Source organism: Gossypium hirsutum, chromosome D09, assembly GCF_007990345.1.
Source record: "Gossypium hirsutum isolate 1008001.06 chromosome D09, Gossypium_hirsutum_v2.1, whole genome shotgun sequence".
In the NCBI taxonomy this organism is placed as follows: Eukaryota; Viridiplantae; Streptophyta; class Magnoliopsida; order Malvales; family Malvaceae; genus Gossypium; species Gossypium hirsutum.
Window position 1 is genome coordinate 41,802,738 of NC_053445.1, and position 72,089 is coordinate 41,874,826.

At 32.4% G+C, this 72,089-nt stretch overlaps 4 protein-coding genes and 1 long non-coding RNA gene across 13 annotated transcripts; 2 read left to right on the plus strand and 3 right to left on the minus strand.

Moving 5' to 3' along the window:
• The first annotated feature begins 15,284 nt into the window (after nt 1-15,284).
• Nucleotides 15,285-19,393, plus strand: LOC107891291 (uncharacterized). Of its 6 annotated transcripts, none has more exons than XM_016816042.2 (7): nt 15,285-15,402; nt 16,266-16,394; nt 16,468-16,667; nt 16,809-16,916; nt 17,088-18,487; nt 18,694-18,766; nt 18,946-19,393. In XM_016816042.2, exons 2-7 carry the CDS (start codon nt 16,298-16,300, stop codon nt 19,096-19,098), a joined length of 2,031 nt encoding a protein of 676 aa, XP_016671531.1. In that variant the 5' UTR covers nt 15,285-15,402; nt 16,266-16,297; the 3' UTR covers nt 19,099-19,393. The 6 variants fall into 6 exon arrangements, with proteins under 6 accessions (XP_016671531.1, XP_016671528.1, XP_016671529.1 ...); XM_016816039.2 differs by having other exon boundaries at nt 15,287-15,402; nt 17,085-18,487; XM_016816040.2 differs by having other exon boundaries at nt 15,315-15,456; nt 17,085-18,487.
• A 3,094-nt stretch (nt 19,394-22,487) lies between these two features.
• LOC107891290 (DNA-binding protein SMUBP-2) lies at nt 22,488-29,703 on the minus strand. The gene is made up of 15 exons (XM_016816037.2): nt 29,386-29,703; nt 29,053-29,157; nt 28,781-28,849; nt 28,033-28,122; nt 27,823-27,906; nt 27,297-27,464; nt 26,563-26,750; nt 26,090-26,162; nt 25,566-25,619; nt 24,573-24,830; nt 24,030-24,236; nt 23,820-23,923; nt 23,344-23,488; nt 23,062-23,196; nt 22,488-22,950 (listed from the first exon to the last, which is right to left on the minus strand). The coding sequence occupies exons 1-15, from the start codon at nt 29,476-29,478 to the stop codon at nt 22,774-22,776; spliced, it is 1,950 nt and encodes a 649-aa protein (XP_016671526.1). The 5' UTR covers nt 29,479-29,703; the 3' UTR covers nt 22,488-22,773.
• A 324-nt stretch (nt 29,704-30,027) lies between these two features.
• LOC107891289 (uncharacterized) lies at nt 30,028-38,429 on the minus strand. 4 transcript variants are annotated; one of them, XM_016816035.2, is made up of 15 exons: nt 38,265-38,429; nt 37,092-37,540; nt 36,750-36,843; nt 36,110-36,296; nt 35,756-36,014; nt 35,050-35,262; nt 34,885-34,971; nt 34,652-34,786; nt 33,383-33,496; nt 32,974-33,221; nt 32,815-32,895; nt 32,220-32,451; nt 31,165-31,263; nt 30,882-31,067; nt 30,028-30,594 (listed from the first exon to the last, which is right to left on the minus strand). In XM_016816035.2, exons 2-15 carry the CDS (start codon nt 37,434-37,436, stop codon nt 30,493-30,495), a joined length of 2,382 nt encoding a protein of 793 aa, XP_016671524.2. In that variant the 5' UTR covers nt 37,437-37,540; nt 38,265-38,429; the 3' UTR covers nt 30,028-30,492. The 4 variants fall into 4 exon arrangements, with proteins under 4 accessions (XP_016671524.2, XP_040956635.1, XP_040956634.1 ...); XM_041100701.1 differs by lacking the exon at nt 38,265-38,429 and adding an exon at nt 38,124-38,250; XM_041100700.1 differs by lacking the exon at nt 38,265-38,429 and adding an exon at nt 37,778-38,085.
• Nucleotides 38,430-47,644: 9,215 nt separating this feature from the next.
• On the minus strand, nt 47,645-49,472 carry LOC107892890 (uncharacterized). Its single transcript, XR_001682656.2, has 3 exons — nt 49,326-49,472; nt 48,807-48,880; nt 47,645-47,845 (listed from the first exon to the last, which is right to left on the minus strand). It is a non-coding gene; the product is annotated as an uncharacterized lncRNA (long non-coding RNA).
• A 9,629-nt stretch (nt 49,473-59,101) lies between these two features.
• LOC107891288 (1-acyl-sn-glycerol-3-phosphate acyltransferase 2) lies at nt 59,102-64,447 on the plus strand. The gene is made up of 11 exons (XM_016816034.2): nt 59,102-59,442; nt 60,009-60,131; nt 60,866-60,905; nt 61,038-61,111; nt 61,289-61,348; nt 61,852-61,929; nt 62,096-62,254; nt 62,822-62,947; nt 63,359-63,451; nt 63,673-63,759; nt 63,864-64,447. The coding sequence occupies exons 1-11, from the start codon at nt 59,362-59,364 to the stop codon at nt 64,104-64,106; spliced, it is 1,164 nt and encodes a 387-aa protein (XP_016671523.1). The 5' UTR covers nt 59,102-59,361; the 3' UTR covers nt 64,107-64,447.
• Nucleotides 64,448-72,089: the final 7,642 nt, after the last annotated feature.

A 72,089-nucleotide genomic window follows, 5' to 3' on the forward strand; every position in this document is an offset into this window, starting at 1 on the left:
AAAAGAAAAAAAAATGAAAACATAATATACAGCATTTAAAAATCCCTTATTTGAACACTTTCAAAAGGGTTTGGCCTTATTTGTCCATTTAAAAAGGTTTAGCCTCATTTGAGCATTTTTGAAAAATGCTTAATCCTTATTTGACTATTTTGAAACCTTTAGCTCTTATGTGAGCAACTAATAAAAAGTTGAACCCAAATTGAGTATTTAGCCTTACAAATAGGCAAAAACAAAATCTTACAAATAGGCACAAAAATAATGAAGGGTGTGCTTGATAATCATATGAATTTTTTACTTAATACAAATTTTTTAGCCAAAAAAGCATTGAATAGAATATGCAAGTAGATAACTGTCTATCACTTAATGCTAAAAATATTGAGTTTATTGTATTTTTGAAGAACATATATTTGAAATAGTTTTTAAATGAAAATTTCAAATTATTATTTTTAAAATTTATCCAAAATTATTTAAAATAATAGAAAATATTATATGAACAAGATTAAAATTACTATATTACTAATCAAACAATATGATCCTATTTACTGCTTAATTTTACTAATAAACGAAATAGTTTTATAAATAAATTTACTATTTATAAATATGTCCCTTTCACCATAACACGCTTTTCTGTCATCAATTTGCCACGTTTAGAAAGCGTTCGGCTACTAACTTAGTTCAAGATGAGGATGAATGGGCAGCATGTGCAAGGAATTATTTCTACCAACTTTTTCAGATGCGAGAGAGGGGGGGATATGAGTCACTTACTATCTGGAGTTCACACATGTATGGCAGCCATGAATGAGGAGTTAGGAGCAGCATATAGAGAGGAAGAAGTCTTTGCGGCATTGAAGGGGATGCATACAACGAAAGAATCAGGTTTCCATGATTTCCCGGCTTTCTTTTTCCAAAGATATTCGCATATTTGGGTACATGATGTGTGTGGTTATTGTTTATCTATTTTGAACCGAGAGGTTGGATTGGATGAGATTAATAAAACGAATATTGTGTTTATTCCCAAAATTTTGAATCCCAAGAATATGAGATAGTTTTGTTAGAGCTATAGTCTGTTAGTTAGTTAGCTAATGAATAACCTCTGCTTGTGTTGGTTAAAGTTAGTTAGATCAGTTTAACTTCTACTGCTATAAATAAGCAATAGTTGCTGTACTGAAGCTCAAGTTAATTTTCTAATAACAATTCAGTATTGTTGATATCTTAACATGGTATCAGAAGTTTTCTTGGCTCTTGTATTCTTGTGAGTTTTATGGCTTTGCCATCCAGTCTTTCTGCTGTGCAATCCACTGCTCCTACAATGGCATCGAATCTTGCTGATGGGGTTGTTGATATTCATTTTTTTTCAACCAAGAAGATTAGTGTGCTATTAGATTATAGTAACTATTTGTTATGGAGACAATAGATTCTTTTGGCGCTTAAAACTCACAGACTTCAGCATTTTCTTTATTTATGCACAACTGCTCCTCCACGTCAGATTGTGGATCCAAGTGGTGTTCTTCAGGAGAATCCAGAGTTTGTCAGGTTTGAGCAGCAAGACTGTGCTTTAGCCTCATGGCTCTTATCCTCTGTAAGTACGGGTGTTTTACCTCATCTTATTGGTTTGGATTCTAGTGCTCAAATCTAGAATGCCATTGTTGCTCTATATGGCAGCAAGACTACATCTCGACTGATGTCTTATAGACGAGCCTTACATTCACAACGGAAGGGAGATCTTTCTATGAAAGACTTTCTTATGAAGATCAAGACCTATTATGATGGTCTTGCCAGTTGTGGGGAGATTATTATTGATCTTGAGCATGTCACTGACATTCTTAATGGCTTACCACCTGAATATGAATCTGTCATCTCTATCGTTACTGCTAGTCAGGTCCCATATACGGTTCAAGGAGTGATAACCATTCTCCTTGATGCTGAAACGAGACAAAATGTTGTGGTATGCGAGGCTCCTAGTTCAGCAAATTTGGTCTCTAGTCAAGAACCAAATACTGTCAATGAGAATGTAACCACATCAGTTTATCGTCCCTCAAATAACTGAGGGTGTGGACGTGGCCGTTCATATAGATCGATGATTCAGTGTCAGTTGTGTGGAAAGTCTGGACACCTTGTTGATCGGTGTTACCATCGCTTTGATGCTTCATATAAAAGTATTGGTTACAGGCCTCCTCCGGTTCCTCAAGCGAATCTGAGTTTGTTTGGAGCTGAATATCCGACTGCACCTTGGATGGCTCCATCACCTACTATCAATCAGACTGTTTCTACAGGTTGGTATTGTCCACCTTCTCAAATTCCTAACTAGACTGATCCGTTTCTTGCTGGTTCTCCACAGCATGATAGCATGCCTGCCTTTCTTCTTCTCCAACTTCACGTCCTAAGCTTTGTCACTTGACATGGTCCAGGAAAAGTTTATGTGGGTAATGGCTCAGCTCTTCCTGTTATGTCCATGAGACAGTCTTCCTTAATTACTCGATCACGTCCTTTACTTATGAAGTCGTTGCTGCATGTTCCTGGCATAACTAAAAATCTTCTGTCTGTCTCAAAATTTACAAAGGATAATAATGTGATGTTTGAGTTTTCCCCCACACAGTGCAAAGTTCGTGATCTACAGACTAGAGAGGTTCTCCTTGCTGGCTCTATAAGTGACGGGTTATACAAACTGCACTCCAGTGCTCCTGGTTCATCCATGTTCCCTGCTCAATGTCTAACTGCTAGTACTATGATTCCTTTTGATGTTTGGCATTGTAGACTAGGGCATCCTTGTAATGCCACACTTAAGAAAACATTGTATCACTGTAATGTTCCTTTTGTTACAAATAAACATACTACTTGTTGTACTGCTTGCCATTTAGGAAAAGAGCATAAGCAACCTTTTTCTCATTCAGCCTCTGAATATACTGCTCCACTGCAACTTGTGTTTGCGGATGTATGGGGACCTGCCCCAGTCGCGTCCAATGGCTTTCGATACTACGTTGCATTTACAGATGCTTACTCGAAATACACATGGCTTTATTTCTTACATAAAAAGTCTGATGTTCTTAGTATGTTTCCTGTGTTTCATAGACAGGCTGAAAGGCTTCTAGGGTGCAAGTTAAAAATTTTGCAAACAGATGGTGGAGGAGAATTTCAAACTTTGAATAGTTACCTGTTACAGCATGGGATTGTCCGACGTGTCACGTGTCCATATACATCGCAACAAAATGGTTTGGTGGAGTGCAAACACAAGCAAATCGTAGAAGCTGGTCTTTCCATGATGGAATATGCTGGTCTACCCATCACTTACTGGAATGAAGCGTTCTGTAGTGCTGTTTTCTTGGTGAACAAGTTACCTTCTTCTCCATTGGGAGTGTCACCCTATGAAAAGTTGTTCTGTGAGCGTCCCAACTACTTGTTTCTACGGGTGTTTGGCTGTTTGTGTTTTCCTAATCTTTGGCTGTTTAACACTTCAAAGCTGCAGTTTAGGTCCAGTCCCTGCACGTTCCTCGGGTATTCTCCTTATCATAAGGGCTATCAATGTCAGGCAGCTGATGGTAGGGTGTATATCTCACGGCATGTTACATTTCATGAAAACGAGTTTCCATTCAAGAAGCTTTTCTCCAAGTTGACAGACTCGCAACCACTTGTTGCTTTTTCTAGCTCTAAGCTGTTGGTACTACATTCGGAATCGAATGCAGCAGTCTCACCAGTACTGTGTCGTAATTCAGCTCCCATGACCAGCTCAGTGAACTCTTTACTTAATGGTTCACTCCGGGTAGTCTCAATCCAGCTCAGGATTCTCCCTTAACCACCAGCTCGCAACAGTCTCCTTCAATTAGGTCCTCAGTGCCTACTGCATCTCCTATGCTGCCTGTTAATTCACATGCAATAATTACCAGAAGCAAAGCTGGTGTTTTCAAACCAAAAGTGTATTTGAGTGGGGTCAGTCATGAGCTTACTGAATCTCCTACTGATATTCATGATGCCATGCATCATGCCTGTTGGGAAACGGCTGTTCGAGATGAGTTGCAGGTTCTTTTGCGCAACAAGACGTAGGAGCTTTGCCCTCTGCCTGCAAATAGAAAGATCATCGGGTGCAAATGGCTTTTTAAAGTCAAAAAGCGAGCTGATGGCACTGTGGAAAGGTACAAGGCACGTTTAGTGGCAAAGGGGTTTTCTCAACAGCCTGGTTTTGATTTTAGAGACACCTTTAGCTTAGTTGTCAAGGCAGCAACAATAAGAACTATTTTAGCTGTTGCGATTATGCAGGGGTGGTCTCTGAGGCAAGTTGACGTGAACAACGCGTTTCTTAATGGGGATCTGACAGAAGAAATATATATGGCTCAACCACCTGGTTTTGAAGTTGAAGGACCTAATGGGCAGCCACTTGTGTGTAAGTTGACCAAAGCTCTCTATGGGCTAAAACAAGCACCTCGTGCATGGTTTCAGACGCTCAAGCAACATCTTGTGCATCACCTTGGTTTTCGTACTTCAAAAGCAGACCCGTCCTTATTCGTTCGAACCTCTGCTGGACATCAACTGTTGCTTATGGCATATGTTGATGATATTGTACTTACAAGAAGTTCTGCTGAAAAAATAGACAGTCGTTTGTCTACTTCATAATAGATTTGCACTCAAAGATATGGGTCAACTTAGCTATTTCTTGGGGATTGAAGTACAGCACACGTCTCAAGGGTTGTACCTCAATCAAAGAAAGTATATTTCAGAGATTTTACAGAGAACTGGAATGACTTTCTGTACCCACGCCAACACCTATGGTGAGTACCCCAAAACTAGTTGCCTCTGATGGACATTCACTATTTACTGATGGTCAGTTATATCGAAGCACAGTTGGTATGCTTCAGTACCTATGCATTACACGTCCTGACGTGGCTTTTTGTGTCAACAAATTAAGTCAATATATGAATTCTCCCAGTGATGGTCATTGGAAAGCTGTAAAACGTGTTCTAAGGTACCTCGTCAGGACTATGGATTATGGTTTAATTTTCTCCAAAAGGTAGCTCAAGTTGATAGGTTATTCAGATGCTGACTGGGCTGCCTCGGTTGAAGACAGGCGTTCCACCACGGGGTATGTGATTTATCTTGGCTCCAATCCAGTTGCATGGTGCTCCAAAAAGCAATCGGTTGTGTCCAGGTCATCCTCTGAAGCTGAGTATCGCAGTTTAGCTAATTGTGTTGCTGAACTGTTATGGATCAAACAGCTGCTAGATGAAGTCGGGGTGTCAATGTGTCGAACACCAGTTGTCTGGTGTGACAACACTTCTACAGTGTCTATGGCTGCCAATCCAACCCATCATGCTCGCATGAAGCACGTAGAAATTGATCATCATTTCATACGAGAAAAAGTGGCTGCAGGTGCCTTACAAGTTAATTTTGTACCCTCTGCTAAGTAGATTGCTGATGTTCTTACAAAACCTATACCTCCAAAGGAGTTTGCTGGCTTTCGACAGGATTTACAAGTTCAATTACATGACAAGAGTTGTAAAATTCAAACGAAACCAGGAGAATGTTAGAGCTATAGTCTGTTAGTTAGTTAGCTAATGAATAACCACTGCTTGTGTTGGTTAAAGTTAGTTAGATCAGTTTAACTTCTACTGCTATAAATAAGCAATAGTTGCTGTACTGAAGCTCAAGTTAATTTTCTAATAACAATTCAGTATTATTGATATCTTAATAAGTTTCATCCCATTAGCCTTTGTAAAGTGCTATACAAAATCATATCAAAGGTGATTGCAGAAAGTGTTAAATGTTTGTATTGATGAAGCGCAAAATGTTTTCGTTCCGGGAAATGTTGCCTATGACAATATTTTAATTGCCTATGAAATGTTGCACTCATTCAAGAAAAAGGCGCAAACTTAATCATGGATGTTTTTCTTTGAAATTGGACATAAGCAAAACATATGACAAAGTGGAGTGGAGTCTTTTGAACGAGATGATGGTTCGGTTGGGTTTTAATGGGCCTCTGGTGGACTGTATTCTACACTGTGTAAAACCAATCATCTATTGGTTATTTTTAATGGTTCGAGGGGGGAAAAATTTTGTAACACCCCTTACCCGAGAAACTCGAGTAATGAATGTTACATTTGGCACTGAACATTATTTACAATATCAAATACTTATAATTTGAACATTTATCAAGGTCACATTACACTTTTTAGAACATAATTAGACTAACAATAAAGTTTAATTCTATTCCAAACTCATTTCAGGTCTCTTTTGGCCCAACTAAAAAATAATAATAATTCTAGGTCTATATGTCTCAAGACAAAGGCTTGAATGTCGAGACAATGTCATCCTATTGTAGAACTTTATCTTCGAAGTTGTCTTGTCTCAAGACAAATGAGTGTATGTCTCGAGACAAAGGGGCTTATGTCTCGAGACATGACCCTGATACTATAGCTTTTTAGCTTCAAAATTCTTGTGTCTCGAGACTTGAGAGGGATACGGGACTTGGAAATTTTGTTTTCAAATACCTCCAAGCCATCCAAAACTGTTCATAATCATTCCAAAAAATAATCAAAGCTCATAAACTATGTAATACCTCATATTTATCGTTCAAAATACTTTAAACTCAAATATAAGAATAACTAGACACTTTCTTTCTTAGTTCATTAATTCACCTATGTACATGTCATATTCTATACCATGAAATTTATTTCATACCCCATTTCCTCCAAGCCTTGATGATGTGATGAGATGTGTTGAGGTCGCCACTTCGAACGAGAACTTCAATCCAATATTTCACCTACGCGTTGAAAAGTAACGCGTTAAGCTCGTGAAAACTTAGTAAATACCATTTAATTCAAATGTTACTATTTCTTTGATTTTTCTTTACCATAAACATTATTATTATAATTCATGAATATATCTTAATAATCAATACGTTATTTCATATTTACAAAATTCACTAATTTTATCATTTCACGGATTAACATGAATGAAACTTTGATCATAAATCCCTTACCATGACTTTTTAGCCATGCTAGACTCGTTTGAACAAGATGGATACACGAAACATAACACGATACACGAAGCAAAAAAGTGTTGGAAACACAGGCACCAAAGTGCATAACAAAACATGAGGCATCGAAGTGCAATATCATGAATATTACGAATAACACGTGAGCACTCGGGTTCCTATGGAATACGAACTATATCCACAAAGTTCAACGCTAGTCTACATGAGCACTTGAATATAACTGAATGTACAATAATTAATCATGAATACTTTGTTCCACGATTTCATTACACTTTCACGTTTTTTTCGTTCTAGTTTACTATTTAATATTACACGAACATATAATTTCGAACATTAAAATTTTCAAGAACATTTTCTTTACACTTTCATTCCATGACTAACTACGATATTTATTCATACTGGTATTTATTTCACGATTTTCACAATTTAGCTACACTTTTGCACTTTTTTAATTTACTCCTTATTTTTCCACGATTTAAAGAACAATTGTAATTTTATTTACAATAATCACAAAACTTTATTTAGTAAATTCTTAATTCATAATACACCTCATATTTCGTGTTCTCTACATCATTTTCACTTATCAAATAATAACATGTAAAACTTTCACGTACTTTTTAGTTTAGTCCTTTTTACCACGAAATTCAATATTCACTATCACATAGCACTTTAATCTATCAATTCATCATAATATCTTATTTCACATGTATAATTTATATGCTCTTCACATTTCTTATTTCAATCATAAATTTCACAAAGTTCACGAGTTAGTCCTTAACATCATAAACATACAATATTTACTATAATCTCACTTCAACATCACTTTATGTCTATTTCATTAACATATTTCACTTCAATTAAGCCTTCTTTTAAAATATTGTATTTCACATATCAAATTATTTTACACTTTATTTTACTAATTTACCATAACTTTCACAAAGTTTACTTTTTAATCCTTAGACAACAAGAGAGTTCAAGGGTACTTACCTCTCTTCAACCTTGAATCACTTGTTTTTCTCTTTTCTTTGGCATTTGAATCACTTCCTTCGACTCTTCAATAACATGTCAAGAACATAAAATTTTTAATGAGAATTCTCTACTTTAACATCATTTCTTTACTTTTCTAACAAGATTAAACTTAAAAGCATGATGGAACTTTGATATTATCACCTTGTTTTCTTAATTTCAAGCTTTAGCTTGATTTTCCCTCTCCTCCAATATGAACACCACTTTGAGAGATTATTATTCTAAAAGTATAGAGAATTTATTCTTAAATGTTACATATATTTTTCCGGAATAACAATTCTACCAGTTTTTATTAAGTAGAGAGAATTTTCGTTTTCACCCCAAAGACAGAAAAACTTTTTCTAGTTCTGTGTTTCGATTCAATTGGTTCGACCTTGCACTCAAAGTAGTATGTGGTACAAGAATAGTGAAGAAGATCATTTGGTTGAAAGCCGGAAAACATAAATGATTCGCTTATAGTAGCACACCAACTTGCTTGTGAAGGTCTCAAATTAGACAGGTCGGTTTACTGGATGGAAGAGACGGTGATGGATGTTGTAAATGTTGATAGACGTAGGTATCACCCTTGGTAAGTTGGATAGGTGTTGCGATTGAAGTTTCACTGGCAATTGACATGGTGGTTAGCTAAGAAATCTGGTTGCATGTTGTTTCTTTGCCTATTTTCCTCTCTGTTTTGGTGTTCTAACAGTGGAAATAGGTTTCGGCTAAGCTGGGAGCAAAGGATGGCTGGTTTTTTGTTTCTCTTCTTTTGGTTTTGGCGGATGGTTGTTCAGCCCAAAGGTTTTGTTTTCAGTTATGTTCCCTAGTTACTTTTCCCACTTCTTTTTAATGAATCAGTTGGCACTATTCTAAAAAAAAGTCTCTTTCTTAAGAATAATTATCATTTTCTTAATTAGATTTCCTTTTGCATTAGTTCATTTTATAAAAATTAAATGTTAGGTATAAAATAACTTACATATATAATGGAAAATAGATAAACACCATCCTAGCTAATAATCATTTAACTCAAACATACCATCTCAATTTAGAGGGATTCTGTTGTAAATTTGAATTTATTCTTTGCAAAATTACCATAAAATTATTAAATATGTCTTTGACAAGGGTAATCAAGGGTGTCTGCTCCATTAACACTCAACTGTGAATTTTTTATGGTATCATATTTACTGACACAATTTATTTCCCTTCTCACCATGGCCTCCTAGTCATCAGCTTCTTCTTCCTCCTGCTTTATAATGTCTTTCCCATCACTTCACAATCAAATAATAATCAAGCTCACTTACTCTGATTATTTTCTTTGGAAAACTTAAATTAGTCCACTCATTTGCAGGCAACAAACGATTTATCACATTAATGCCTCCAAGCCTCTTCCACCTAAAGAATTGATTGTGTTAAGTTAAATCCTTGATTGTCTTTTTGTATATATTCTCTATTAAATTGTTGGTGCCATCACCGTTGCTTGGTCTCGACTACAAGTCACTTATGCTTTGAGTTTTAGAGTTCAAATTCACACTCCAAATCAAATAGTCTTTATACTTTATCTTGGGACAATGAATCCATTGCCACTTACATGGGCTGTGCCAAGAAATTGGTTGATTAGCTTGTTGCACTTGCATTTGATGTTTCCATCTCCGAAGATGATCTTATTGATCATATTGTGGGTGGTCTTCACCTATATTACAAACCCATCACCATACTGAATCAAGGTTAACTTATATTTCCGTTGACGATTTATTTGGCTTACTCCTTCATGAAGAAATGTGGTTAAAAAATTCAAATGACTCTTAATCCTCCTATCATTGTTCACTGTAGTACTCGCCAAAGCACTACTGGTGGCACACAAGGCAAAGGCCGTGGAAATACATGTGGAGGCTATTAATGGATGTTGTTCAACTTGTGGATGTTCAACTTCCCCCATATTCAACCTTCCAAACTCATAATTTTCAAGGTTGAGACACACCTCCAAAAAAAAAAATTGCATGAGCCTCAAATCTAACAGCTATACTGATTAAAACTCTTTATCGACGATCAATTACATTCTATTTCTCATTGCACCCACCAAACTGTGGATCATCGATACTTGAGTAACTCATCACTTGAATCTAAATTTTTTATTAATTATATTCATTTGAAAATGATGTTACGTGCTTGAATACATTTAAACCCATAATTTTTAAGAGATTTTAACATTAATGGTGCCAATTGAACAAATTTATCGTTATAAAATATAAGTTGTGAAAAAAAAACGTAGATATTATTTTATATATCTATACATTCTCTGCCATATAATATATATCTATCTACGTATTATATCTATTCTTTTTTCATATAATTGATTGTATGAGTTTGGGAATATCTAGTAAAATGAATATATAAGATATGTATCCATTTTATACAAGGAATGCCTGTTTCATTCTTGCATTAGCAAAAGGGACATAGGCCAAAAATATATGCAAAAGTTGGCCCCATACTCAATTATGAAAAGAAGGGGAAGAAAGAAAAGATTGGTCGCTCGCATATTTAGGTTTTTATTTGTATTATAGCCCTTTGTAAGTATGGTACCTTCAGTTTGATATGTTGACATGTCCATATCATATTTTTTTTTGTGCCCAAAATATTTGGATGGAGCCCAACTATTTATTTATTTGTTCTAAATAACAGATAATTAAATCTATTTCAAGAGGGAAGGGAAGGCCTCCTAATTCCCAAATTCAGATAGAAGCATTTTAGGTTGGTAGCACTAGCATATTCAAGGAACTGATATTTTTAGTAAGCTTACTCAACTAATTTTTGTTTGCATCTACCTTTGGCATTTGCCATTTGCCAAGAAATTCTCTTTTGATATATATAGCTTAATATTTGTTAGACCTAAAAATTTGTGTCTTTTTTTATTACATAATCATATTTTAATGTACTTTGTATTTATATAGATTTTAACAGAGATTAATACTTTATTTTGATAGTTTGCGATGGGATATATATGTTGTGTCTATACTCGTTTATGAGAAGTGTTATTTATCCATGCTCGAATATCCACTTGAAAATTAAGAAGGGTTGAGTAAAAATATTAGATCCGAAAAATGAGTTTGGTAAAAAATTTAAGTCCGTTTAAAATGTGGGTTGGGTTTAAACATTTAAGGCCTGAGTTTGGCTCAAACCATTTTAAGTTTATAATACTTTATATTATATTTTTTTTATATATTATGTAATTCATAACACATTAAAAAAGTAAAACCTATATTATATATAATATTATTGTAATGTAAACACTAAAATAATGTTAAGATAACTGTATACAAATTTTCAATAAATAGACAAATATATAAAAGTACTAAATATTAAATTTAAAATAATATAAATATTTTAAAAAAAATTTTAAAAATAATGGGCGGGCTTAAAATATGTTTGAATTAGTCATTTACAAATATGAGTAGGCTTAAGTAAAATTTTAGACTCATATTTTGAACCGAACCAAACAAAAATAAAATATGTTAATATCATATTTAGGCCAACCTGAATCCAACTTAATCCGATTCATGAACACCTACAACCATTTTATTTGTTTGGAAATATATTTTAGTGTGCTTTTCCTTTTCCATTTTTATTTAGTTTTCGGCCTTTTCTATATTTTAGGCAAGGAATCAAAATTCCATGAGTGAAAAACACGATTGAAGTGGAAACGGTTTTCATTTTTTGAGAAGCTCGCACCCTTTGTTCAGTCTTTTCCTACAACTCTCACCGCTTATACATTCTTTAATAAAAGCTACGATTTCTTTACTTTTACAACCTAAATTTTGCATTTATTTCAACAAAATTTGCATGGCTGAATTCATAAATTAATCCCATCAAAGTAAGTAATAGAAAAAGAGAGAGAAAAAAAATCAAATTTCTCTTGAAGAAGAAAGAATGAATGAAAAGAGCAGGAACTAAAACTTGAAGACAAAGAGAGAACAATGGAGGTGGAAGAGAAAGTGAGACCTTAAAGAGTTCAACATTGAATCAAGGATAAAAAGGCTATAAATCTTTTTATTTTTTGTAAATTCGAATTATAGTTAATATATTTTTAAGAATTTAATTTTTTTTATCATTTACATTTCAAATTTTAGGTTTATTTGTTAATGTAATTAAAATTTTTCATTAAATTATTTTAAAAAAATAAAAAAATTAGCTATCTAACTAAAAAAAAATCTTTTTAATGAATTTAAATTTAATGAAAGAATTTTAACAATATTAATAATTGAACTTGCATGGACTAAATTCTTTAAAATAACAGTAAAAGTCTAAATTCTAAATGTACTAAAAATATATAAACTTAAGCCATATTTTAACATATAGATAATTCTAGCAAAAGTTTTACTTTTTCAAGTGGGCTACAAATAGGGGTGCACATGAGTCGGGCTAAACAAAGTTTGGGCTAAGCCCATGCAAAATATCTATACTAATTTTCAAGCCTAGGTTCGGCCTGGCCCAAAAATAGCTTTATTTTTTTGTCTAAGCCCGACCTAATTTAGGAAAGCTAAATTCAGGTCTAAACTTGACCTACCAATATTTTATTTTTTTGAATTAGCTTTTATTTAAAAATATAATACACTAAATGCATTGAGAAACACTAAAATAAAATTTTTGTAACATATTAAAAATATATTAAAAAATATTTATATTAAAAAACACTATCATAAATATAATAAATGTTTTATTGGATTAAATATAATTTTTAAAACTTTATATTTTAGGTTGGGTTATTTAGTTGGGTGAGTTTTTATTGCAGTAATGATTTTAAAATTTTATTGTAACTTTTAAAATTATAATAAATCTAATTATTGCACAACATGTAGATTGCAAGATTATTTGTTTAATGGTTTGTTTAAGAATAAAAATGTTTAAATTATGCAATTGAGACAATTCTTGTTTCTCAGGCTTTTAATTATTATTGAATGCTAGATTGTCAGTGTGAGTAATTATCGCAAAAGCCTATTGTTTATACATATAAAATGGTTTAACAAAATTTATAAAGTATGCGCCTCCAGTTAATAGTTAAACCATATCCTTTGAGAACAAAAGTTTTTGTATATGTATAAGAATATTATATTTTACATGAACTAATACTTGTACGCATCATGTTAATAAGTTGTAATAAATACTTCTTATTACAATTGACTTTTGGTCAAGAGCTAAATTCAACCATTTTAGAATTTTTGAATGTATGATATATATTCAAGTTACTCCACCACAATGCATAAAATGAGTATTCAAATAAAATTGGGAATGTATATTAATTATGAGTCTTATTCTATTATTAGATGTTTTAAATGAATTGGAGATTCAATCATGACATGATTTGTGATCACTATTTGATAGTTTTCCCAACATTAGGAGCAGAAAAATAATAGTTGGATAAATAAATTACTTGGAATGAATTATCATTATTTAGATATTCGTAGAAAGTGATTTGAACCAGAAGTTCAAAAACATAATTCATTTTATTACAAGTTAACTACTAAATGCATTTACTGATCTGATAAGAATAACAAATATTATATACCGGCTAATGTTTTGATTTGAATTAAAGTCTCAGTAGGACAACTTGTTAGAATAAAATGAAAATAATGCATGCCTGAAGCATGATAGATCAATTGGTTCCAAAGATGAAAATTCTCGTAAAATAAAATAATAAATATAGATGGTTCTATTGTAGAGACGAGTGTTTCTGAAGAGACCCAAGACATAACTAATTATTAAAACTCTAAAAGAGATTCAAATACTTGAAATTGAAGATGAAATGTTAAAAATAAAGAGATTTCTATAAGTTATGTCAATATGATAAAATATGGAAATGTGAAAATAGAAAATTGTCAACAACAATTTTGCATGCAATATTATTATTGAAATAATGAAAGAAAACGAGGATCTTAAATAAAATTATCAAAAAATATAAACATAGAGTAATTGGCCAAAGTGGAAAGATGCAATTCAAGTAGAATTGTATGAGAAGGTATAATATTCTTAAACAATAGTAAAATTATCAAAAAATTTGTGAAGTTTCTTAACCAACAGTCCAAACATCTGCCAATGAGTAGTTTTGCGAAAAAAAAAAGAAGAAAAATGAAGTTTTTCGCTAAGTCTTGACATTGTATGAGAAGGTATAATATTCTTTTATGCTGGATGCAATAACCTTTAGATATCTTATTAGTATGACATTTCATGAAAGATTTGACAAGCACCTTATGATTGTTGTTACAATCTTTATATAAATCACTATACATTAGAAATTTATTCTAAAATTTTTGAAGGATTTAGAATGCTAGAAGCATATAGAAATTCTTACAATATTGTTCAAAAGAGTTGTTTAAATATTTATGTAATTTGTTTTGAACATATGTATTATTATAGAATTGTCATGATCAAAGTTTTGTTATGTTTGTTGTTGAAAACTCCTAAAATGATCAAAATATATTTTCCTCCCAAAAAATTCCTCACTCATGACTTTCAAAAAATTGGTGATATAAATCTTAGCAAATATGTTCGAATGATATTTGGAAAGCTAACATTCAAGATTTGAATACGTAGAATATGATATATTATGTGATGTTGTCATGAGATGGAGTAAATACGTGTTGTACTCTTTTTCCCTAATCTGAAATTTTGTTTCACTGGGTTTTCCTGGTAAGGTTTTTAATCAAATAGCATGTTATGCGTATTATAATCATATGTACTATTTTTCCACAAGGTTTTAGTAAGGTTTTAATGAAACATATTATCTACTAATAGACATTTAAGGATGAGCGTTATGATTATTTTATTATTAAGTAGATATTTATTAAGGTCAAATTAAGTTTGATATACATTATGAATTTAATGTTTATTAAAAGTAAATTTTTATACCATATATACTTCTTATGTCTATAAATATAGACTTTAAAGAAATACTATAAATATCCCTATTGATAAATAAAATATATAATTTTTTTATTTGTTGTTCTTTACTCTTTTTATTTCATAACAATTTTCAATTTAAAAAATAAAAAATATAACTAATTTTTAAAAATGAAAATAAATAATATTTTTATAAACCAAATTCAGCCTAATTTTTGAAATACGAATAAAGGATTTAATAACCTATTATTATTTTATAATAATGGAAGCAAAAGGGATTATGAATAGAAGCCCAATAGTTTTGGGCTCTAAAAATTATGTCCTAATTAGATCAACTCAATAAGCCCAAATATAAGCAAGCTCGCCTCATTTTCCTCTATTTAAAATTAAAATTTAAAAAGCAAATATATATATATTATTTTAAATTTTTTAAAAAGGAAAAAAACCACCACGAGAAAGAACACATTGTTTCCCGGCACTCAAGTGATACTCTTCTCTTTGAAATATTTCAATGGATTCTTAAGGTTCTAAATTTTCTATTCATCAGCAGCATGATTGTTAGCTAAGCATTCACAATTGTACATTTTGATTCTTTTTTCTTTTTTAATTTGGCAATATCTGTTAAGAATAAAGAAATTCCTAAATTTATGTGTATCGGCTGATAATAATTACTTCCTGTGTTCCTCTTTCTGTTTGGTATTCTTCTTTCTTTCTTTTTTTGTTTGTTTCTTTCGATATAAGATTTCATATATTTTCCGGATGCTGTACTTTCTAGGGTTTTGTACATTCTTAGTTCAAGGGACTTATTATTATTATTTTTTGTAAATATGGCTTTGAGTTTGATTTTTCATTCTTTTTCAGTTAATTAACTTTGATTTAAGTTTTCGCCTAGTTATTTTATTTTTTTGGATGCTGTATTTTCTCGGTTGTTTTTTTTTTTAACATTTCTTAGTTCAAGGGACTGGGGTGTTTATTTTTCTAAAGTTTGGGTTTGACTTTGATTTTTCAGACTTTTTAGTTCATTTATCCACCACGGTAAACTATTACTCTAGCGGTAGGTTAATGAAGGATTTTTCTTGAAATCTGTCCAAGTAGTTCATACATGAGATAATTTTCTCTCCATTAATCAGGTTTATTATGTTTCGTCTGTCGCTAAATTTATTTTTCATTGCTCATTTCCGCGCATGAGATTGTAAATTTAGCCAAATGTGGTTAAACACAATGATCTTCTCGTTCTTGAATGATGTCATCTTTAAGGGTTTTTTTATTATTAAAAATAATGTTTATTTATTGGTTTTCATATGTATAATTTTACATTCCTAAAAGGTATTTTTTTGGTCTGAATTCTTATAAGGGTTGAAACTTACGAAACTCGTGTTTGTAACAGGTAAATCAAGTGCTTGCTCTTGACTAGGTCCGATGTTTCGCCCTTACACTTATGGTCCAAGAGCTGCATGGCTTTGGATCATTGAGTACGTATCAAGCTTTCCCCAGCTAGATATTTCCATTATATCCGGTACGGACAAATACAAATCTCATGGTGTTTGTTGACTATTTTGGGTCTTTTACCTTTTTCTTTCTTCTTTCAGGTCTGATTGAAACAGCTCCAATTTTACCAGAGGACCTAGAAGAAAATACAAGTGAAAGGGTTGCTTTAAGATGCTTGGAGGAGTTATTTGGTCCTCAAAACAGTCATGGAAGTGTTTCTCCTGTTTCAAGAGCTGTTTTGAATCCTTCTGCAAGCTGCGATGATGTTCTTGATCACATACTGTATCACATACTGCAAAAGGTCAAATATAAAATACATTCTAGTTTCAGCATTGCACTATAAATTTGGTTGTCTTGAAAGAACAACTTTTTTTGTGTCACTCGTAAGACCTTGCTAGCTGAAATGCACGCACTGTCAGTTACAAGTATCTTTCTTTATCAGGTCCCATTATCTGATCTGAAAAATGCTGGACCAGAGCTTTTGAGATGGGATGGTCACTCCTTTATTGAGCATAAAAGAGCCACCCTACCTAAATGTGCATTAGAACAGGTAAAACTGGATTCTTCTTCTTCTTCTTTTAAGTTTCTTTGTTCCTGGCTTCCTGCTGCTATGATGCGATAATGGCGTCAAGCTTCACTCCTTTTGTTTTCTCTCATCCAAGTTCTTTTTTTTTTCTTTCTAAATTTGTTTATCGTTTCTTATTGACCTTTTCTGTAGCAGTTGAAAGATGTTATTTTGCTGGACGATCCTTATCTTGATGGCAATGAAAATGGGCCTCCATCACGGTCTGATGACAGCAATGATGAAAATGGTAATCAAGAGGGTAACTTGATTCCACAAATTAAAAAAAATGAAGAGTTGCTTGGAAGAAGTCCAATTCCGTCAAAGAGGTCTAGAGATGAGTTGGTTGCTGGAAATTCGAAGGGAGTAGTCAGTGTTAACCATGGTAGTATGCAATGTGATCTTCATTTGAATGCAAAGAAGTCAAAGCTAGTTGCAAATCCCACTTGTACTATTCAGGCTGTTGCGGAGCTTCCAATTCACCTGCATGGTGATGATGAGCAGTTGGAAGATGAATCTCAAAGGATTATGAAGGTTACTGAAATAGAGACTAATAACTTGGGAAAGGTTTCTCAGATAGGCGAGGGTGATCAAGATTTATGTGTTGCCTCAAGGACCCCTGGGCTGATGGTCGAGCAAAAGCATGGAGATATAATTTGCCCAAATGTTGTGATTAACGAATCCAGTCCTGTTGAAAATGGTGCACCGGTAAAGGAATCTAGTGGTGATGTGGGTGGAAATATTGATCAAGATTTTACATCAAGTTCCCAAAATTCTACCTCCGCTGATGGGTTGCAAGAAAATGTTGATCTGAATGGGGAAAAAGCTGACATGGATCATCCTTGTGTGGAACAAATATGCGAAGATGAAGATGAGATCTTTAACATTTCCTTAAAGAAGAACCTTTTCTTGAGTTCACAGCGCATGGCAAGTCAAGATCCTGTGCAAAATGCTGACTGGACAGAACAAAATTCTTGTGTCAAGTGTAATCAAAATGGTCGGTTGTTGGTCTGTACTTCTAGTGGTTGCCTGCTTGCGGTTCATGAGAGCTGCTTGAATTGCCCTGCAAGATTTGATGATAAGGGCCACTTTCTTTGCCCTTTCTGTGCATGCTCTGTTTCCATCTCAAATTACCTAGAAGCTAAGAACAAGATCATCTTGGCAAGGAAGAAACTAGTTGCATTTATGGGGCTTATGGGAAAACTTATTCAGGAGCAGGGGAGGTCTTGGAATCATTCAAAATTAAATGGCAATGAAAACCTTGCTGGAATTCAGGAGAGTGGGCATCTAGGAAGAGAGCATGAGCACAAACAGGAAGAACTACCAGCCAAGCTTAAAACCTCTGATGATAATCCAACCACTGAAAACACTGAAACTTTCCCCATAAATCAGGTAGAAGTTGAAGGACATGACATGCTAAAGGAAGTTGTAGGGCCTCAGATTACTGATGCACGTCAGAAACTTGTCAATAGTGATGGAGAGGAATCATCTACCAGTGCTGATGATAAGTATATAATATCTAGTCATTCTACAAGGTCCAAAAAAAGTGAGACAAGGCAGTAAGTTCTCTTTGCGTAAATTGGTAACATTCATGCATCTTCAAGCATACACATGCAAACGCACACACATATACACCATTTCTAACGCATTTTCTTTTTTAATTTTTAACATGCTTTTGCAATCAATTTTATTATTTTTGTGGGAAGAAATGAGTTAGCCTTTGGTTTTATTGATGATTAAATCTTAACAAGATTCTTATTTGTAGATCATTCTCGCCAACTCGACAATTGAGGAGAAAGAAAGCTCCATGGACAAATGACGAAGAAGAGATGCTCAAGGTAATTACTTTCTTTCATAGGTCGTAGAAGTTATAGTTGATAGTTTTGAAGTCCATATACTTGTATACTCCTGGTGTTACAAGAGTGAACTTTCTGAAATGTTTATTTACCAAGCACATGGCTTGTAATACATGTCAAACTTTCTTGTAAGATTTTTACTGGCTATATTGTGCTTGCAGAAGGGAGTGCAGGAGATTGCAAATGAGGATGGGACAGTTCCATGGAAGAGAATTTTGGAGTTTGGTACCAATGTGTTTCTTATGGATAGGACTGCAACAGACCTCAAGAATAAGTGGAGAAGTATGTGCAAGGGTAGCCCGGGATGCAAATGATATGATGTCACAGCCTTGTGATTTTGCATCTTATATATCTCGGTTAAGTCATCTCTTTTTGTTTTAAAGGAAGTAGGTGAGTTCAATAGCTCTGTTATGATTTACTGTATTCAGGGCTAAAGCATAAGTAATATGAAGTTGGAAATGGGTTTTCCCCCTGTTTTTGTCTTTTGTGAAATGACATACTTGTTTGCCTTTGATGGAACTGGAAGCCAGTATTTTGAATGATGTTAGTATATATCATCTATGTACCTTTGGTCATCTCTAATGCTAAGATATGGCTAGTTTACTTAAATAGTTTAATCCTAGCTATCTCCAAATTTGATTTTTTACATGCATTTGATGGGAGTGTATAAGATGTTATATATTGTAGGGGTGCGGGAATTCACCTTCACAATTCTATTCTTTGAGAACAAGAGTGTTGATAGAATAGGGAAACTCACCCTTGCTAGCAAGATTTTAGTTGAACTTTAATCCTTAACTATTAGGTGTGAATTTATTTCCTTGCAACACGGGCTGCTGATTGAGGGTGTGGACTGGTGTATTGTTGGGACTCTGTCTGCTAGTTATAAAAGCTCAAGGGCTTCCTCTCACAGTTCTTTGGTCATGCAAAATGAGACTACATTAGTTAGATTTTTTCTTACACAATATACACATGTTTTAGTATATCCAAGAGTTCCATAAAGTTTGAACAAGTCTTAATGTCAACGTTGAACTTGAAGTCTTTGTTATTATGCTAGTAACTTGATTTGCATTATATATATATATATGTAACATATCTACTTATACTAGTGTGAAATTAAATTACAAATTAAAAGTTTAACAATACAAATCAAACTAATAACTCTATCATATTAATTAAGAATGAACTTTTAATATTTAATATTTAAAAGATTTTTAATTCAATAAATAGTTTTTTTAATTTATTCAAATTTTGATATACATTTTTTTTAAAGGTAAATTCATTCAATGAATGGAACCATACAATTCAGGAAAAAAATAACAAATACTTGTTGTAGATGGGGAAGGACAAGCTCTATCAACACAACAAAGGCTTTAATCTCTGCATTAATAGAACATTATGACACGTTGGCAATTAGTTTTGTTACAACTCAAGCACGACATATTTGGAATAATTGCAAATACTTAACATTATAAGGAAATCAGCCCCGGATAGTCTAAAGCGGTAAGCAAAAAATGACAAAAGAATCAAGCATTCACCAAACTATAGAGGATTACAACAAAATCATCCCTAAAATCACTTGTAAATCTAAGATTACATGTCTAAGCAAGACTAAAAACTGTACTACAAGAGTAGATAAAAACTTCTAAAATTGAAGATTTATTAAAATAATGGAAAAAACAAACAAAAAAATATAAAACTTAAGAGGTCCAAATCGACTCGTGAAATCATTTATTATTTTGAAATATTCTCAAAACAAAACAGATTAAGAAGTTGACGAAGAGCCACCCACTTTCCAAGAAAAACTACAGGTGGCCAGTAGAGTTTTAGCGAACGGCAGACATTATCATCTATCCATCACAACTTGTGAAGACAACAAAGATACCCACAAAATAGATCTGCAAACTGAAAAATAGAAAAGACATGTGAAGTGAATGAGAAGAAGAAAGAAAGAAAAAAAGAGTTGATGGGAGTGGGAAAAAACGGGCGATAGCCAGCCCGGAAGCTGGCGCCTCCGCTGAGCAAAACAAAAGATAAAAAACAAACGGCTTGGAGAAAAAAGAGAAAATTTTTAAATTTTGATATACATTATTTAAATCAATAGAATGTGAAATTGAGCTTAGAACAATCTTAAAAAATTCACATTTTAGGCATCAAGTACCATCGATGTGGCCTTGGTGGTATGGGAGCCATGCACACTATTGGCAATTTGGGGTCTTGGATGTGCGGGAGCCTTAAACACTATCAACACAATTGGCGCTTAGTTGTACAAGAGCCTTGGACACTATTGGCGCTTAGGTGTGCAAGAGCCTTGAACACCATCAACATCATTGGCCTTTGGATGTGCAGGAACCTCACACACCTCTGACACCATCGGGCCTTGGTGGCATGAGAGCCTTGTACACTATTGGCATCATGAACCTTGCTGGTGTAGGAGCCTTGGATGACATCGACACCATAGGGTCTTGGTGTTGCAAGAGCCACACACATCATTAGTAACTCTAGGCTTTAGATGTATGAGAGCCTCAGACATCATCAACATCATTATCCCTTGCACATGCAAGAGTCTCAAACACCATCAACACTATTGGCCATTGAATGTGCAAGAACCTCAAACATCATCGGCATCATTATCCCTTGGATGTGCTTGCACACTATCAACACAATGGGGCCTTGGATATGCAAGAGCATTGCACACCATCATCACCATGAGGTCTTGCTGGGGTAGGAGCCTCAGGCAAGATTGGGCCTTATTGGTGCAAGAACCTTGCACACCATTGGCACAATAAGGCCTTCGTGGTGTGAAAGCCTCGCACACCATCAGTACCATGGGGCCTCACATGTGCGGGAACCTCGCAAACCCTCGACAATTCATGGCATTGGTTTTGTAGGAGCCTTGCACACCAACGACACTTGTAAGCCCTTGGGTGGGAGAGGCCTGCACACAATCGGCACTAGCAAGGCCTTTACTGGTGTGGGAGCTACACACCATCAGATGAGTTTAGGCACGTATTCAAAATTTTTTTCTGTTAATACAAATTTTATAGATTTTAAATTTATAGTACTGTGGGAGGATGCTTCAAACAATTTCATGGTCAACCGGCTTATTTCCTAATTTTAACGATTTTTTCAATATTTATCGGTCCATAAATTTTCTAATTTTTTTTGGTTGGGTTTTTTGGTTCCAAATTCGAATTGCATGTTATTTGTATTTATTGTTGTGGAACGTGTCTAACAAAAAGTGTCCTCGTTTTGAGCATTCCAATGTCTACTGGTTGCAAGACTCTCAATCTCTTTAGAGGGAAGAAATCTTGAGTGCCCTAGAAGGGGGCACAGAGGTCGGGGATGCCACTCACTAGAGCCTGCTCACGCCTATCACATAGCACCCTCACCCTGCCCCAATCACTGGAGCACCCATCCCCCGTAAAGTTCTTGACAGTGCTCCAGCCAACTTCCAATGACCCTCTGGTGAACCTCCAGTGAGGGTTTTCAAAAGAAAAAATGATATGGTCAAAATCTACTCTGGCAATGAAGGGGTAATCATCCCCTTCAAGTGAAACCAAGACTGCCCTAATTTTATGCCCAATGCATTCGATGCACAATCAAAGTTCTTCCTCCGTGATTTCATTTTCCAAATACCCTTCTTCACCCATCGAAATACATCCAAGCATATGGTAATCTTATGACAATCTTACATTCCAATCCATAACGTAAAATGCCACAATTCTAACCTTCCTTTAAAGTTAATTTGTTAGTATAACAGTCGTCAAACCTAAGCTTTACTTGTTCTGATATCAATATAAGATCAAACACATATGATCTGGAATTTTTATCAAGTCGAAAATAACAAAGAAAGATGCATAGAACGTAAGAATATTAAGTTTCTTCTGCTCCAAAAACATGTAGCAAGAGATCCGAGGAATCACACCACAAAGCCAACAGATTATAGTACCTCTCATAATGTGATAAAGTTGTTCCCCATGGATCTTCACTTATTCATTACAATACTCAGAGGCACTTAAATACTCACCATGCTCCTCAAAATACTCAACCAATCGCTTTAAGAACCCATCGCTACTAACTGTTTCAGTGTCACATACAAGACAACACTGTCTTCTTGCTCGTGTCACAGCCACATTCATTCGCCTTCGGTCACTTAAAAAACCAACCTGAATGGTTTGAGAATTATAAGCCCAAGAATGTAGTTGATCATAATTTAACACCGTGAATTGTACAATATATTCTAAGGAATCCAGTTACAACAGAAGAGATGCTAATACCTCTTTCTTTGAGTTTGACCGAACCATTGAAATGATAATCGCTTCCTTCTCTCGACCTTGGAAACCATCAACAGTTGAGATTTCCACATTCTTTAGCTTATCTTCATTGCTTTTCAACATCTTCAATAAGACCACCTGCAAAATCATCCATGGATCTATGAGTTTATGCATATAAACAAAGGGTATAGGTTCAATAGAGTATTTCAGTCTTGCAATGTTTTAATCAAAGTTGTGAAAATTCATAGAAATGAGATCAACCAATCCATAATAAAATCTTCTTACCTGTGCAGCATAAGGGGTAATAATTCCAATATCAGAAGCATGGACTCCAGCATGAATGAGTCTCTTTGCATGTGAAATAGCTACCTCAGCTTCACCTTCATTCAATGTGCTCTCTTCCTCATCCTTCTTCTCTTCCATATCACACCTATAGCAAATTAAAATCGAAGTCATATGTGCCTCCTACCACATTTGAGATGTTTCTTGTGGTAGATTCAAATTGGATCTTCATTTTCACACATTTATCTTCCAACTTCTACCAACATTTGTATCAATTTTCCTTTTAAGAAACCATATAGTCAAAGTATTTCACTAAATGTTAAAGTTTTTTTTTTTTTGAAAGCAAAGCTAAGTTAAATAACAATAAAAAGAAAAGGGAGTGAAATCCATTTCATGTGTTACCCCCAAAGCAGCTAAGAATAGAGGCCAAATAAAAAAACATGCATGCTTGTTATCAAAATTCAATAATAAGAGCTTACCCAGTTGTGTCTATGAGAAGAAGGGTTGGTTCTGTTGAAGTTGACTTCTTAACATTCTCGAGATCAAAAAGCATGTGCGTAGCAACACTAGAATGGGCTTTGATCTGCAATAACGATATAACTGCCATGAGCACAACGTAGCAAAACAAAATGTTCATTTAACCTGCAATTTAAATATGTAAGCAAGCATACACGCTCAAATCTCAGTACCTTGCTGCTGTAAAGCTCTTTAGATGACCAGTTCATAATAAGCTCATGCATGCGGTACTGGACAGTGAGCATGGACATGACCTCATCTCCATACAGATCTGCAAGGCGTTCAAAAAGGGTTCTTCCTAACCCTTTCCTCTCAGCTTCAACACTCTGGATAGTCGGACGAAGCTGCAGATGGTCCCCCGCAAGTATACATCTTGAGCCCTGAAATAATGACAGTGGAAATTAGGTGGGATTGCACAGTTACACGCTAGGTTTATGCTCAGCCATAGAATCTTACAAGTAAAATATCAATTTTCATTTTACATATATTAAAGAATAAGCATGCACCATAAAACCTAGAAAAAGGCAGGTTTCACATTCATAAATCTTGAAGAACCGTACCTACTAGATATCAGAATAACTATGTAAATGAGAGGGGGTTGGGTGATCCAATTCCTAAAAACAATTTTGTCTCTAAACTGTACAAAAAGTTACTTCATATTTGTTATCCCTTTTTTTTTTTATTAATGCACGCATCTACATTCACCACATAATTACCTTTAGTAGAGCCATCCAGCATGCTATTTCAAGAGCCTGCGCAGCTTCATCAATAATAATCAAATCAAATGTAGTGTTGTCCAGTTTGCGAGAAAATGCACCAGTCAACGTTGTCAATATGACATCTGCATCCTTAATTACATCAGTAACAGCAAGCTGCTGCCTTTTACGCTCTTCTTTTGAAAGAGTTCTAAGCTCCTTCTGGATCTCTCTCCTTGTATTTCTGTCTTTGGTTTTCAATAATTTCCCATTTAGTGCCTGAAGCAATGAAGTAGAGTACGCTGAAGAACAGGCAAAACTAAAATTCCTCTCTATATACAAAATGTATAAATGAATTCAACATGCAAATATATTTTTTTATAAAAGAATGCCAATGTTAATACTTGGTCACTGACTCAAATATTTCACTAGAGACCATTTCAGGATGAAGTTAGGCTCCAGTTGGCTCTAAGAAATATTTCCTGTTTTTATTTTCTATTTTCATTTTTAAAAAATTAATTTACATTTTCTATTTAAAATTTGAAAAAAAACATTTGGTAAATAAAAGTTAATTGTTTTCAATAAGGAAAATATAAAAAACATGTTTGCTATCTATTTTTCTATAACAGAAACATTAGAAATATTTTTTTTTAAATGGTACAATTATATGGATTTGGAGGGTAAGATATTAATATTCAAAAATTGTTGAAACAAATACTTTTACATTTATATGGGTTTGAACCAAGGTCGAACATTTAAAGTTAGTTTTCCAGAAATCATTTTTAAAATTTTCAACCAAATACATTTTCTTTATTGTTTTCCATTTTTCAAGGAAATGAAAACAAAATTGGTCATTGTTTCTTGAAACCAAATGGAGGCTTAATATCTAAACTAAGGTCACAAGAATCGATCATGCTTTAGTATATTAGCTTCAATATTGAAAACTGAAACTTCAATCTATGTTCTTTTGGGTACTGTACAACTGAGACATTAAATTATAGCATAAGCATATACCTTCATTTCCTTTCTAATGTCATTTGCAAGAGAGCTATTATCTCCTCGTAGTACCTAACAGCAAAAGAACCAAATATATAAGCAAACTAAGATTTAGACAAGAGATAAACTTAATATAAGAACACAGACAAGAAAACAAAAGTTGCATCTACTTCAGAAGAAAGCATAGGAAACAGTCATTCTTGCTACTATATTCACAAATAGATGACATAAAAGGAAAGTTTATGCACTTCGTAAAAGAAAGTGAAAATACAAGATCAGGTAAGGTGTTAATTTCTCTGTAAAGAGAACATGAGTAGGAGATGTATATCTTTCCTAGGAAAACTATGGATAACAAAATGATAAAAGACAAGCAAAGGCATATACATGATAAGAGCATTAACAGAATATGTAAAACACTTGACTGGGGTAACCATCAAGTATGTGCCTGAAACAGAAACCAACATCATGAAAACAAAAATTTTCTTGTCTTTCTATTTTAAAATTTCATTGTCAATTATTTCCTTTTGAAAACAAAGGTTTACCTTTGCATCAAGAGCACTGTCCAAAACTTGAGGTAATAATCGAGCAGGATGCCCCAATCTGACCATCTTTACTCTGATGAAAGCAGCAAAGATAAAATTGAGCAATTATACTGTCTTACTTCTAAAAATATTTCTAACCTTTCAAGTCTCAGTAGCAATCATATGAAAGGAACATTTAACAGAGGAAGTTACTAACGGATAGTGGCCCAACAATGAATAATAAAAGATAACTGAAAATTTTATCGAAAAAGAAAGATGCTAAAAACTGCAAACTTCAACAGAATCACAGGAAGCATTAAAAAGTCAGTAGTTTAAAGCCTTAGGCTCTTATCTGCTCAAAAAATCATTAGTCCTTTTGCATGCGTAAGGTTCCCAAAATAGAAACTGTGAGGATCAGAGACAAAAGTAAATCAGGAAAGATTTCTTTACTAGCTGAGGCTGAAGAATATTGCCCAATTATTGGGCCATTGTACCTGTGAGTGGCAAGTCGCTCAACAATGTTGTCAACAGCAATATTTGAAGCAGCACAAGCAAGTATCTTTGATCCTCGCTTCACTTCTTGTAGTACAATTTCCACGACTGTTGTAGTTTTTCCGGTTCCAGGAGGTCCATGCAGCAAAAATACATCCTTTGATGACAGTGCCTTTAAAATGGCATCTCTCTTGACCCAAAAAATAAGGTTAATGAATAAATTAGGCCAGGGAGGAGGATCCTTAATTTGTAAAATATGTAGCACACATAAAGCCTATAAATTGGATATACTACTAGACATATTGAATAAGAATATTAGTGCATGAATCAACAAGCAGTGATGACTGATGACCATAACACATATAGTAGCCAGTCAATTAAAATTTTAGATCAACAGCAAAGGAATCAAAGTTACTATTCAGAAAACCCAGGCAATAACCATTTCTTTACTTCACTCAATTCATCTTATTGCACTCTGAGTATCTGACCTAGAATAAAATATCAATTACCCAAAAATAATGGAGAAAAGGGCATGAGAGAGGAAACAAAGATAGCATCAATATTTCACATTGTAAACATGTTTTGAGGCCAACATGTTCATAGTGCAAATAGAATATAGTTTTTAACCATAATATCACCGCTCTGAGTGAGAAGAATAGAAGAAAACAAAAGAAACACAATGAAAAGAAAAATGAAAAGATTGGCAAAGGTAAAAACCAGAACCCATACAATGCACCTGAGAGTGATCAAGGTTTTTGTTAAATGGGGTGAATGTGACAGTGCCCTTCTTTGAGACTGTTGGCTGTCTCTCTCCAAACAGTACAGGAACTTGATCTGCAGCTGGACCCTTCAGCACACCTTTACTCAGTTGTATCAGGGCATCCTTCATCCTACGATATGTCACCTGCAAAGGTCATTAAATATTTTATGTGCTTTTTCTTATAACTTTAAGTCTACAAAACATGATAGATGATTAGATTCCACGGTTTTCAATCTAGTTTTAACTTTGTATAGATGATTAGATGTTAATAGGAAAAATGAACACTACAATATTACATTTGACTTCTCATATGATTCCCAGGTCAACCAGAACAAATTTTTCAACAAACATAAAATAAATAACTGAAATTTGATTTGAAATGCACTGGGGAAAGTTTAAGTCCACATGAATACTTAAAATAAAAGAAAACTATCATGACACAGTGTAACTGAAGAAGCCAATATGAAAAACCTGGAAGCAAAACAAATTCAGAATAGCAGACCTCATTTGCCACTTTTTCTAGACGCAAAGGATTATTTAAACCATCTTCAGGTACATCATCAAAAGCAACTGTGATTGAGGAATCCTGTTCAATATTGCACATGGATCAGTGGCATAAGAATTTCAGAGAAAGACCATGCATCATATGAAGCAACAAAACCAATAAAGAAATAACCCAACACCAATGCTCCTGTAATAAAGTCAAAATTACCTTCAACTGGTAAACTACACCTTGTCCAAGAGCAGGAGAACCTAAATCAGCCTTGTTTGGTTTTAGGACAACTACATCATGGGTTCCAAACTGCATTGCAAGCAGAGGAAAACATAAGCTGATAAAAAGAAGGGAACATGCATTTCAAAGCAAAAGTAAAAAGAAAAAATTCCCTTCATTGCCATTGGATGGGACATATTACTACTCATTTTGCAGTAACAGTAGTTAACAGATAATTTATGCAGGTTTCTCATACTGGAACAAGAAATTAATTTATATTTTTACTTTCTGCTGGAAGATTAATCAATTATTACCCAATGCAAGTGAACCAATGCCATTTCCTATTACATCAATCAGTTATTCATTGTTTCCAAGAAAATAAATTAGAACATTTTGACCCCAAACCACGTCTTCAAGCAATATCGTTCCAATCCCAAAGTAAGTCTGATAACTGTTGAAATCCAGCATTGCATCACATTGAAAGAAAATGCAAAGTGTCATATACAAATAAAAAACCTGTTTTCAACTAGAACTAATAGAAATGTTCATTTTAAAAATAAAAAAAATTTAGCAGTTGTTGCAATTATAGAAAAGACTAAAAAATAATTCACCAAAAGCAAAAGAATAATTAAATGCGAAATATGCTTTCTTCACTACAATTTAAAATGATTCTATAGTAGATCAATATCATGGAAAAAGCACCAAAAATCCCCAAAACTTTCCAGCTCTACCACTTAAGAATCCTCACCTTGTGAGCAGGAAGAACATCTCCTTTGGTCGATTGGAACTCAAGTAGAGTTTTCCCCATAAGCCCTGTCTGTTTGCAAAAAGAAAAAAAAAAAGAACAAACAATAAGAAACCCAAGCCATTTCTGATACATAATTTGGAGCATGTTCCGTTTAACAAAACTGAAAACGTATTATCCCCATTTTTCCCTTGCCTTCTATTTTTTAGAGCCACCAAAGGAAGCAAACTAAAAGTAGCACAACAGCAAACAAAAAGCTAACAAAATAATATAACCTGAGCGTGAACACACTTCAAATTTAGAATCGTGGAGCCCCTCTTTTGAGCAGTATCCAAATTTCTTGTTGCTCCTGAACTTATTGAAGCTGATATCTCAGCTTCCTGAAACACAGAAACAAATTTTTTTTCTTTTCAAAACTTTGTAAAAACAGAAAACCAATCAATAGAGACATAGAAGAATAGTATCATTTACATCAAATCATCACTAAAGTTTCAGAATTCAAGAATGCTAGAACAATATAAACATATTTTCTCCAGTTTGGTGCTATTTGATAATTAAAAAGTAATAATCAAATATACAGAGAGAGAGGGAGAGATAAAAGAAATAACCTTTTCCAAATCAATTAAAGGGGTGATATTGGAGATGAATTGTTGAAGAGAAATTGGAGATGATTTTTTCTTCTTTTCTCCCTCCATCGCCATCCCCACTTCTCTCACTGCTACGAGCACCGTTGAGGGACAACTATGAACGTTCCTTGAGTGGAGATGCTTGCTAAGGTCGTTTACACTCTTCAGAGTTCAATGTAATTTATCATCAGTGACTGGTAATTCAGTCTTACAATTTTAAAAACTCAATTCATTTTAGAAAATAGGGTAATCAACTTTTTTGGTCAAAACATCTGACAACTTTTAAAATTGTTTAATTTAGTCTTAATTTTAAAAATTTAGGCTTCAATATTTATATTTTTTATATTTTATTTTTTTTATGCTTTAAGGGTTAATTTTAAAAAAATAAAAAAATAAAAAAATTTAAATCAATACTAAATTGATAATTACCCAATCAACAGTTGATGGCTAAAAAAATTAAGATAGAACAATTCATAACTATTTTATAACTTTTTTATAATTAGATGACTAATGATTGAGTGACTATAAGTATAATTTATCCTAATGCTGAGGTTATAAGTTTTTAAGGTTCTAAGTTACACGTAAGAAAATTGTCCGATAAAATATCCCTAAGCTCAAAGGATAGAAAGAAGATCAATGCCTTTTGTATAAATTTGTTGGCACTGTAATATACCGCAATTCGTATTTGTGAAGGCAATGATGAAGAAGTAGACTTACAAACAACATAGAAAAGAATAAAAAAAACAAACAAAAAAGAGGGTTTCAACTTCCACACATTGACTCTTCCGCTAAACTGCACTTTGCTTATTCCACCCTCACTTCCCCCAAACAATTTCTATTTATTTTCCTCTTCCTTTGAATACTTAGAAAAATTGTGAAATCCATAAAAAAGGGAAAAGTAGTAACTAAGCCTGCATTCTTGTGCTACATCTGTTGGGTTACTGAATCTTGCATCAATTTGTCACTTTTAGATTTTGGCCGCTTTCCAAATCTTTGGTATAAAGCTAAGAATGAATGTTGATTAATGTAAATTTGGTTTTGGTCACTTTGGATTGCCGCATTGTTATATTACTTCAATTTAAAAGCTCTTCACTTGATTCTTATCAAACATTCTGGTGGTAATCCGTAGTCTTTTTTAAGGTGAGCAAGTTCCAGCCTCCAAGGGTCATTATGTAACTTGTAGTGCAAAACCTGTTTACAGACCAAAAAAAAAAAAAGGTTAACATGCATACACAAGAAAACATGAAGGGTATAGATCATATAATCTGAAGGCTGTTTAGACCTGAGGTCATGATGTGCAAATTGGGAGCATATTTAACACTTCAAAACATGCATGAAAAACAAAAATTGCTTCATTGGTTCTTTGGTGGTCCAATTGCATGTTTAAGCTTTATATGTTGGAAAACTGCTAGAACATTCTACTGTATGAAAAGGTAATAGATACAAGAGCTTTATATGTATTACCGAACGATGAATACCTGTAGAAATGTTGTGAAGACATCATCGTCAGATTGTTGCAAGAATTCAACTGCCCAATCCTCCACTCGGCCAAAACCAGTTTGTTGCCTCTCGGCTTCTAGCAAAATAGAATCGTGATAAAGGAACCGCTGCCATATTTTCTGTACATTGGTCAACTTGAACTCTATTTCAGTTTCATTTATGTTCTGCAGCGAATGTAAAGGCCGCCAAATGATCAGCTAAAAGCAAAGTTTCAACTCTCTCTTTTTCAGTTTATAAGAAAAGCCTAAAGAGACGCAATACCCGAAGAATCTTTATCAAATTTGGAATTTCATCTTCACGTATTCTAACAGCAAAGCTTTCATAGTTGAGCATATTCTCGTAAGGTAGGAATATACCATCCTATACATGAGCAGATAACAAGTCAAATAAGGGAAAAGGCAGAAAAAGGCTGATGAAACATGCATGAAAATATAGAAGTTAGACATCCGAGATGTAGAAGAACCCTACGGCTTGAGGAGAACCATTTACGTGTATTTGCAACAATGATCAATAGAGCATATTCCAGGAACTCATAGTTGGCGTGTACTTGAAGAGCAATAGTAAGATATGCTATAAGCATTCAGGGGGAAAGAACGAAAATTTCCTCTCGAACAACTTGAGCAATTTAGCTCATAGCAAATCATGGCCAATTTTTTCAGCACCATGCACTTTTCTCATTTGAAATTAGGATGGGGAGAAGGAAGCCTACCAGATGCACATGTGGATCATGCAAATTACTGTTTCTTGATAATTAATGTCAATTTTTAATTACCATAGTCAATCAAACAGTAAAATCATTGATCTCAGCACATTAATTTGTTTATTCATTAGTTTTCATGTTGCATATTTGTCTGTTCCATTAACAGGACATCCACTAAAAGCATTTGAGCAGCTACTTGGTGAACAAGCTAGCCACTAAAATCTGAAAATACTTCATTTATGCTGCCTTCAAAAAGAACTAGACAGCCCAAAATCTAATAAAGCTCATTTAGAATAAAGTTCTGTTCTCTAAATATTAAGGGAGCTAAATGTGCTTACTGCCTCCATAGAACACCTTAGTTTGCCAGGGAAAATTCTTCAAAGTTTTATACTTTTTATTGCCAAATAGCTTGAGGTGCAATGCAAAGAAGAGAAGCCATAATTCACCGAAACATGACAACCACTTCAAATGAATGCAGAACGTCATTTTCCACTCTGACATAGGAAGTAATCCAAGTCTAATTGAGATACCAATAAGCTAAATGCTTCAAGCTATAAATTGCTTCTCTAAACAGATCATGGTTTTATAAGGTACAAAACATGAATTAATACTGTACCTGAATAACCACAGGAATGCATCCTTGCAAAATACTATCTTCCATACGACCACTCCAGCCATCTCCAGGCAGCACCGCACAGAAAGTAGAATTGGCTATATCCTCATGATAGTTTTCAGAACGAAGTGGAGTCACAACCACATCTTCCGCATACTGTTTCCCTAGTTTTCCTTCCTTGTTAGGGGTTGATCCAAATTCATCGGCCAGTTTCTGTCTGATCCCCATGCTATACCTGCATGAACACCAAAGAACCATCTTCAGATAATTTCCAAGATTTTAAATTTATTAAATGCATATAGATGCCATGTAATAAGTAAAATCCAACCATTAAATGATGTAGCTTCCAGATAAATATGTTTCTGAATATTGATACCAAAGGTTCAAAAGTGATGGCTCATAAGTTTATTAAACACGATTCTTAAAATCGGAAAATAGCCCATTTTAGATAATGAAAATTTATGAAATGGAAGAAAGCATGGCTAAGAAATGAAAAAGAAGGTGCTGATTTTGGGATCCTCTGAGCATTTCGTCTATATTTCCTTTAAATATAACTTCCTTCATCAAAATTTTCCGTATTAACATGTAGTCTACTTACGTAGCTTCTGGTCTTCCACTTGTGTAAGCTGGTCCTAGATTTCCATTGAAGTAAAAAAGTGTCTTCCGGTTCTCACGAGGCCTGAAATTGAGAAACATAAGTATTTTATATAAAGACAAACAATGGGACATGTATTACTGCAATCAACAGGACGAGTACCTAGACCACAGTTTTGCACTTAAAGAAGTAACATCAGGGCGTTTCCAAGCAGGAAGAACAAGATCTTTTGCAGGATCAAAACAAGAATGGTTGCCTCTTCTATCAGATGGAATCTTGTCCCAGTTGTCAGCCCAGTAGGCTGTCGTTGAGTGGTTGTGCTTAGAATTTGTATTACCCCAGTGAACCAACATCATGCTATTCCATATCTCCTTGGGGGCATAGCAAGCACCTTCATCCCATGAAAAGGACTGCCTTCAAATGTAAAGGTGATATGATTAGCATACATAGAGCAAAGTTCTAAACAGAAAATGCCGACATATAGATAGAAATAAACATGCACACACAGAGAATCAGCTACCATTCTCTTCGAATTTCTATATATCATCAAATGAAACATTTCATATCATACCCAAATATGGTCTTTTCCTGCTGAGCGGTTCCAGTACGGATATTTCTCAATAATATGCTCATATGCCTTCTTATAAAATTCCAGAGTGAGAGAGCTCCTCAAACCAGTATGGTTCTGAAATCACAGAGTAATAAGGACATAAATTCATGGAACCTGGGATCAAATGAAAAGTTAATAAAGCCTTGTTGATGTTCACAAATGAAACAAAAGTGCTGCCTTTTGGTCACTGCAAGAGAGGACAAAATAGGAAAAATTAAAGCATAATAAGAATACTATCTATCAAGGAGGCAACATTTTTGTTAGAATAAAATATAAGCTACAAATCATCAGCAGTGCTGCCTGATAGACTAAGGGCCAGTTCTTCATTGCTTTTGAAAAGTGTTTTTGAAAAGTGCTTTTGAAAAGTTTGGCTTAAAATTTGAATGTTTAGCATTACTGTCAAAAAGTGCTTTTGAGAAATAAAATGTCCATTTTAGACATGTTATTATCAAGTAACAAATATGCATTTAAATAATATTTAAATTAGTTAATATTATTATATTTTAGTAAGAATATAAAAAAATTATTATAACTTGTTGTTAATATTTTAATATATGAAATATAAATTTTAAATATTTTTAAGCAATAAATATTAATTATTTATAAAATTTAATTAGAATATATAAACTATATTTTAAATATTTAAATATAACCATTAAATATTTGTAATTAGTATTCTAAAAATATTTTTTTATTTTTAATTAATGATTTTAACACAATTGTAATTAAGCACCAAGAAAAAAAATAAAAATACCATGTTATTGGAGGGGTGAAAAAGTAATTAAACACCAAAAGTGCTTTTGGGAGAAGAAAAGCTAAAATTTTTAGCTTCTCCTTTTCAGCTCATTTTCAGAAGTACTTTTCAAAAACACTTCTGAAAAGCTAAAAATTTCAGCCAAAAGTAGCTTGTTCTTCACAGCTTTTCCTTCAAAAGTGCTTTTGGAGTCAAAAGTGTTTTTTTTAAGTAATGAAGAACTGGCCCTAAGAAAGTTCTGTCTCAAATCGTAAAGGTTCATTCATTAAAAAAAGTGAACTTGCTAATATGCTATTGTAATATCTGGAGAGTTCCTCACAAGAGCAATCACACCATAGTCTTTGGTTTTAATTGTGAAAGACATTGAATAAAGCCCCCAAAATAGAAAGCAATGGACATTATACTTATCCACAATCCAATAACTTAATTTTAACACGGTAGACATAGACTAAAATATAACAACTTATGAAGTTTACCTCCAAGCTCAAATGGGGTGCATCATCAGCACGTGTTATGATGCAAGCATCCAGAACAGGAACAAAGAAAAAATCTGCTTCTTCACCATTTAATGTTCGATGTGGACTCGCTAGAATACTCTCATACATAGCCATCTGGAAATATATAGAATCAAAGCAAATTCTAAGCAATACTTCAGGTTATAAGGTGCTTTGCGTTAAATGTTAATACTAGTTTGAGCTCTGAAAAATACCTGGGAGCCATACAACTGCTCTGTCCACAATGTTGCATTCCTTTCATCATAGATTCTGTTCACACACTCGAACTTAAAATGCCGTCCCTAGAGTTGTCAATCAAGCAAAAATATAAGAATATTGCTCTTGGTGGTATTGGGTACAAAAATACTGCTCATTCTTACCTCAAGAAGCAAGCTATTGAACTCAGGAGGTAAATCATATACATATATAAGGGGCCTTTTCTTTTCAACTGCAGCATTGAGATTGACAAGTCTGCCTGTGACTTCATTACTAGGAATATCAAGATGAGCAGGTTTGAGCCACTTAGGCCACTCTCCAATTGGAGATACAACTGAAGGAATACTGCAGTCTGTCCCGTACCATCCATTATAGCACTGGAAAAAGAAAAAAAAAAGAAACCATGATTTAGTTTTGAATAAATCCAAGAAAGGGACAAGTTAAGCAAACATTCCCCAGTGTAAAGGGTGATTAACACAAATCAAATGTTTGAAGAAACATGAATGATAAAGATTTTTAAAATCAAATTAGTAATGTTTTGAAAAGGTTCCAACATAATTTAGCATTTAATCTGCTCCTAGAGTTTGCACATCATTCAAAGGACACTTACGAAAATTGTTGTTATTATAAGCTATTATCCTTCCAAATCAAGTAGTCCATTAATTTTTTGCTACCCCAAAAGTTGGCAGTGATTCTTTTATCCTTATCAATTACTGCTCATCACACACACACACACACACACACACACGTGTGTATATCCTTGCCTATAATGAATCTAGGTAGAAAGAAGACTGTTGAGAGAAATTTTCCTTTCAGAAGAAAATCAAGTTCCACAATTAATATAAACATACAGAAGGATAAAGCCATTACCTGACAAAACCCACCACGGCAATGGCCATTTCCAGAACATTGATTGATACAAACACTTTCAACAGGAACTTCACAGAAACGCCCCCAAAGTCCATCATATTTGCAATCACATTCCTCTTTAAACAGCACTTTTGAATCATATGCAGCAGCTGGGTCTACGTTACACCATCCTGGTTTGCTCCCATTTGTTGTAAAAATATTATCCAGGTCGGCTTTTGCCCAATCAGTCAGTTTGGCACCTTCAGGTTCAGAAGGTAAGCTGAAATAGAGACAACACAACGAGTGTGGCTTGTGAAGTTCATGATAGAAAAGAAATACCGAGAAGCATGGATCAGGAGACTGACTATAGCTTACTTCATTTGAAACCCACATGCCTCAGCCACAGGACGATTTGGATATTTTGTGCCTTCTCCACAAAAGCACATAGCTCGAGTAGTGTCACAATGAGCAGAACATATCGAGACAACCCATCTCCCATATGGTAGCTCTGGTGTTCCAGGGTAATTGCAACTCAAATTTAGCCTCTCGGAGCATGCTTCTCCTGTTCCATCAGATATGTCATTTAGCCAGTGTCATGATTAAAATATCATATTATTTTAGGATTTCTATTTTAAGACTTAAAGAGTAAACTGCCGTCAATTTGTAACAACAATTACATTCTTTATTGCTCCATAATCCATCTTAATTTGCTATTACCATTTAAATTGGTTATATTTCAAATTTCATCGTCTTTAATTGACCATCCTAGAGATGGACAAAACATGCAGCTCAACTTGTCCAAGTATTAGACAGTGTCTTATGTCCAATTTTGTAGAAGCTAGGAGCGGTAAGCTGTTAACTAATAGTCAACTGCATTTTTATCAAGTCTGTAATAGTTGATAGAATATTTATCAAGTTTATATGCAAAAAATGTTTGCAATGGATAAGGCTTTGCTTCCAATGACGGTTCTTATAGAACTTCAATTGAAACGAAGTCAATGAAAGAAGTACTGACCACTAAATCCGTGAAAGCATCTACATTGGCCCAACTCATGATTGCAAACACCTTGACCACTGCAGTCAGATTTGCAGCGCCTCCCACCTAGTGTCTGCCCAAAAGAACATATTTATGATGTGCAAGTCAAGATGATGCTGATGTAACATTAATTAGTCTAGGTCCATGAAATTAAGCAACATACATCCACTTGACCGTGCATGACAAATATAAACTTCCTAAGAGTAGCAGGCTGGAATTAAAGTTGTCACTCACACAGAAGAGAGAGTGATCCAGGATGGAGTAAGGGGCTGCTCAAGAAGACAAGAAGGATGAATGAAGATTAAAAATCAATATAATTACCTCAACAATGTTGACTTCTGTAGCAATAGCATCACAACCAGAAAGCCAGCGGCCTATCTCTGCCTTCCACGGTGCATTACGATAAACAACTCCATTATGCAAGTCGGTAGGAAACCTGTGATCTAAATTAAGACCTTGTGGTTTATTTTCCCAAACATGATCAGTACTCTGTTCAAGTGATGAATTAATTGGAACACATTTGTACTGGACTTGCCGAGCACTGAAGTAATCAAGAGATGGGACGACAGGAAACAGGAATAGATGAACTACTGAAACTAGCACTATAATAGAAGCAACTGTAGCCACCATAGACCATGAGCATTTCCACTTCTGAACAGAAAACATTATCTCAAGTACCTCTTCTAACTACAGGCGAGAACCAAATAAAAAAACCTTGATTTTCACATGAAAAATCCGCTCTATGCTCACGCCTCACTCTTTCCAAGCATCTATAACATCAATCAGAAAGCAGTTTTAGAAAATAAGCGCAACAAGCATATGCTTCATTGGAAACAAATTTTAGAGAGTAGATTTAGATTTAATCATTTTACAGATCATGAGGATGATTGTATTCTCAAATGTATAGGAATTCACTTTTTCATTTACCAGTTCACTGCTCAATAGAAATGCAAAAACGCCATGAATTAGAAAGTAATCATAAACATCCAATATTGAAGGAGTATTACCATAAAATTCATACAGCAGTTGACATCCAAATCCTTTGGAAATAAGTTCTCAACGGCAACCTTAAAATATTTTCAAAATTACAGTTTAAAACCCCCAAAGCCCTACTGCAATGTTTAATGATAAAAGCAAGCAGCAATTTATAAATCAGACAACCTCCAAAAATAACACCTTAAAATCTAAAACTCAAAACAAGCAGTGATTAACAATTTATGGAATTAAAACCATTTAACTTCTCACCTTAACTGGGAACAGGGCAATAAATCACTATAATAGATAGGATAGGAGAAAAGTTAAATTCTTTTCAATAAAAGATTGAATTTTGATGATAAAAAAGCAATGCCTAACCTTTAAACAGATCTGGGTTTGCAAAGTTTGACCAAAAAACAAAACTTAACAGGAAATGGTATAAACACATGAGAACGAGAATGTAATACTGCAATAGTTAATTGTATTTATAAATTAATGATTATTTAAAACAGTGCTCACCATTTGGCGCTTGTTCTGCAGATTCCAAGCACAGCCGGAGTATATATATATATATTAAAAGAATAATTAAAAGGAAATAATAATTTTGCAGCTGACGTGGGAAGAGTCGACGCTCTTATTACAAAAGCCACTAGGCTTTGGTCGAAGACGTTGGAAAATGCTGACAGTTAAAATTGCTGTAAATACCCAGTCCTCTTATCCAATGACGGGTTACTCGGAACAGAAAGCCGGTAGCAACTCAAGCCCAATTTTGTCATTTCACCCGCTTTTGAAAAGCGCTTTAAACCTCAAAAGTAAGAGCAAATTTTTTAGTTTCAACTTTGGACAAAAATACATTTAAGAAAAAGACAATTTTAACCGGCATTTAATATAATATTTTGAGAATATTTAAAATATTTAAAATTTATATTTCATATATTAAAATATTAACAATAAATTATAATAAATTATTTTTTATACTTTTACTAAAATAACTAATTTAAATATTATTTAAACATATATTTGTTATTTTATAACACTATATTTAAAATAAACGTCTTATTTTTTAAAAATCATCCTTTAATAACACTCAAATCTTAAATTAGAGTTTTAAAAATAATTTTTAAAATCACTTTTTTCACGGTAGAGAAAGCTTTTGAAATTTATGGGTTGTAAACTAAGGAAAGCACATGGTGTGATGACAAAAAGAAAACAATATTTTGGAACTTGGTATTAAATTAGAGATACCAAAAATTCATAATTTGTCATCATATTCATAACCTAATATATTAATTTAGTAAAGTTTTTTATTCTTTCTACCTTTAAATAGATGGGTGCATGGGGCAACAGCTGGAAACATAGCAATTTGCTCACCCGCACGTTCTAGTTTTTTACTTTTGGATGAATAAATAAATAAATAAAACAAGCCTCATAATTAATTAGAGTTTAGGGTTAAAAATAAATTATTAGGATTTGTATTAAAGGATATTCCAACGAGTTAAAATATTAATAATTTTATTATAGGAAGATAATGTATACTCATATTCTCTTACACTAACAACAATACCCATACTGATTGAATTAAAATTCAATTGATTAAATTAAAAAGAAATGAATTTATATGTTATGTATTTATGCATTTCATAATTATTTGAAATAAACTCTGTTGTGTATTTCCTTAAAAACTATCTAATAATAATAATGAAATAAACTGGAAATTAGGCATGCAATGAAAATCAAAAGGACAAAGGTTGGAATTCTGAAGCTCTAAAACTGAAAATTAATCATTCCAAATGCTCTCTTATGAGATGAAGCAAATGAACAAAGACATTAGCAACCAAAATTAGGCTTTAATACCACATGCCATGTAAGGCTATTACTTGGCAATACTCCCACTTATATTGCTTGCTCCCTAAACGTTATAGACCACTCCACTAAAATAATACACCAATCTATACATCATTTCATATCAACTACCTCATCTATTATATTTCTTTTTTTCTTTTTTTGAGAAAATGGATAAATTATTTGTATGCGTTATATAAGTGAGTAAAATAGTTCATTCATTAAAAATCGGTGTTTATATATAAAGTATAATAACCTTCAATATTTATACATTTATTCAATTTGACACATGCTCTTTTATTAGAAGTAAATTAGAATTCTTTTTGAAACTAATAAGGCTAAAGAATCAAAAAAATCTTAGTAACAAATAACAAATTAATTAAGTCCTTTTAAATTTTAAAAATTATAAACAAAAGTTATTTAAAAGGTTATAAAAATTTAAATTTTTTATTAAAAAGAACAATAACCCTTTAAAATCTAATGGTTATAAGATTTATATAAAATTTTTAATTTTAAAATTTTTATAACTTTTTTTTATGATTTTCAATGATTTTTAAAATTTTAAAAGTGCTTAATTTATTTTTTTAAATTTGTTACTAAGCTAAATTTTTATCTTTTATTTTGCTCACTTATCTAACATGCAAGGATTAATTTGTTTATTTTTTCAGTAAAGAAACTAAAATGCAATTCAAGATGTAGTAAATAGATTTTATGATACTTTCACCCCTATATGTCACTTTAATAATAAAAAAATACATTGTTTTCTAGTCAACTATTGAATTATTATAAATTTATAAACTATTGTTACAACTACTTCGCAATAGTGAATCATGTCACTGACTCGATAAAAAATTTGTATGGGTTTTAAGTTGATTAGGATGAGGTCCAAAATTCGATCAATATATTTTCTCTTTATCCCATTATAATATAATTATTCACTTATATAGAAAAAACCTACTTCAATTACAAATTTCATAACCTATATAATTATGCATATATGAAAGGTGTTGTTAAATTTAAATCCTCCATGAAATTTTCAAATTTTCAACAAAGTAATAACTCTAATAAGTTAAAAGTTATTATATTTTATTTTATTAGATTTTAGGTTTTTAAGTTTAGTTTTTAGTAAATTACATAATATTTATTTTTTGGTAAAATTATCATAGAGGCCCTTGTACTAAGAGTCAGATTGTATTGTGCCTCATTTACTCAAAAAATGGGCAGATTAATCCATCTACATTAGATCAAAGAGTAAATTGATTATTTCTTTGTACTCTTAAGAATTAGCATAACTAACAGAATAACTAGAGAGTGACATGTAATGTGCCATGTGTACCTCATGTTAACGTATATGACCAATTTCTAACAACAAAAATGGATGAAATTTTTAACAAAAGGACCAGTTTGCTCTTTGATTCAACATACAATGACTAATTAGCCCTTTTCTTAGTAGAAGGGGAAAAACGCAATTCAACTCCTAATGCATGGGTCTCTATAATATTTTTACATTTTTTATGTTTAATTTATATTTTGATGATTTTATGTATTATTTGTGTTAGTTTGAACTCATTTTCAAATGTTCTTTTATCCATTATAGGTCTAACAAAGCATTGAAAAAGGAAAGCTTAATTTGTACAAAGAAATTGTTTTTCCACTCTACGGGATCTTACCTTCGCTGAAGAGTGCGCCTGAAGTAAGTATTTTACCAGCCAACTTTCTACTCCAACAAACTATTGTTCGCTAGAGCGGAGTAATTAAAAGGGAAAATTTTAGGGCTCTGATTTTTGAAGGACTATAAAAGAGGAAAAAAAGATACGTAGCCGTTGGCGGGTATAAGCGGGGCTACCCCTACCTTTTTAGAAATTTACACAGCATCTCCTTTAAGATAAATTTTATTATATTAAACTCCTTAACAATTTAAATTCTACCCCCAAACCCAAAAAAAATCACCAACCCCTTTTAAAATTTTAAAAAATATATAAATATATATTTATCTCTTATAAATAACTTCTTTTAGAAATTTCAATTATTTAAAGCTTTCAAAAGAAGCTACAATAAAATAAATAAATCATCAATTTTTTTAAAAAATACAATAATTAAAGAAAAAAACTTTTACCCATAAATCTGGAAAAAGAAAACAGCCTACAACAAACAAACAAAAAGAAAAAGAGGAATAGTAGAAGAAAGCACTTAACAAATTATAAGAGAAAGAGGAAGATATTATCACCAAAGAAGAAGAAGAAGAAATTCAGGTATTCTTTAAATATTTTGATTTGTAAAGCCAAGAGTATTTCTTAATAATTTTACTAGATATATATAGCATTTTATATTTTCTTAATTAAATAATCATTGTTTCTATTGAAGATGAATGATTGCACTGCAATTAGCTATTGATTGGTTTGGATTGTAAAAAAAATATATAAGTAAAACTGACATTGTGCCCGCACCATTGTTATCATCATTTGTCCGCTAACCATTAAGGCTCAGATCTATGAGGCAGTGGTGAAACACATTTCTGACAGTTAACACCTTTCCAGTTTCAATACACGACCTTGACGAAGCCTATAAAATTAAGCTCACCCTACTTCCAATGAAATTTCTTGTCTTCGCAAGCACACACTCTTACTAGGTATGGACCACTCAATTGGAAAATCAAAATTGGCTCCAAATTTATTCTTTACCCATATGTATTTACAGCGATTCAGTAGAAGGTTCAAAGATTAGTTGAAGCAATCGATTCCAATCCCTCGCAATGAGTAAAATAAAACAGGCCTAAAGAACCTCCTTGGTTACAAGCCTTGAGTTGGTATAGATTCTGGAAAATAGAAATCAATGGCGTCTTTTCTTGCCGATCACATTCAATGAAATAAGCCACTGCGACCCACCATGAGAAGCCAGATAGTTGCCCCAAAACTATTCCATACTCGTCCAAAAGATGGCAAAAGAAGGAGTGGAATGGAAGATGAAAAACTACTTCTAGTACATGTAAGGGAAGTAGGAAACTTCCATCAGTGGTGTCACCCAATCACCTCGACCCTTCAACAATAGAGAAGTCATAGGCAAAGTTGGGTAGTTGAATCCCTCGAGCAGCCAAATGACGACTCATTTCTTCATGCTTAGTGGTGCAAGCATACACTTTCGGCTCCACGGGAGCATTTACTTCACAGCGTTGTGAAGGCTCGCTTCCTGAACCACCGCGGTTACCCCTAACCGCTACGACAACCTCCTCTCGACCTAACCATCGTACCCAACTAAACCCGGAATAACTACAAAGACAATTTGAAAGTTTAAAGAAATTTATCTCTAAAACACAATTATCCTCCTCGACAACAATGGCCTTCTCAAAAAATTCAAATCCAAACGGTTTAGTACTTAGGGTTAAGTTACGTACTTTTAAAGAATTACAACACCATTTGATGCTATAATTGCTACCCATCAAAATTGGTGTCTGTCGGCTTACATTAAATTTGGTCTTGATTGAATGTTTTATGAATTGATATTCATGTGAGATTAACTTATTAGAATAATCTAAAGTTTGTTTATTAGATTAACAATTACTCATGCTTTAGGATATTCAATTAAATGGTTTTATGCTGGTTTAGTTTGTTGGGAAGTTTTCATTATTATTCGATAATCTTTTAAAATTTTTGTTACCGGCAATCCAAGTGTTTTGGATTCTTCGACGATGAGACATGCCGGTGTAAAAAAGGAAAATAGAGAATAAAAAACTATGATTTTTTTTGAATAAAAATTTAAAATTTACATATAGATTTTCCCATGGTTTAAACATTATTTTTTATTATCTTGATAAAGTCAATTATATTTTATTTTTCATTGATTCGATGTATATTATTTTTATAATTGATGTATGATTTGTATGATTAATATGTAAAATATAAGCATGATTTATTTATATATGCATGAAATAAACATGATATATTGGAATTATGTTTGATATGTATGCATGAAATAAACATGAAATAATTGTTTTTTAGAATAATAAGCATAATAAATTTATGTATATTTTAATGTAGGATTTTATGAAATTTTGCGTATTTTCATGTATATTTTTATGGGCAATTTTTTATAGATAAATTCATGTAAAAAAATTTATGTATTTTTTTGTGGATATTTCCATGTTTATTTTATGGATATTTTTATTTAGATTATTATGCATATTTTTCATAATTTTTTTATATATTTTATGTGTTACATTTTTATGGGAATTTTGAGGCATATTCTCAATAGGTAAAGGTGTAGAGTTGAATCATAAAATTATGGTTTCATATTCTACTCCATGAGACCCTTACAACGGTATATCATGTGCTTAAAATGGTTGAGTGATGAATGAGAAATTGATACTCAAAGTAAGCTACTTAGAAATATTGTTAAGGAAAAGTAAAAGCTTAGATCCCACATTAGTTAAATACCAAGTGTGAGATGTGTTTATATATATGAACTCTCTTATAAAGTAATTGAATGATTAAACTTGTAACCTTGTTTGGTGAGTAGGAGGTGTAAGTCCAAACTTGATGCGGTTGGCCAGGTTGGGGTTCACACACATGATGAGGGTGATGCGAAACGTCTAGATTAGTCAGGCCCAAATGTGCCATCTTGTGGATGTTTTAATTCTGTAGGATGAGACACACATTCGATTAATTTCTTATACTGAAATTTTGTTCATTTCAAAATTTTGCTTTTGCCTCTCCGTAAGCAAAGTTCGTTCGTTGAGCGTTGTAGAGTTGCTACTACTTTGATTACTGTTGTTGTTGTATCTTGGGAGACATTCGACCAACGTTTCTCCAAGTACTGTAGGAGCGGCTGAATCTATCTTAAGAAAACTGTGTTTCACAGGCCTCAACGTTTCATAAAATCTCGATTCTTCTCTATTTCAAATTTTTATTATGGTTTTACTTGATTTTCGTTTTTGATAAATTATTTATAAATCACTCTATTTATATTTTATTTTATATGTGTTTATTTATCATTAATTATATGTTGGTGTGTTTTATCTAATAAATTCCATGTGTAATTTTATATGTATGTGAAAGTATGATTGTATGGTTATTAGTGTCTGAATTTTTTTTATGAGAAATGGATGTGCTTGGTTTCTAAATTAAATGTAGAATTATCGTAATTTCTATTTTATGTCAACTATTTAATTAATAATTATAAAATAAATTATAAATGCTTTTAAATGTTAATTTAATAATTACAAATTAAATTATAGAAGTTTCTTTAAATTTGAGTTTATATATTATAGAAATGTTAAAATTTTATATTTAAATAAAAACATTTTATTAATAAAATATTAAATTAATTCGAATCGGAAAACTCAACGCAACGCAAGCGACTTTGTTTGATAGAACAAATAATTGGTTCTTGCAAAGGATATGGTCACCAACCAATTGAAATGCTTTGACATGAAAAAGAAAAACAAGAACCACAAGAAGAAAAAGACAAATGTTAAATTCCACTGTAATGTATGATCATACTAATTTTTACTTACAAAATGATAAATAATTCCAAAAGTAATATATAAATATAATGTGATATGATTAACACTACAAATTTAATACATTATATTGTATGTATATTAACACATGGTTTATAACTATAGATTTATGTAAAAAAAGAAAATTATAAACTTACATAAATTATTTCTTAAATTTTTCAGTTTTTGGGCACTAAACAAGTCTATATTTATTACCTTCTAATTTAAAATAAGATATTTTACTTTTTAAATTTTAATTATCTTTTATTGTAGTAAAATTTTTTAATTCTGTTAATTTTTCTATTTCTATTTTTAATTTGTAATCAAATACGAAGTTGGATAACACCACAAATGGTGATTGTAATTTCTTTATTTTCAATTTTACGCTAATGGTTGCTTTAGATTTTTTAATTTCTAATTATTGATTTCAGTTTTTCAATTTTTTAGTTGTTGGCTTATGATTTTTTAAAATTTTTAATTTTGATTTCTGGATTTCCAAATTTCATTTTTTTATATGTTTTTACCTGCATTTAGTTTCAACTTTCAACATGTTTGCTTTGTTTTTTAAATTAATTGTTTTTAAATAGGTTGGTTAAAGTAAAATTAAATTAAAGAAGATATCATATATATATATATAATATTATTATTATTTGTCTTTATATTTTAGGATATTTTAATTTAAGTTATCCCAATTAGAAGATATATTCACTTTTATATGCCAAGTTGCCAACAAATTGTTCAGTTCCTCCACGGCATTGCCGTTGTCGATGTTGAAGAGAAACTTGTTAAATGATTAAGCCTATGATGTGGTTATTGATTTTATTTTTATTTTTAAATTGAATAAATTATTGTATAAATAATCATTATCCAATTTATGCTATCTTGGTTATGAATCAGGTCACGTTCAGGTTGAAATTCAAGCTCGTTTTTTAGGTTTAGATTTGATTCGATTCGAAAAATAGATTTAAAATTCTATCCAAGTCTAACTCAAATTAAAAATATTAAATTTAAGCTCGGCACCCCACTTATTTTATTTTTTAGATTATTTTTTATATTTAAAAAATATAATTACATCAAATACGTTAAAAATAGACAATTTACAATCGAAATTAAACATTTGATCGTTTGTTTTGGAGTAATAAAATTCATCAATTTATAGCAGCAGAAAGGATGTGGTGTTAAGTTTCTTACATTGACTAGAAACAAGATTAGTCTTTAAAAAGGAATACCTAACCTTAAATATTAATTTGTTAGTTAGGTTGTTTTTACACACTAACCTCGTCAAGGTTCCAAAGTTGGGCTAAATTAGTCTAAGCAATTTTTTTAATTTAGGGAAATAGACCGATTTTGAAGAGAGAATGTGAAATCGCTTTCAGTCTCGACTTTTTGTTAGGTTTAGGGTTAGGGTTAAATTTTTTTAATTAGGAATTAGGTTTATGGTTTTAGGAGTGAAATCGTAAAAGTTTATAGGTAGATTTGAGGGGTAAGGGATGCGATAACGCGTCTCAGAACACATACATTTCATATGTGATGTTGGGATAGGACCATTACCTCATAAATCCATTTTATGGAAGTCAAGTTTCGGGGTGATAATGCTTGATACAACCATGGGTAGAAGTCTAAGTGGAGGTCCTAGTCAACGGTCGTGATGCGGTCACGGGTTCGAGTATAACTAGGGGCCAGTTGACGGTCGTTATGCAGTCACGGGTTCAAGATTTTTTGATACTCGCAAATGATGCCTTATATATACCATACATAAGATTGATGTCATAATCATAGGGAAAAACAAAGGGCTTTCCAGTGTAATCAACGTAATTTTTTTCTCTATTTCCAAGCAGTCGATATTTTTAACCTTTCATTCTTATCCGAAGGCTGACGCCGAGGTGGACACAAGAGGGCTCTCAGGCGGAGAGTGGATGTTCCGGCACAGTAGAGGTCAAACTCGAATTGGCGCAACAACTATTGTAGTTATTAATGAGTGGTTTAATAATGGCAATCGTTATCACCCCGAAAGGAGCATCACCTTACTACACTGCAATAGGCGTTGCCCACCTGAGAGTCTGTAACACCCCCTAACCCCAAACCATCACCGGAATAGGGTTACGAGGCATTACCGAACATATCTGATAATTTACAATAATTCTTAAATAAATATCAAGCATATTAAGATAAAATCATAAATTCATATAAAATTACAAATTGACTTTTTTTTTATAAAAATTTCGGCAGCATTTCTACTTACTTTTACACTAAACCTCCTGCAAATAAAACCATAAATTTTTACAAACATAACCAATTCAGCCAATTCAACCAATTCATTTCATATTCTTATTTTCTATTCTAAATACATTCTAATCAAACTCACTTTTTTTTTATAAAAATTTCGGCAGCATTTCTACTTACTTTTACACTAAACCTCCTGCAAATAAAACCATAAATTTTTACAAACATAACCAATTCAGCCAATTCAACCAATTCATTTCATATTCTTATTTTCTATTCTAAATACATTCTAATCAAACTCAATTAATTCAATATTAATTTAAATTTATCAATGTACTAATTAATTTGGAATGGATAAATTTCTTTCATTGAAATTCTCAGATTTATAATACTAACATTTTTAGCTATTTATATTCAAAACATAATAACGTTTATACACATCCTATGTACATGCCACATTCTAAAAGAAAAGATACATCACCAAAATTTGCTGAAGTCGGGTCTGGTTTTGGATGCTGGCTCAATACTTGACTTCTACAACCTGCGCACGGAAACAACCGTATGCTAAGTATTTTTATACTCAGTGGTATTACCATAATTCAAATTATAATAACAATAAAGAATTATAATTACCAAGCATGTAATTATCCAATTTCTTAAATATCAATTAATTCATAAACTTTCATTACTTAACAATCACAGTAAAATTTATAGTTATTCTTCAATTTCAATCACATATCACATGTAAAAATTTCAATCACCCTCATATTCAATACTACAATCGATCAAATTCATTTAATTTTCTCATTTCAATTATCCACCCCATTAACAATCTGGACTTTGACGGATACACGGATTCCAACCCAATCACACCAGTACGGCACATTGTGCCTAAAACGGTACATAGTACCTGATCAGTATACGACACATAAGTGCCTGAAACGACACACGAGGTGCCTGATACGACACACGAGGTGCCTGATATACGACACATAAAGTGCCTGATCGGCAAAGCCGATAAATCCCGTACTCTTCCAAATCCTATGGCATGCCAACTATATCCGACTTAGCTCGACTAGTTAATAGGGTATTTAAATTCTCAATTCTCTTCCATTTCCAATTCAAGATCACTTTTCCACTTTCTAGTCAATTAACAATTTAATACCAATACATATTTCAAATAATCACATATAATCATATTTTGATTCAATTCAATTCACTTTTCTATCAATACACAATCCACATTTTCACACATATTCATAAATTAATTCACTTTATTTAATTCATATTTTAAAATTCATTTTTCAATCAAATTTAAATCACTAATACTTTTTAATCAATATACATTTCAAATATTCACATATTTCCATCATTCAATTTAATTTGATTCAATTCAAGTCACTATTATCATTCCAATTGCTTACCTAATTTTTACTTACCATGCATTTTAATTAAAATATAACAATCAATAATAAATAAATTTGAATTATAGTAATACAAACCCGAATTTTGCTCAATTATTCCTCAATAACCTTCTCCTTTCCTTTGTGTGCCGATGCCTCGAGTTCTTTGTTAGCTACGAAAATAATAATAATTTACACCATCACTTACAACATTAATTTATAATAATAATAGAATTTCTATCTAATTTATACTTTAATTCTAATTTAATCCTAACTAAATTTATTTACTTTTCCAATTTAATTCACACTCTATTTCTATTCAAATTTCATCCAAACTAAATTTTATCTACTAATTTCTTCAGCATTTTTCACTAATTTCGAATTTCCCTCAATTTAATCCCTAAAATTCAAAACTTATAGTTTAGTTCACAATTTAATCCTTTTATCAACTCTAACTAGAACTCTATCAAATAAATCATCAATTCCATCATTTATTCAACATAAACCCTAAAAAAAATCTATTAACTTTCAAATTTTCAACTTAAATTCAATAGTATTTCACTCTAGGGTTCCAAAAAAAACATCAAAATGAAGAGAAAAGGACTAAATTTAGCTTACCAATTAACTTGAAGCTTAAAAATCTCAATTTCCCCTTTTCTTTTCTTTCCTTTCTTTCTTCCCCTGTTTTTCGTCTCTTTCTCTGTTTCTTTTCTAGCTATTCTGTTTCTTTTCTTCTTTGTTTCTTTCTTTTACTTTATTCCTAGTTAATAATAATAATAATAATAATAATAATATATTTTAATATTATTTACTTAAATGATAAGTAAATATGTAATAATTACTAATATATGTATTTCATTTTTCCACATGTCTTCATATGCACCATACATTTGTCAACTTTTTATTTATTTATTTATTTAAAATATAATAATTTAATAATACTAATTTAATAATAATAATTTAATAACATTTTTTAACACATAAAAATCTCAGATTTTTATACTTATGCGTCTCAAATTTGGCAATTAGCATAATTATCTATTTAGTCCCTATTATTTTCTTTTAATCTATAATTAAACTTTCACTTCTATTGTAATTTAATCCCTTTTTGCTAATTATTCCTAATTAAGCTAAATTCACCTATCTAAAACTTAATTAAACACACAGCTAGTCTAGTAAATATTTCTAATAATTATTTTCAAACTCAATTTACTAAGACGGAGGCCCGATAATATACTTTTTCGGTGCTTGTGAATTTTAGGTCATTATAGAGTCCTTCTGCGTCCATGGCGATGTTGACATTCGGATAAGAATGAAGGTTAAAGATATTGGCTGCGTGAAAATGGAGAAAAAAATTATGTCGATTATAGCAGGAAGCCCTATAGTTTTTCCCTATGATTATGCCCTCAAACTTCTATATGGTATTTATAAGACAACACATTCGAGTACCCGAAAAGTTTGAGCTCGTGCCCACATAATGACCATCAACTAGCTCCCCCATTATGTTTTGATCCATGAACTCATAATGGTCGTCAATCAAGGCCTTTAAGTAGACTTCCACCGTGACCGGATAAAGCAAAATCACCCCAGAACCTGACTTCCACAGGATAGGTTTCCGAGGTAATGGTCCAATCTCGGCAGGATATATGAAATGTGTAGATATTGGAGAGATATCAAATCATCGGCGTCTCAAGAATACTTCAAACCGAAAATTTTATTAGTGACGAAATTTTTTAACACTGAAACGGGGGAGAAAATCGAGAGAGAAATATTGTAAAGTGAAGGGATGAAGACCAGAAGAGATGATAGGTTTAGGGATGATAGAGTATGGAGGGAGAGCCCCCTTTTTATAGGCGCGGGGGAGGGGTGAGATTACAAAAGAAAAAAACCTCGTGGTTGAAAACGTGTCGCGTGAGAGGCGTTTTCATCGAATATCTGAAAAATGTGCTTTAGATCTTACTTGGGATTCTCGGGGTCAGGGCACTTTTGGTAGAATTTTAGTGGAAAGATTTGAAGCACTAAAAATGCCTTGACCTCAAGAATCCCTTGTAAGAAGCACATTTTGAAGCACTGAATATCTTTTGAAGCACGCGTCTAATGAAATTAGGTGATCTTTGAAACGCGTTTTTAAATACAAAAGAGCGTTTCATTATTATTATTCGATGAAAGCGCATCTTCTGAATCGCATTTTGAAGCACGCCTTCCCTCTCTCCTTGTTCTATTTTGCTATTAAAGGGTCAAAGTATTCAGAACTTAGACACGGAGCAAATTCATATCAAATATTGAAGAGTTGCTGTAACAGCCAAATTTTTCAGTGGTGTCGGAAACAGTGATTCGAGATCACTAAATCCGACGAGTAAGTTTAGAAATTTTAACAAATAATAATTATAGGCCAAGCGCGAACTTAAAAGAATTATTTTTAATTAGTGAATTTTGCGATTTTAAAAAAAATTAATCAGGTAAATTTGGTTGAAAACGAGGTATTGAGACCTCGAATTTATAAACCGAGCCATAAATATTTTTATAAATATTTATGGAGTGTTATTAAGTTAGTATTAAAGTTTAAAAGGCAATTGGACCCAAATTGTATGGGCTGGACGGTTGGGCAAGAAAATCAGCAAAAAAGACAAGGAGAAACAAGGGCAAAATGGGAAATTTTGCAAATTAAACATATAAAACAAGACAAATTTGAAAAATCTAGAGATATCATCATTTTTCTTCAGCAAAAATGCCATGGGAGGTCTGAAAGCTGCGAGTTTTTCATACTTTGACATATGTGAGTTCAATTCTTACCCTTTTCTTTGAGATTTTTATGTTTTTTTGACCTTTACAATTAGGTCCAAGTGTTTAATTCATTAGCTTTTGATTTTATGAACAAAATTAAAAGCTATCATTGATAAGTGTTAGCTATTTATGATGAAATAAAATTAATTTTAAGCTTTGATTTTGTTGTTTGATGATTTTATCAAGTAATTTCAATAGAAATTGATTTTAGGACCTAATTGTGAAAAAGTTGTGAATTAAGGTTTAGTGTTAAAATTCTGATTTTTAAAGATTGTGTAATAGTTTAGAATGATGGAATAAAATGTTAATTGAGAAAAATTAGCTTAATAGATGGGCTAATTGAGGAAGGACTGAATTGTCTGACCTTTGAAATTTAAAGGAAAAATGGTAATAAACATCTTGAACTAAAACAATATTGGACAGCAGAAGTAGACTAACTTTGAAAAATCACCATAAATTGTAGAAATCGAATTAGAAGATGAATAAAATATGAAATTAAAGCTTATTGACTCTAGTTTTTCATAGAAGAAACGGTGTAAGCAATGGATTTGTAAATTATGAGGTATAATGAATTTTGTGAGATAATGTTAGAATGAATTCGGGTTCCCCTGTTTTGACTTTGGAAAATCACCAAAAATTGGATAAAATTAATTAGAGTCTCAAATTTATATGCTTAGAATCCTTAATGAGTCTATTTTCAATAGAAATCAATGGGAACATTATCTGAGTTTTGTACTGTGATATAATTAATTTTTAGTGAAGAGAGGTCAGAACTGTTGGATAGTGAAACAAGGGAAACTTAAATGAATAAACTGTACTAATTGGCTAAACCAAAAATTCTTAAAATTTTATGGTGGAATTATATGTGAGTCTAGTTTTATGGAAAATTTACGGATCTTAATTTTGAGCTCTGTAGATCGAATTATAAATAATTGAGTGACTATGACTCGTGTGAACAGATTGATGTGAGTATTAATAAGTAAATTGTGAAATCATACTTAAAAGAATGTTATATACATTAAGGATGTGGAATGGAGAGGAGGAGGAGGAAAAATATATATGAATATTCAGTTAGCATAGCTAATTTGCATGTTTTAAGCTCATGGACTAAATTGAATAAAAGTAAAACTTTAGGGGGCAATTTTGTAAAAATGTCAAAATTGACTAAATTGAAGGGAATAAAATTGTTTTATTATCTAAATTAATAAATTGAATGAAATTATCAATTTAAGATTGGGTGAAATTTGGGAAAATGGTAAATTACCAATATGCCCTTAAATCTTGGTATTTCTGCAATTTAGTCAGGTAGGTTCGGATACCCTGAATGAGCATGTAAATATGAAAATTTAAGTATTGTATCGTATTTTATATGATATTTTGAATTGAATATATGAAAAGGATGTTACATGAAACATGAAAATGAATACTAAATAATATAAATTAATTGAAGTTATTCTGAAAATTTCGGTAATGCCTCGTATCCTATCCCGGTCTCAGGTACGGGTATGGGGTATTACATTTAATGGTATCAGAGCTAAGGTTTAGCCGGTTCTCGGACCGAACGTAGTATATGTGAAGTCTAGAAATACATGCCATTACATAACTTGTGATAAGATAATGTAATATCTTCCAAGTCTGCTGAGATTTATTTTACTTAAAGATAGAGATACTTTCCCAATCGAGCTAATTACGATAATGATAAAAGCGATACTCAAATATATGAGCAAAAGTAGATTATGATGAGTCGGAACTCATAAAGGTATGAATAAATGTTATATTTAAATTTATGTGTATAGTAAGTAAAATTTTAAGGTAAGTATTAATATTGAATTGAATTTGTATGGATATATGTGATTGATGTGGAAATAGAATTTTGGATATATGTTATATTTGAAAATTTTATTGATTGGGAATGTGATGAAATTGATATGAATATGTGATTAATTGAAATGTGTATTGATTGGAAACTGAAAAGTGAATTGAATACCCTATTAACTGTACTGGACTGAGTCGGATATAGTTGGCATGCCATAGGATTTTGAGAAGGGATTTGGAGATGAGATTTGGATATGCTGATGTTTATATCCTTCGGATTTATCCGAAGAGGCACTTTGTGCTATTCTGGTGTGTTTTGGATGGATTATATTATTCTGGTGTGTTTGGGAGGATTATATGATACTGGTGTGTTTTGGAGGATTATACTGGTGTGTTTTGGTTGGACATTTTGGTGTGTTTGGATGGAATCCGTGTATCCGCCAAAGTCCGAGTCTTGTTAATAGGGGTAAATATGAATATTAAGTGAAATTGAAATGAGAATTGAATTCCCTATTAACTTGTCGGACTAGTCGGATATAATTGGCATGCCATAGGAACTGGAAGTGTACGGGATTTGTCGGCTATATTGATCAGGCACTTTATGTGTCGTATTTCAGGCACCTTGTGTGTCGTATCAGGCACCTCATGTGTCGTTTCAGGCACTTATGTGTTGTACACTGATCAGGTACTACGTACCGTTTTAGGCACAATGTGCCGTACTGGTGTGTTTGGTTGGATCCGTGTATCCGTCTGAGTCCGAGTTATGTTAATAGGGTTGAGTAAATGAAATGAGAAAATCGAATGAATTTGATCGAATAAATTATTGAAAGTGTGAAAAAGTGGAATTATGAAAGAAATGTGAATTGTGAATTGAAATAGAGATATGAGATTGAAAGCTTGAACCAAAGGTTCATGAATTGATTAAAGATAATATAGAGGATATATGATGCCATTTGATGAAAGACTATTGCCGAGATATGAAATTAAAGCATAATTAACACATATGACTTATATTGTTACATGTTTGATGTCTATTATTTATTATAGTATTTATAATTTGAATTATGGTAATACCACTGAGTACAAACATGCTCAACATACGATTATATTATTATAATTCAAATTATTTATTATTATTAAGTGTTAAATCCCTATCACTCCATATGGGATTCAATTCTATTATGTTTGGAAAAAGAAGTCGATGGTGAAACTTACATGAGACTATTCTTCTGTCTCTTCCGGTTTTCTCTGAGAAATCATTTGGATATTTATTATTATTTTCGTATGAGTTATGTTCTCGGATTTCTGGTATGGTATCGTATTTTGGAGTTCTTTATCTCGGTTTTCCTATCACTCTTATTTCGTAAATTATCGATCATGATTTATCCTTAAAGTATGTTCTTTGGTTTATGATAACTATGTCTATTATGATAAGACTATCCGTGTCTGTTTGGCATGTCTACGATGTTATGTACCCAACATGTTTAATTAAGTAAATTTTATTCAAAACTGAATAAGTGTGTGTTTATGTACACTTGGTTGAATAAGTATGATTAGTAAGTTCATATGGCTAAATTTAATGTTATGATATGAAAATTTCATGAATGATATAGTATATTATTGCATATGAATGTCATTAAACTGTGATAGTTGTAAAATGATATTTGAATAAAAGTACAAATTAAGTAGAACAACGGATTTGGGTACTTTCGTTCAGTGGCTAAGACGAATTGACAGAAAAGACCATGGTTGGACCATGGCATCAATGTGATATGTGATCTGTGTAAGACCATAGCTGGGCTATGGCATCAGAGATATGTGATTACGTGTTTCCATATAAGACCATATCTGGGATATGGCATCAGTGTGATATGTGATTCGTGTAAGACCATGGCTGGGCTATGGCTACGGTGTGTGATATGTGACTATGTGCAAGACCATAGTTTTACTATGGCATGATGAAAACAAAGTACTCAATTCCGAAATGGTTCCCTAAATTGATTAAGAAAGGTAAGTGATAAATGGACTTAAAAGATTAAAATTGATTAATTGTTGATATTGAGCTAAACTAAGTGAATTTATTGTTTGAAATTGTAGATGGCAGAAAATATTGATAGACTATATAAGTGTATAAATTTTCTTGAAGTGAATTATGTGAAAACGATGATGTTATGTATGAATGTCAAGTCATATGTGTGTAGTTATGAGAGTTAAGTTAGAGGCTTTACGACCTCACCTCCTTACCAGAGTTGTAATTATGAGGGAATAAGTGAGATTTTGATATATGCTCCGACACTGTATGCTACAGTCTAAAGGTTATTGGGAAGAGATGTTTGAGATTAATTCGGTTGTGATTCTGAGAAATTTTGTGGAAGTTTTTCATTAGAGTTGAAAGCAACTTTTTCTGGTAAGATTTTCGGGGACGAAAATCTCTAAAGGGGGAGAGTTGTAACAGCCAAATTTTTCAGTGGTGTCGGAAACAGTGATTCGAGATCACTAAATCCGACGAGTAAGTTTAGAAATTTTAAAAAATAATAATTATAGGCCAAGCGCGAACTTAAAAGAATTATTTTTAATTAGTGAATTTTGCGATTTTAAAAAAAAAATTAATCAGGTAAATTTGGTTAAAAACGAGGTATTGAGACCTCGGATTTATAAACCGAGCCATAAATATTTTTATAAATATTTATGGAGTGTTATTAATTTAGTATTAAAGTTTCGTTAGAAAATTTTAACGTTTGGTTAGTCAATTAATTAAAAAGGACTAAATTGAAAATAGTGCAAAATTTATTAAATTGTGATTAAATAGTTTAAGTGATTAAAAAGGAGGGATTTAAAAGGCAATTGGACCCAAATTGTATGGGCTGGACGGTTGGGCAAGAAAATCAGCAAAAAAGACAAGGAGAAACAAGGGCAAAATGAGAAATTTTGCAAATTAAACATATAAAACAAGACAAATTTGAAAAATCTAGAGATATCATCATTTTTCTTCAGCAAAAATGCCATGGGAGGTCTGAAAGCTGCGAGTTTTTCATACTTTGACATATGTGAGTTCAATTCTTACCCTTTTCTTTGAGATTTTTATGTTTTTGTGACTTTTACAATTAGGTCCAAGTGTTTAATTCATTAGCTTTTGATTTATGAACAAAATTAAAAGCTATCATTGATAAGTGTTAGCTATTTATGATGAAATAAAATTAATTTGAAGCTTTGATTTTGTTGTTTGATGATTTTATCAAGTAATTTCAATAGAAATTGATTTTAGGACCTAATTGTGAAAAAGTTGTGAATTAAGGTTTAGTGTTAAAATTCTGATTTTTAAAGATTGTGTAATAGTTTAGAATGATGTAATAAAATGTTAATTGAGAAAAATTAGCTTAATAGATGGGCTAATTGAGGAAGGACTGAATTGTCTGACCTTTGAAATTTAAAGGAAAAATGGTAATAAACATCTTGAACTAAAACAATATTGGACAGCAGAAGTAGACTAACTTTGAAAAATCACCATAAATTGTAGAAATCGCATTAGAAGATGAATAAAATATGAAATTAAAGCTTATTGACTCTAGTTTTTCATAGAAGAAACGGTGTAAGCAATGGATTTGTAAATTATGAGGTATAATGAATTTTGTGAGATAATGTTAGAATGAATTCGGGTTCCCCTGTTTTGACTTTGGAAAATCACCAAAAATTGGATAAAATTAATTAGAGTCTCAAATTTATATGCTTAGAATCCTTAATGAGTCTATTTTCAATAGAAATCAATGGGAACATTATCTGAGTTTTGTACTGTGATATAATTAATTTTTAGTGAAGAGAGGTCAGAACTGTTGGATAGTGAAACAAGGGAAACTTAAATGAATAAACTGTACTAATTGGCTAAACCAAAAATTCTTAAAATTTTATGGTGGAATATATGTGAGTCTAGTTTTATGGAAAATTTACGGATCTTAATTTTGAGCTCTGTAGATCGAATTATAAATAATTGAGTGACTATGACTCGTGTGAACAGATTGATGTGAGCATTAATAAGTAAATTGTGAAATCATACTTAAAAGAATGTTATATACATTAAGGATGTGGAATGGAGAGGAGGAAGAGGAAAAATATATATGAATATTCAGTTAGCATAGCTAATTTGCATGTTTTAAGCTCATGGACTAAATTGAATAAAAGTAAAACTTTAGGGGGCAATTTTGTAAAAATGTCAAAAATGACTAAATTGAAGGGAATAAAATTGTTTTATTATCTAAATTAATAAATTGAATGAAATTATCAATTTAAGATTGGGTGAAATTTGGGAAAATGGTAAATTACCAATATGCCCCTAAATCTTGGTATTTCTGCAATTTAGTCAGGTAGGTTCGGATACCCTGAATGAGCATGTAAATATGAAAATTTAAGTATTGTATCGTATTTTATATGATATTTTGAATTGAATATATGAAAAGGATGTTACATGAAACATGAAAATGAATACTAAATAATATAAATTAATTGAAGTTATTCTGAAAATTTCGGTAATGCCTCGTATCCTATCCCGGTCTCAGGTACGGGTATGGGGTATTACAGTTGCACTGCAAGTGTCGTTTGCATTTCTTTGTATAACCATCTAAAGATTTTTTTTGTTCTAAATATCTAATTCGTTTTAAATTGAAATGAGTTGATGAGTGAAATCCATCGTTTACTACAGCGGGCAAATTTTCATTACAGAAATCAGGATCGTATTTGCAAGAGCTCAGTCTGTGGAATTGACTTTCAACCGTACCATTCAATTGCGTGAGCTACGAACTAGAGTGAGGAGAAAAGTTGGGGGTTCGAGTTAGGGAATAATTTCGAGCTTGCAATGTAAAGGCCAAATAAATCATTATGCCAAAAGTTTTCAATGTAACTCACTCTTAGCATTTGCCCTTTTAACAAATGAGATTTTGTTTGAATGATAAAGTATAGATGTTAAAAGTTACACAAGTTCAAATATTATTATGTATGTATATTTACCATATAAAGAATATAAAATGGCAAAAACAACCTAAAATACAATTTGCTTTGTAAAGTAAAACTATTTCGTATTGAACCAATTGAGTTGGTGCAGAGTTGACTCGTAATATCAACTCACTGTGCACCAACTCAGTTAAGTATTTAATAAAATACAATGTGGTTGAAAAAAATGTGTAACAATTATATTTATTGAAGGGTGAACATTTGGTACACTGTTAGTGAATTTTTTTATTCAACAAACAGTATTAAAAATTAAGATGTGTCTTTATTTTTAAATAATTTATTATAGCTTATAGGATACTTGTCAACCCCTTGCTCTACTTGTGGAGTTTAAAAACTCCATTAATAGTGTATCAAATATATTTCATTTATTAAAATTTGATTTAAAGATTAAATGACTTTATTAACTTTATTGAAAATTATGGTGTTTTGAATTCGAAGACTATGTTTGATGTCACAAAAAAAAAATCCCCTCATAATATTTATTATTTTATAATTTTTTTAAATAATTGCTTAACTGATTTAAAATCTGGTTAAAAACTTAAATTTCAATTGAGTTAAAATCCAAATTAAAATAACCCAACTCAGATGCCTTTAAATAATGCTATAATATAAAAATATATTTAATAATAAATTAAATTTACATTATTATCCTCCTTTTTGTTTTCTTTTTCTTAATTAAGAGTATTAAAAAAAAATCAAAATCATATAAGAAATGTGAAAAAAAAAATGATTGCAAAGGTCCCCCAACTTCCCAAATTAATTTTTTCCTTGAAACGGGAACAACGCCTTTAAAGCATTTTTCTATCTTCATTTCAGTACGTCATTTTCTATTATTCTATCTCTTCACACACTTTCACAAATATTGTTATTACTCCATTTTTTAATTTTCTATATTTAAATACATAAAACAGTATTGTGGAGTCTATTCTCACAATATAATAAAAGGGGTAATATTTACCATAATCCTCTCTTTTATTTGTAAATTAAATCTAAAATTTCACTGCTAACCCTCCCTTTTCTGCGAATCTCGGTCGCTCCTTTGGCTGTTCTGTCCATGGCGATTGCAGCGGCAGCTGTTATCGTCCCATTGGGCCTTCTTTTCTTCATCTCCGGCCTCGCTGTGAATCTCATTCAGGTTCTTATTAGGGTTTTTTTTTTTTTAAATTTGGTATATTTGCTTTTGTTCTAACTTCTTAGGGAATCTGCCTCATATTTTGATTTGATTGAGTGGATTTTTCTTTTCATATTAGCTGTGGTTGCATTAAAGAAAATGGCAGTAAATGGTTTTCTCTGTTTCTTTTTTATTCGATATTTCTTGAGCTGAGATTATTAATGAGCTTGCATGTAATCTAGTAATCTGGATTTTGTATCTCCTTTGCTTCTTAGCTAATAAAATTTACTAAAAAGAAAATTAAATCAGAATCTTTAGGTTTCAGCTTGATGAAACCTTCGGCTTTTTAATTTTTCTTTTACCATGCGTACTTGCCTTTTCTCACGATACCATTTAATGCTAAAAATGAGATTAAAAAAGTCCATTTTTTTGTTGGTTCTTTTTTTAAGAAACCATAATCCACTTTGTTAGACAAAGTTGGTTCAATTTGATTAGTTGGCCGATGTGTAAATCCTTCTTCCTTCCTTTCTTTTCATCTCTTTGTCAGTGACCGTTTTTAATGTTACGCAATGTGATTTTTCTTCTCTCAGGCAGTATGCTTTGTTCTTATTCGACCACTGTCCAAGAACACATATAGAAAGATCAATAGGGTATTGGCAGAGTTGTTGTGGCTGCAACTAGTTTGGCTGGTTGATTGGTGGGCAGGCGTTAAGGTGCTAATGAACTCCTTTATTTCGTTATTTAAATCATTCATTTTAATGAACTGGATATTGCATTTTTTGGCATTTTTGAATCTAGTATAGTCTAATTCTGAAATCCTTTCTGAGGTGTTATAGATGCTGAAACCATTTCTGATATGGCAGTTTATGATGATCAAATGCCTAAATGCTTTGTGCTTCCATTTCCAACTATACTAGTAAGAAGCTTGTCTAAAAAAATGATCTTATTGGTAAGCACTAACACATGGAAGCCGCTAAGGTTTTCGCTGCATCCTTGGACTCTGAAAGTTCAATAAGTATGACTAAAGAGTTTGCCATCTCAACTTGAAATAGGATGTTACTTAGACAAAGGTGTTAGAAAATGAGCTTTTTATGCAGTGTTCAGATGTTCATGCCTCTAGTGACTGATAATTCTATTTACTGTTAGACTTTAGTTGGTTGAAGTCTTTTGTTCGACTAGTATCTTTGACGTCTATAGGCTTAAAGATTGGGCAGTTTCAGTTCGTCTAGATAATTATGCAAATATGAGTTGAACTATTATTGTGAAGTTTTGTGACTTTTGTCTTCTCTAAGGAGTGATAGGTGTTTCTGGACATTGGTTGAGGTGTTAATTATGGGCTGTTAGCGATCCAACTTCTATTAATGTCCAAATATTGGTATCATGGATGTTATACCTTAAGTGATCTCCTAAAAATGAGCTTTTGATCTTTGAGACATTTTATTTGCAGATTGAAGTGTTCGCAGATCATGAAAGCTTCAATTTAATGGGTATGTCAGTCTTTTTTTTTTTTCTAGGAAACTTATTCTCAATATTCAAGCTAAGTGGAGAATTGGCATTGTTGGATTTTAAACTTTTCTTGTAGTGGTGTATTTATCATCTAATATTTTAAAAATTTTCAGGTAAGGAACATGCCCTTGTCATATGCAATCACAGAAGTGATATTGATTGGTTAGTTGGATGGGTTTTAGCACAGGTCTGTAATTGTTGTATTCCAATTCAGAATATTTTGCATACTGTTTATCTGAGATACACATTAAATTGTTTTTTTCCTTTGCACTGGTCGGAAATTTGCTATTTTGGGTTCTAACTTCATGTTCTTTGTCTCTTAAAATGCTGTATGGCTAAGATACAATTGAATTTTCTTTTGCAGAGGTCAGGTTGTCTTGGCAGTACATTAGCTGTAATGAAGAAATCATCAAAATTCCTGCCGGTATGTGTTGGTGTTATTCTGTTGAAGTTTAAGATTTGAATTCATGACAAATTCTTTTTGTTTCAGCTGATATTTAAGCTTGGTCTTTGAGGCCTTACCGTGTACATGTTATTTTCAACACATTTGCATATGCTGCAGACCTCCGGTGCACAAGTTCATGCTTGTTCATGTGTGAGGTGTGATAAGGCAGTAATTATATTAATCTGCAGCAAGCAAACATAAATGCTATTATTTTCTGAATGTAAAAAGAAAATTTTGGTCAAACCTCATCAGTTCTACCTTGTGTTAGAATAGCTTCTACTTTTAAATTTGGAGTAGGGTTTGCAGTATGGTAATTGAAGTCTAGGTTTTTTGCTTTACCCTTTGGGCAACCCACTATGTTGTGTTTTTATTGCATACTTGTGATTAACAGTTTTTATCTTTTAAAATTTTTTAATAGAGAAGCAAATTGGGTTATGCTTTTGTGTACTTATGAAGAATAAACTCATGATTGATATGTGCAGGTCATAGGTTGGTCAATGTGGTTTTCTGAGTATCTGTTTTTGGAACGAAGCTGGGCCAAGGATGAAAACACATTAAAGGTAAAAGTTTGCTTTCAGTTTTGGGTGCACATGTGTCAAAATCACATATTTATACACATATACATGACCATAACTTTTGCTTTGTTACTTGTGTATTTGTGCATGCTTGTTTTTAATCTACCCGTACTGATCTCAATTTCAAATCTTGTGGAAATTGTATTTGCAGGCAGGTATTCAACGTTTAAAGGACTTCCCACGGCCATTTTGGTTGGCACTTTTTGTAGAAGGAACTCGGTTTACACAAGCAAAGCTTCTAGCAGCTCAAGAATATGCAACCTCACAAGGATTGCCTGTACCTAGAAATGTTTTAATTCCTCGTACTAAGGTCAGATTATTGCTGCACCCATTTTCTTGAATTCCTTCTTAGCTCAAGAATATGCAACCTCTCAAGGATTGCCTATTCCTAGAAATGTTTTATTCCTCGTACAAAGGTCTGATTCTTGCTGCGTCTGTTTTCTTGAATTCCTTCTTACCTTTTTTTCTAGTTGCCTTTTTTAGGGATATGTAGGTTTCTGAATTTAGATTTTGGTATTCAAGTTTGTAGCTTTCTTTTTGTGCAAGAGTTGCAATATTTCTATCACCTAATAGTATTCTGTTTAAGCTAGGTAGATTGTGTTGCAACCCTATGCCAGCGGCATCTTCCAATGCAAGTTTTTTGCTGTTTCGGCACACTTATTCAATGCTAGCCAGCCTGAACCATGATAAATCTGTGCACTTTCACATATTACTCAGTTTTATACTTGAGAGTCAATCATGTTAGACTATGTGTTACTATTCTCACATGTAATGCCGAAGTTTATCTTTTTGCTCATGAGTCATGACCACTCATCTCACCTGCCTTACTAACTGTAATTCTATATGGAAAATAAAAACATTATCTCTGTTGCTTCAGGGTTTTGTTTCGGCCGTAAGTCATATGCGTTCATTTGTTCCAGCTATTTATGATATGACAGTGGCTATTCCTAAAAGCTCACCTTCACCTACAATGCTTAGACTGTTCAAGGGACAATCTTCTGTGGTAAGTCGGATTTCAAGTTAAACATCTTTGCATAATTATGTGTCCATACGAATGTGAAAATTGCTTTCGCTTTGTTTCATATTGATAGGTCCTAGGAGAATTTGCTCCACGGCTTCATAATTTGTCTTTTGTCTGATCTTCAGAATCCATGGAGTGAAAACCAAAAGTTTGTGTCTTTTGACTCTAGAAGTTGCTAGGTTTATGTGAAGCAACTGAGGATATAGTCTTAGGTTCATTCTGAAAATGTATTTGTTTTTCCCTTTTCTTTTCCCATGGTTGGAACATGTCATTTTGAAGTTGTGATGATTAAACCTTTATATGCCATTAATCTCATCTATCTTGGTTGATAACTTAATGACTCATTGCTCTCTTAGGTTCATTCTATTGATGAAAATAAACGGTTGCTTGCAGGTGCATGTGCATGTCAAGCGGCGTCTTATGAAGGAACTTCCTGAAACAGATGAGGATGTTGCACAATGGTGTAAAGATCTTTTTGTGGAGAAAGTGAGTATTATTCATCTAGTGCTGTAGGATGGTGCTACTAAGTGTTCTGGTTTGCATGTCAGATGATCTTATGATTGAAAATGAAAAGAAGGATTAACCTTGAAACTGTTCTGTATCTTTGTCTTTTATTTATTTCTTGGCTTAATGTTTAACAAGGTTTGTTCTTGTGCATGCATAAATTTCCTACTAATGGTTTTGTTTCTATTTGATTTCTAATGTAGGACAAGTTGTTGGACAAGCATATAGCTGAGGACACTTTCAGTGACCAACCATTGCAGGATATCGGTCGGCCTATTAAATCTCTTCTGGTGAGATTGTTGATGCAAAATTAACCAATCTGCTGCTGTGTTATTTCTCTTGGTTTTTGGTTCTGGAACTACATATGATAATAATATTCTTATTTATGAATCAGGTTGTTGCTTCTTGGGCATGTCTTGTGGCTTATGGAGCTTATAATTTTCTGCAATGGTCTTCACTTTTATCATCATGGAAAGGGATTGCATTGTCAGCAGTTGGGTTGGCTATTGTTACCATACTCATGCAAATCATGATCCTATTCTCACAGTCTGAGCGTTCAACTCCTGCTAAGGTTGCACCTGGGAAGCCCAAGAACAACAGTGAGAGTTCAGAGGCAAGACGAGACAAGCAGCAGTAGGTCGAGCTTTTCCTCACAGGAAAGTTGGTCTGGAGCCATATTTTCATAACCCTAAAATGTGTACTCTGTATCACTTTCACTTAGCAATCAGTATGTTTTCGTTTTAGACATACTATCAGGTTTCAATCCTATCTGCATGCCTATTGGTCATCATCAAGGATTCAAGTGGAACTAGCTTGTATGCATATTATCAATTCTTTGTTTGTTTTTTTTTTATGGTAAATGGAGGGTTTGTTTACCTCGACAGTGTTTCGAAGTTGAAATGGCTACAATGTAGGGGCTTAGGCTACTGTTTCTGTTCTGGAAATTTCCTTTTTATTTTCATAGAACGGTTTTTTAAATGCTATTTGTAAAAGACATTTAAGGTTTTTTTTTTATTACTTTTCCTTCGTTGGACTCAGATTATGAAATGAGTTTGCAATTTCACATTTTAAAATCGTTTTCTTTGCCATGCAATTCTGGGCTTCCCTATGTATATTTCAATCAAATCTTGGTCAGGTATATATACATGGATAATTCAGGGTTTGCTTAATTACATTTTCTTATTTCTTCAGAAATTTGTTTCTTATTTCAACTTTAGCAATTTATAATGTTCCTTATTAAGTTCTTAAACATGGATACATTATGATAAACATATGTAAGTTTTATAAAATATAAGTACATAATACATAAAAATAAGAAAATGTTACTTTCAAAAAAGGGAGAAAATTTTATATGATTGAAGATAAAATATGTTATAATATTTATACAGTATATTGATAATTGAAAAAAGGGTGGCAAGAATCATTTTAAACGATTTTGTATTTTGGTCAAGCTTTTAAGAGTTATATTTTTGCTTAAATGCTCCAAAATATTGAGTCAGCCTGGATTGAATAGTCAAATATGCTATATGAGCTTTTCAATGTTCAAAACTTGACAAAAAAAAAAAAAAGAAAAAGAAAGCTATAAAAAGTTGATCTATTATGTCAGAACGTACTATCCTTGATGTTGAAATTGTAAATTATGGGGTAGAAGGAGAAGTGTGCGTGATCGGGAGATAGATTAAGAGTTAGTTTAGCATTATTTCTTAGAAGTAATTTTGGAAAAAAAAGTACTATCGAGATAAAAGCATTGTTAAATAAAATGCTTTTGAGATTTTCAAAAGTGCCTTTTTTCTTTTAGTCAAAAGCAAAAACAAAAAATTTTAGCTTCTACTCAGAAATACTTTTTGATCCAAAAATATTTCTGAGAAGCAATACTAAACCTGGCCCTAAATCTTCTTAAGTATACTCATTCTAGTTTATCCTCTTATTCTATATGTCATGCTTTCGTATTAGTAATAGAATTGATGAGCTTTGGAAGATTCCAATGGCTTTTAAACATATGATACTTTCTCCCTTCCCTATATGCCATGTTATTAAAAAGAGAATGGATTGGTTATTTTATAAATCAAGGCAGGAGGATTATGATCATCTTTTTTTCTTAACTCTGATTTTTGCACCTCTCATCTAATCTGAAATCCTGCTATTAAAGAATGGATTAGAGATCGTACACTTGCTTTTCATCTGAATAAACATGAAACTCAGATTATATGTACAAACAAACTAATCCCATGGCTGCATCCTTACTCGATATTAAAACCAAACCACCCATCAGGATTTTATTTAATCATAAAGTTGAAGCTCTTAGCACTGTGTATTTCACTCAAGTTTAAATCGCTTTATGTAAATTATGTATAACAGTATAAGTTTTCTTCAAATTTATTCTCTGTTTAAGTATACTCCCGTCTAAATCCGAAGATATTTAGTAACTTATAATTTTAATTAAACTTGTATTATTTATTGTTATAATTGTGATTTAATTCGTAGTCTCAAATAATAAAGAGACAAAGTTGAAGCTTTGTAAAAAAGAAAAAATACAAATCAATAGATCTTAAATTTAGTGGGATTTGAGTTGATAACAAAGTTAAAAATTATAAATTATTTAGATTTATTTTAATTTTAAGTGCCAAAATATATGATATATATTATGATTATAAAAACCTGTGAATTTTTGATATAGTTTAGGAATTAATTTTGATTATAGTAATTATGTATATTTAAATAAGAAAAAAGATGATTGAGTGAAGCATAATAAAAAGTAGAGGCTTTTGTGCGTAATTGTTATTGAGAGCCGTAGAACCACAAGAAATTATATTAACAGATCCAAATGGAGATATGAACAATCAGAGACAAAAGTCAGGATATTATTCACACCAAATAAAATAATGAAATTATTCCTAATAATTCTTAAAAGGCCGATAGATTTAAAAACTTTGAAATATGCTTTTATTAAACGGACACGAAAAATATCAATCATTCAACATTTTCTTATTGAGGTTTTGATGTGCGATAAAAATCGTTTCGAAACTGGTAAGGTCTCCAATGATTAGATTCTGCAAGTAATGAAGTTCTTCAAATATTTTTATAAATAAAATAGAATTTGATTTTTTTATATTCTAGTAAAGCTTGAACTATTTGATGCTGGAAATCGATTTTTTTTTTTATGGCATAAAGGTTATCTGTTTGATCTCACGACAAAAATAGAGAAAAGAAGAAGAAATTAAAAAAGAAAGAAAGAAGATAATTGGACTGAATGGATAAATTGCAATATAAGTCCCTACGTGTTTTCTTATTATTTTTGTAAGGCCTTCCGCCTGTCTTAGGTCCCTCTTATTTTATCTTTATTTGAAATTACGAAATTTCAGCATACTTAATTAGAACATTTGCCTCTACATGTTTTTTAAGATAATTTTCAAGGGTTTTCTTTTTTAAATTTATAAGTTTAGTCCTCCAAGGTTTTAAATGCTTTAGAATTTTGAAATCATGGCTTGATTATTTGCCCAATAACTCCCTTTCTCTCCACATTTACTATAAATCTTGAAATGTAACTTCTTTTTCCCCATTATTCATTATTTTCAAACAATTTTGAAGTTTTTTTCCCAAAATTTTACATGGATGTGTACTTAATTTTAAAATGCATTTGCAAACATATAATATTTTTAAATCTAAAATGTTAAAAAATATTTAAAAAAAATTAAAATTGACATATCACTTTATCAATAATATTAAATCTAAATTGTTTTAAAAATGATTAAAATAAAATTTTTGCATGCATTTTTAAAACTTTTTAAAATTTTTTGAACTCCTTTATATTTAACGCTCAAAAAGTTAAAAAAAATCAATACAATATAACAAATAATTTATCAAAAGTTTTAGAGATAAATCTCAAAACTACAAATGAACTTTAGATTAATGCGCAATTTTATGTAAGAATTTTGATTTTGTGCGATTTTATACATTAAAATTTGATTTTATCTAATTCTCACAAATTATGAAAATAATTACCGATATAATATCATTTTATGTTTATATATTGCATCCACTATTATTTTCAAGTTACAATATCATTCATTAGCTTCATGGATTCTACCGGATTGTCGTATCAAGAATAGATGGTATGCACAATGTATGTCCATCTATTCTGCAAATATGTCCCCTGATTAAGGTTGAGGTATTTTGTGCATAATGTAGTAGTCATTTTCATCTTCAGTTGACTTCATTAAGATGTATATATTGCATCCTTAATTGCAATGTATAACTATGTAGTTATAAGAACCCTAATTCTACTTTGAAAATGAATAAGAGTACACTTATGTGGTGGTATATAACTTATGTATTGGATAGTTCTTCAATGCAAATATATAACCCTAAACGCTTATAATTTTTTTGGAATTGTATTCATACCGATTTTGCGTCCTTATTTGCTTTCTTAATATCATAATCTGTGTTTTGAGTTGCAAAACTTAAACATAACTTAAAAAATTTGACAATTTCGATAGTCGGCAAGTATACACAATTAAAATTGACTAAAATCTTTAATAATGAAAAGAACCCCCATAATCAGTGATGCTGATGCGATGGATGTGTCTTACAATCCGATGGATGCATATTTTGAGGTGGATTACTATGCAGTTGACCTTGGTTCTATGCATAATTGTCCCCCGTTATTGAATTTAATTGTCAATCGAAAGTAATCTATCTGTACACTCAGCTACCCTAATGGAGAGAAATGATAAGGGATTAGGGGCTGAGTTATGCTCAGACTAATTTGATCGAAAAGCTATGTGAAACTTTGGATTTGTCAAAATCATTTCCATCGCTAGAGTCACAATCGATGACAAAGGGACGTATGCATGACCTGCTCCATCACCTATGTGTTACAATGATGTAGCAAGATGATACCTAGATGAGGCAGAAGCGCTGAAATGCCGCATAGGTGGCTCCATATACGTTTTGACTGGTTGGGATGCACAGGAACGACGTTGCTGATGTGATCGTCGCTGGCTTGATGGTATGTCCCGTTCTCATACTATCAGATACTACTCTGTTGGATAGAATCGTCCACTAAACAATTGCATAGAGGACTTTGAGCCTTGGAGATTACCATTTTGGATAACTTCCCCAAATATGCTCCATTGAGCTCATATGTTCCATATTTTTATCCACTGTGCATGCTCAGTCGGCCAAATTTATCATGTTGCCCCCTTAGATCTATACCCTACATAAGACCAAGGTCTTGGATCTCCCTCAGGATTTCTTGCATGAACACGAACTATCGTGTCACTTGATCAATTTGTTGGTACCCCACGATGTAAAAGCATATAACGGGCACTAATGCCCTAAATAATTGATACTCTTCAAGCACATTCTCCAGGATATATGCAAATGAATCTTCCTTTAAGTACGACATCCATCAAGACTGCACAAATAGGAAAAAAAATAGTTTTATATTAATTCACATAAACAATCAATCTTATAGAGCATTAATCAAACTTAAACATACATCTATATCGGCTCGTCGATTAATCTCTCGACGCATTTAAGTGAAGTCCCTCATATAGCATGTATGGTCTAACCGACCTCTAAACCTAATGCAAAATTCAATTCAAAATAGAATTATTAGGGTAAACTACGCTAATAGTCACTCAACTATTAATAAATTTTTTTTTTGGTCACCCAATTATAAAAAGTTACAAAATGATCAACCAACTATTCAATTTTATCTTTTTTGGTCGCCAATTGGCTAACGACGACAACTTTTAAAATTAACATAACAATAACTGATGGGTGTCGATTCCACCAATATAATCCTACGCCTAATTTGCAAATTTAAGCAGTATAGGGAGTAGGGTCGATCCCTCAGAGACTGGGTTTACTGCAAATTGTTGCTCTCTTGACCAGATTTATGTCGGGGCAGTTGTCGTGCCCAAGAAGTTCGGGGGGATAAAATTTGAAACCTGAAATAAATAAATAAATTGCGTAAAAAGTAAAAGCTGAAGACAAAATAATAAAAACAGTTAAATAAATTTGAAGAGAAATTAATTAAACTTAGCCCAGCTTCAGGCATGAGTTTTTTCTCGTCTTTGAACCTATCCTCGAAATTAGATAAACTCCTCTTTCCCAATAAGCTAGTTATAGCTACCAAGGACGCCTCGGACACCAACTCTTCCTTGTGTAAATTAGTTATGGAACGTCCAATAACTAACCCTTACCGATCGAACAACCAACGAAACGTTCGTGATTTAGAACTCCGACAGCTTTGCGTTCTAGAAGAGCCTAGCTCGAACTAATGCCCTCAACCGTGTGGGACATTTAAATCCCGTTACTACTTCCCTTGACGGAACCAAACAGCAATCCCCACTTGGCACGCCAATGTGTTCACAGAAAACCGATTAGACAATCGATCCTTTCAGAATTCCAACTGTACGTCTAATCACACTAACTCAAACGATGTCTTTTTTTTGACTTAGTGCTGATTTGACTTTGTGAGTTGAAAAAATCATACTCTTAATCCGAAGAAATAATAAGTACTGGAATTTAGGAGTTAAATTGCTCGGGTTCGTAACTCACAGTCTTGACGAGGCTAACTCCGACCTAAAGCTTAAATGGATTTAGTTGACTAAGGTTTGGGGCATGTTGGTATTGGGCATAATTGGAGAAGGTTGAATAAATGAAAAAGAAATGAAAGTAGGTGGGTATGGGTGACGCAAGGTTTGATGCAATATTTCCAAAACTGAAAATAAATGGAAAAATATGAAGAACTTATGACAGAAAATAAATTTGCAAGGAAAGAAAGATTGTATTAAAGAGATGAAAAAGGCTTGATTGAAAACTTGATGAAAAACACTTGATGAAAGACTTGATTAATGAATTAATGAATTAATGAACATAGTAGCCCCTATTTATACTAGTGGCTTTGCCAAATTAAGAGCCACTAACCATAGAAAATCAAGGAAATAAAATATTCCATGATATAAAAATCCCTACATAATCTCCCACTAAGTCAACATAGAATTTCAGCTAATTACATCTTGGAAAAATTCTTATTTGGCTCGCCTTCTTTGCTCCTTTCTTCAATCTAGCCCAATTGCTTCCCCTTTTTCTCTTTTGACCCCAAATTGTACACCTGTATAAAATTCAAGTTAAACATGGAAAAATCAGTGGTGCATTCTCGTAAATTGACCAATTAAATTACATAAAATATTTATTTTTAGCATTTAATCAATAACTTTAACCCTCAATATTTTTATATTTTGTCAATTTAATCTTGATTCTAATAAATCTAACACTCAACATTTACACATTAAGTAATTTGGCCTTTTTCGCAGTTTTGCTTCTTTTTGTGCCATTTCATCTAAAAATCTAAAAAAACAAATTTATTAGCTAAATTTTATTGAAAATATACAAAAATGGAAACACCTAAAAGTCCAAGGTAATAATTTTGATATTTTCTCATTCTTTTAAAACTAACCCTCAATGTCACAACAAAAAGCGAAACTCTGAAAAAAGACCAAATTACACAATGTGTAAATGTTGAAGGTTAAAAATTTTTAGATTCAAGACTAAATTGAGAATAATTTATAAATGTTGAGGGTTAAATTTGCTATTATGCAAAATTAAAAGTTACCACTATAACATCCCATACTCAACCCAATCGCCAGGTTCGAGTATGGAATGTCACAATCAACCTGAATATCTTAACAAGTTTATAATCTGATTTAATTACATGCTTGGACAAACCTCAAATTTCAAAATTTAAAAAACTGCTAAACCTCTTATCAAACGAGTGATAAATTCTTACAAATTTAATACCTTGATTAACCTAGCAGTAAATTACAAAATTTTAAATTCAGACTTTGACACAAATATATATACCCAACTTAATCCTCGAGGCGTGACCTCTAAGGGTACCCCTCTATATACATGAAAAAGCTACTGCGCCATTTCTAGAATCTGGCAGTGTCTAGCTTGGTTCCACTACTCGGTCCTCGAGTCTTCACCTACTCTACATACAAGTAGTAAATTTTATAAGTTTGGGAGAACTTAGTGAGATCCCATCCATCGAAATTCATAGTGGGACAAGCTAAGCTGTTAACAATAAAGTTGCAAGTTAAGTCTCTATACCATGCCTTCTAGATGATAGATGATGTCTTATGAGTTGTATCTATCACGTTGTCTATGTACAGTGATTGCCTAAGGTTGTATATGTGTACAGTTCTACGTGGACTTGCCAGTTTTGTATTGATTGTTTAATGGTAGACAATAAGTGTTTGGTTAACTGGCGTGATGTATGTATAATGATAAATCATGTGAAATGTTTGAGTAATATATGTGTGTTGTGGAGAGAAAATTATTGAGGGGATAGATGAAGTTAGGATGAGAAAAGGGTGATTCTGTTAGATACCGCTATACAGTGCTGTTGTGTGCTAATCGTGATGTGTGAAACTCTAGGCCTTGCGGAGGAGACACTACGGTGTTCTAGCATCAAGGTTAGGAATGGTAAAATGGAGGAATGGGTAGAGGAATAGGGCAAATAGATTTCTTATTATATACCACCATACGATGTTACTGAGTGCAAACCGTGATGTGTGAAGCTCTGGACTTTATCGAGGGGGGAGGACAC

Excerpts from the sequence above, each read along its gene's own strand:
- LOC107891289 (XM_016816035.2), bottom strand. The coding sequence starts at position 37,436 with ATGTTTTCTGTTCAGAAGTGGAAATGCTCATGGTCTATGGTGGCTACA. Across the intron at positions 35,263-35,755 it reads GCCGTGGTGGGTTTTGTCAG|TGCTATAATGGATGGTACGG; the intron begins GTAATGGCTTTA and ends TTCTTTTTCCAG. Across the intron at positions 34,972-35,049 it reads TCAATAGCTTGCTTCTTGAG|GGACGGCATTTTAAGTTCGA; the intron begins GTAAGAATGAGC and ends TGACAACTCTAG.
- LOC107891288 (XM_016816034.2), top strand. The coding sequence starts at position 59,362 with ATGGCGATTGCAGCGGCAGCTGTTATCGTCCCATTGGGCCTTCTTTTC. Across the intron at positions 61,349-61,851 it reads AATCATCAAAATTCCTGCCG|GTCATAGGTTGGTCAATGTG; the intron begins GTATGTGTTGGT and ends TGATATGTGCAG. Across the intron at positions 62,255-62,821 it reads TTTTAATTCCTCGTACTAAG|GGTTTTGTTTCGGCCGTAAG; the intron begins GTCAGATTATTG and ends CTGTTGCTTCAG.
- LOC107891290 (XM_016816037.2), bottom strand. The coding sequence starts at position 29,478 with ATGGCGATGGAGGGAGAAAAGAAGAAAAAATCATCTCCAATTTCTCTT. Across the intron at positions 27,907-28,032 it reads GTGTAGTTTACCAGTTGAAG|GATTCCTCAATCACAGTTGC; the intron begins GTAATTTTGACT and ends AATATTGAACAG. Across the intron at positions 23,924-24,029 it reads AAGAGCTTTACAGCAGCAAG|ATCAAAGCCCATTCTAGTGT; the intron begins GTACTGAGATTT and ends TCGTTATTGCAG.
- LOC107891291 (XM_016816039.2), top strand. The coding sequence starts at position 16,298 with ATGTTTCGCCCTTACACTTATGGTCCAAGAGCTGCATGGCTTTGGATC. Across the intron at positions 16,668-16,808 it reads TGTATCACATACTGCAAAAG|GTCCCATTATCTGATCTGAA; the intron begins GTCAAATATAAA and ends TTTCTTTATCAG. Across the intron at positions 16,917-17,084 it reads CTAAATGTGCATTAGAACAG|CAGTTGAAAGATGTTATTTT; the intron begins GTAAAACTGGAT and ends CCTTTTCTGTAG.